The sequence below is a fragment of the Haliaeetus leucocephalus genome, unplaced genomic scaffold (assembly GCF_000737465.1).
Source record: "Haliaeetus leucocephalus isolate CR32 unplaced genomic scaffold, Haliaeetus_leucocephalus-4.0 Scaffold849, whole genome shotgun sequence".
NCBI lineage: Eukaryota > Metazoa > Chordata > Aves > Accipitriformes > Accipitridae > Haliaeetus > Haliaeetus leucocephalus.
The window spans coordinates 2,070,176-2,142,264 of record NW_010973285.1 but is presented as its reverse complement, the minus strand read 5'-3'; the positions used below and the strand labels follow the sequence as shown (position 1 = coordinate 2,142,264).

General features: G+C 39.8%; 1 protein-coding gene across 1 annotated transcript; it reads left to right on the top strand.

Annotated features, from left to right (window-relative positions):
* Positions 1-19,798: 19,798 nt before the first annotated feature.
* ZNF366 (zinc finger protein 366) lies at positions 19,799-53,098 on the top strand. The gene is made up of 5 exons (XM_010582793.1): positions 19,799-19,850; positions 40,474-41,801; positions 43,952-44,143; positions 49,808-49,982; positions 52,476-53,098. Exons 1-5 carry the CDS (start codon positions 19,799-19,801, stop codon positions 53,009-53,011), a joined length of 2,283 nt encoding a protein of 760 aa, XP_010581095.1. The 3' UTR covers positions 53,012-53,098.
* Positions 53,099-72,089: the final 18,991 nt, after the last annotated feature.

The following is a 72,089-nucleotide window of genomic DNA, read 5'->3' as shown; positions in this document are numbered from 1 at the left end:
TACTGTAACATTTTTCACCCTGCCTTAAAATCATGTAGAGTCACAACTATTGTCGTTATAAGGCATTGGCAAGGGTAAGCACAATGCAGATGCTGTGACTGTATTGCCCGTGACATGATGAGACAAGAACCTCAGAACAGCTCAGCACCTGGGCAAAGGCACAGACAAGTAAGAGAGCAGCAGCCCATGAGAAGAGAGCAGCGCAGTGTGTTCCAAAGTTTCCCAAACTCTACACTTTACAGCAAATTGGAAAAGATAAAAACCCCAGCAATTTTACAGGAAAAAAATCTGATCTAGGACCTTTTGGAAAGACAGAGCAATAGTTGCAGATACACTTACAGTCTGTTTAACACTCATCGGCAATAAAAGTTCTGGACTAAGAGAAGGTGAAAGCTGAAGCTCTGCCATTTTTATCTTCTGGCATTAAAATAACTTTCCTTTCACCTTGCAGAGCAGTAGCACAAACAGGGCTGCCCACATCCAAGCAGTCAGAACTGCATTGCCAACACTCAAACATTGTTTGGTAAACAAGCAGCTTTGGGAAAGAAAGGATGGGAAGATTTTCCACAATGTTTGGGAATGTTTGGCATGCAGAAAACCTCTGCTGGCTGCCTGCCGGCCTGCCAGGGAGCCAGTGCACAGAACTGCAGATTCTGCTGATATTGTCCAAATGTGTTAATTTTGCTGCTGCTTTGAGTGTTTTTCATCACCCCTGTCCAAAGCAAAAGATAGACAGGAGGGGCTTTTTCCTGCTCCCTTTGAAGCCCGCGGCAGGTTTCCCTTCAATGGCAAAGTGCCAGGATCTGTACCTGACTAAACAATTTTGTGTTTCTGCAGCTGACTGCATTTCCCTAAAAGTGTTTGATGTGAGCCATGGTTCCCAGCCAGAATCCCATGGCTCCATAAGGACAGGTTTTGGCCCTGAGCTAGTACCAGTGCAGATGATGCTCCTTCACTTAGTGTTGCTCTCTATAGAGAACCCTGGGTGTCCTATTAGTGGCAACTCCCTCCCCTTGGTCTGTGGGGCTGTGCCTTCCCCTAAAGCCATACCTTGGCCCTTCTTGTTTTTCACTTTCTCCCTTCAGCTCACACTAGGGCACCAGCACTGGCCCTATTAGCACCTTGTCAGGTCAGACTTTACCAGGATGGATTATCTTCCTTGCAGTCCCCTCAGTTCTGGTCCTGCAGCAGAGTGTTGCCTTGCAGGGGAAGCCACCACAAATGGTGTCCTAGGTGACAGGTCCCTGCTCTGGTTCTGGTGCCACAGGCAATGGTTCCAGCAGGCACAGTTTGAGAGATGTGACCCTTGAGCTGCATGCCCTAAGGAGGCAAAGGGTGCCCACACACATCACGTACACCCAGAGTGAGTTTTATCTTCAGACAGAAAGGACACTGGTTATATTAACTGGAAAAATAAACTCCAGCCTTGAAGACTGTGCTTACTCTGGCTGTAAGCACAAACTGGTTCACACTCATACACAAGGTGTGTGCACACTCCTGTGGTTCCTTCCTGCTTGTGGCAGGAGGGATCCAGGAAAAAGCTGTAAAGGTGAGTAAAGAAGAGAGCCTTTACAACATGCACCATCTACTTTTCAAAGTAACAGTCTGGACCTGGTCCCTGTCTAACTGCCATGGGCAAGTAAGATGGGAGCAATGGAAAGTGGTAGCACTTCATGTCTAAGCTCAAAAGCATTAAGAGGAGTATAGCGCTGAAATTAAAAAGAATATCTGATTTCTTCCTCCAGGAGATGCCTGCTTTCCTACCAGGGAGATCAAATTTGAACTGGCACAAAGAAACATTTACATAACAGGACTGTAAGAAGCAGCATACTGTAAAAGCATTCTGTAGGCCAGAACTGAAGTGGTAGTGATTTTTCTGGTGATAGCAATACTCAAGTGAATAAACCATGGGGCTTTGAGAGCACATCAGAGATACACATTAATGCTTAAGGCAACCAGATGAGAGCAGAAATGAGTCTCTTGGAGCTATTCCATATCTAAACAAGATGCAAAGTAGTAGAGATTGCAAGATGCTTGTGTGCACAGAGCTAACAAACACAATGAGGAAGCAGGAGGCCCTGTATTATGTGTTTTCACAATACAAGTCATACATATTGCTTTACATCATGATGTGATAAATCATTTGTTTGTATCCACAGCCTGACATACTTTAAAACAATCAGCAAAGGACTGCATTGCAAGCCAGCTTGTCACTGCTAATTGTCTAAGCTCTCAGTGACCACTGTTTTCTCTGTATAGTTACTGTTTGTCCTTTTAAAAAACATGTGGCAGTATAGCAAGTATCAAAGCAGGAAGAAAGAAACATGGCTAAAGCAGTAGTTTAACTGTGTCCATCCTTTTTCAAAGCAGAGCTGGTGTTAGACATCTGCATCCTGGATGCTAAAGCACTGCACCTTTCCCCTTCCCTTAACAACATGCAGCTTGGCAGTGTTAACCTAATGGCCTTGCACACTTCTGCAGCCTATGGTCCCTCATCATGCCTCTGATTGTTTAAACCAAATAAAATATATGTAGATATTCTCTCTATCTTGTCCCATAGTTAAAAAATAGTAGGTGGCAAGTCAATTTTATTTTGCTTTTTATCCAAAATTTCATGCAGCTTTACAGACAATTGTTAAACCTCACAAACCTCAAACAAAAAAATGTGTCTGTGCATTTTGTCAAGGTGGAAACAAAAGAACAGAGATGTTAAATGACCTATTGAAAAGCATACCAGAAAATTAGCGGCAGCATCAAGTATGAAACAAAAAGAAAAAAGTCCTGTCTCACCATTTCTTGTACTAGCCATTGTACCATACAGTCTTCATCACTGTCCTTGTATTGCAATGCACAGCAGTGTGTGACTGTTTCCACTGATGCTCTACCATTAGCAGCTTCATTCCTCAACATTTTCTTTTTCAGCAGAAATTTTTCAATATAGATTATTCCCTGCCTGTAACAATTATTAATAAAATCCTCATGTGATTCTTTGGTGGTTTATGCTTTGAAAACAGTATGTCTTCAAGAATTTTCACTGCACAAGCAGGGATAATTTAGTATGAATTTTTTGGGGGTAGGATATTGGGATAACCAGAAAAGATGGCCCTCTTCTTGAGGGAAGTCTAGTAAGGGCTTTAATTTTCTTAAATTATTGCCGTCCAAGTTGAACACTAGGGGTCATATTTAGATAACCACTGACATACTGCAGAGCACATCGAGGAGAAAAAGTAGCCACATGCTCAAAAATGACCCATGAATGTTTAACAATTTGTAGAGGAACAGCAGTGATTTTCATAGTAGACAGCGCAAATGCTGGTTTCCTGTGAAGTGCTGGGCTGACTCCTGTATTTCTGTGCTTTCAGCAGGAGTTTGGAAACAAAGTGGGAAGGCTCACAACATGCTCATAACATCAGATGAGCTCTATCTTTTCCCCTAAAGGGGAATGCATCTGCACAGATGTCTGAGGGTCTGTGCTCTCTCCCTTTTGTATTTTCAGTGCCACAACAATTCCAGTTCAGGAAAAGTGAGGCACAATGTTTTTGTTGCTGAGCCAAAGTGCTCTTGGGAAACCCAGAAAATTCATTTAGGACCCAGATTCAGAGGCAACACCACCAGTTGTTCGTCAGTTTTACTAAGTTTTGCATACTTATGCACTTCTTGATGTTAACTTTCACCACCTGTAATCCCTACACAGAAGACAACTGGCTCTAAGCAAAGTACCTTGACATTACATAGATTCCTGGAAGTCAAGATAATGCCTTGTGAGGAACAGTCATAGCATAACATTATTTTTCCACCATTCTTACAGTAGTAGAAAGAGACTGCAAGGAGATACATGACTTTGTGGAAAGGCAGCTCTGCTGGTGCTGAGAGACAGACATGTTCCCTCACGCCGAATCAGAAATGCTAGAAGTGGCCTGGAAGATGTCTTTGCATTCCCACTATCCCCAACTGTGCCATGGGTCCCTGGTGGCTGTGGAGGGCTCGCGTGCTTATGCTGTTACGGATTGTCGTAATTCTGGGTTGATGTCAACTTGCAGCATTGTGCTGCTGCAGTTCCATATGATTAAATGCAGACATAGAAAATAAGCATTAGCTCGTGCCTAATGCCTTTCTGTCCACATGGTTTGCCTGTTTCCTACGTTATAGTTTCCACTGTGTTGTCCAGTCACCTTTAAAAGTCCTAAGTACTGGAGTTTCCACTATTTCCTTTAGGAGACTATTTCACAATTTGAAATGTCTTGCTGTCAGGGAGGTTTTCCTGACATTCATCCTAAAATTTCCTTCTCTTAATTTCATCTCATTATTCCTAATTAAACACCCATGTAAAGAATTCCTTCCCACAACTAGAGCCAGATCGTGGCTGTTCTTTCGTGCACATGCAAGCTGAAGAAGGAAAAAGGAACCTGAATTTACCCCTGCCCTGTGAGGTAAGTGCAGAACCAGCACCAAGCGACTCTCTAAAAAATATTCTTTCAAATTTGAAGTGATTAATATTTTAATATATACAGTTAGTTTGAACTCAGAAGCTGTAGAAAATGTGAATCAGAACTGAAAATAAATAAGCAGTTCAAGACAAATAAAAGATGTAGTGGATTTTCACTGACCTAAAGCTTTTTTAAGAACATTTACTGCTATTTCATACTAAAGATATGGTGTCACATATATTTCTTTCAATCTTTCTTTGAAAATGTACTGTCACACTTAAATATCCCTGGTGTTTTGTGGAGCTTTGTGTGGAACTCCCTGACCACTACAACAACTCTTTCTTAAGTGGTTAACAAGTTACTCCAAAGCCTTACTGCTTGTAACTTAGTAGTAGCAGGTTATCCCTCAATGCAGGGTTTCATGATCATGCATGGTGGTAAGAAACTCTGGATTCACAGGTTTGACTAAAACTCATCAGCACTTTGGGCAATAATAAGAGAATAAGTCCATGCTGTCCCGGCAAAATTCTGATTCACCTCTCCTGTGCTGACATTTAGTTCTCCTGTAGTTTCAAACTGAGTGTGCTGGTTTTAATTTCCCTTCTCAAAAATGGTTGCACAACATTGCTAGTACACAGCAGCTCCTTTGGTTACATCTGTCTCAGGCACTGAGCCTCACACAGAGTGGAATAACTGGTGAGATACTTCAACCCCTAAATTTTCTGCAGGAAAACAAAAAGTTCTATCCATATAGAAATTTAGCAGTATAGACATTTTTTGTTAAAATGCATAGCTGTTCACAAAGTTTGCTCTTCAGAAACCCATGTTTTTCCTTGCATATATCAAGTTTATCTCTGGTTTGATATCAGAAAATTCAGAACAGTATCAGCGGAGACCCAAAAGGATTAAACCAACTTTTAGTAGTCAAAACCCTACAGAAATAAAAAGGAATTTAAACAAAATGCTCCAATTCAAATAAAACAACCTACATTTAAAGTATTCTTGTTTTATTTAAGATCCCTGGGAAGAGATCAGCTTGTCTTAAGAAATGGCTTAGCTTTAAAAAAGCACACCAAAGCACACCAAATACCAACTATTGAGATTTAGGTCTGTTGACCAGGATACCAAAAAATTATGTTACTTTCATGCTTTTTCTTGCTTGGGACAAGGAAGCACCGCACAACTGAGAGCCCAAGCAAACATGGCTTTTCCTACTCTGTGCATGGCTGGATTTTTGGGTTTGTTTTTAGCACTTGGGCATGCCATGGAGTGTTGGGAATCTAACTCTCCCAGCTTGTCTCAACAGGGTGGATTTGATCTGGGGACGGACAGTAACGTGACGCTGACCCTGATTTCAGGGTGGGCGAGTAGAGCACAGGTCCAGCTCATGGTTCCTGGGGATGGGTTGGGGCACTTCTGTGGATTGTGGGTGGAAGGCCGGCTCCTGCTCTGCCCATGTTTTGGAAAGGGCCTAGTCTGGAGGAAAGCAAAGCAGGCAGGGTAACAGAAATAAAAAAAATAATCTGGTTTCTTTGAGGTCCCATAGACAGTTTGGGTACAAAACAGGTATATTAATAGCAACATTTTTTTCTTCCTTGGGTGCAGCGCAACAAGGGAAGTGTGTAAAGGCAGAGGGTAGTAGCTGGCACAAACTGGCTTCTGATGTGAGTCTTCACAAAGCTTTACTGGTAGTGTTTTCGTGCTGGTAGGTTTTAAAGAAGTTGTTACAGTCTATCATTATGACCCATTTCAAATCATAAGGGGTGCCCTGTTAATTCCGTAAAATGTCATCCTGAAATAGGGAAAGTTTTACAGACTGTCAGAAGTTCTATGTTTTCTTACTTTCCAGCCTCAGAACCAGAATTTTTACAGGAGGATTTTTTACCCCCTCTCTCATGCTATATAGAAGATGATTTTGAGTGTGTAATTATGTTTATTTTAGCGTGATCTGTTCATAAAATCAGACGGACTATAAGAGAAGGGTAAATATTAAGTTACAGAGTTTCTATCCAATAGCCATAGAGGACTATCCTTATCAAATATGTCACTTTCAGAAAAAAGAAGCACCTGATGTATTAAAGTAAAGCAGATGAGGCAACTCATTAGAGGCAGGTCAGAGGCTGGAAGAATTAGCACAGGAGTCTTATACAGATCACTTCTGCTTAATAGGTTTTTGTATTCCAATAGGTAATCACATAAATTTTTGTGTTGCAATAGGTAATCATATAAACATCATCTGTGTGCTTAAATGTTGAATTTTGCATTTCAGATTGCAAACTGGACACCTTTTAAAAGCTGGTGAGAAGGAATTAGCTTGGGAACCACAGGTTATGCAAAACACTCAAGCATGGGCATTTGCTGTGGAGATGAAGACAGTGGCTCGTCTTTGGGGTACTAACTTCAGGAGTTGACTCTTCAAGTAGCAGTTTCCCTTCTTTGGAGTAGCAGATGCCCCTACCAAGCATTGGGCTGAACATCCTCACTTTTTCTTTCCAATGAGGACTGGGGAATTCAGCACCTTGTAAGAACCTGGTAATGTTTAGGGAAATACAGTATCATGTTTTGCTGTAATTTCCTGTAAAGTTGAGAAAACATTCCTTTGGTAAATTGTAGTTGGGCAATTATTTAAGCATCCTACAAGCCAATTTTTTGATGTTTTAAGTACTAGGTCTACTTTCTGCAACCTACTTATCTAGGTTTTTTTCCAAAACATATTAACAAAATTTACTGATTCATTAGGGAATGCACCACAATGCACAATGCCTCGCAAGTACATCTTGACAAAATGTAATTGTTTTGCTTTAGCAAACAAGGATATAAAAGGCAAAGACTGTAATATGTGAATATGACCATATTCACTTAAGACCATGCTTTTCAAAATGTAGGCATCATAACTACTTGTTTAATGTTGACAGCGTGCTTGCTGCTCTGCAATAGCAGATGAAATCACATTTTAATACCTTTGAGCCAACATAACAAAGAACTTACATGACAGAAAGGAATGAAGATACTAAAATAACTAATTTGAGTTATTGCTGTTAATTTCCAATTTTATGACTATTGTAAAAGAAATGAGTTGTCAAAATGGGTTGAGTGGAGAACTCTAACTTTGGTGAGATGAAATCAGGAGGATTCAAAGCACAGTTGCCAGACTATGCTGTTCCTGTCATATGGTTCAGGCAATGGTCGTGCCATGTAGTAGGCACTGTATTTTAGAATACTTTACCTGAAATCTACCCTCCCAGAATGCCATATAACTTCTTGAAATAATACTTAGCTTTCCAAAAACTGTGAGAGAGATGTTGCAAAGGCTGAACCCCACCATCCTCAGGTTGATTTCTTTTATCATTTCTAGATAGATATAATTTCTAGTTTTTTGTCTAGACAAAACTACAGGCGAAAGGTGAATATCCATTTATTCCCCCCCCCCCTTTTCTTAAATACACATCATACAAAATATGGTGTGGAATAAGGAATACATTTTATATATATATATATATATATATAAATATATATATAAAAAATAGATAAGGAAACCTTTCTTTATTTTCAGCATCTGAAAATGAAGACCCTGAAAAAATGAGGTTTGAAAATATGAGCAGGAAGGGAGGGGAAGTCCCTACATTTCTATGGGCTGTGCCAAGACACATAGCAGCAAACTAGGAAGAAATCTCAGGACAGGGGTAAACAAAGACCAGTTCACTCTAGCCTTGCCTAAGGGAGGAAGAGGGTGGGGGTCTCTAGCTGTCCTGGGAGCTCTCTTCACTGAAGATGCAGAGGAGCTGTCGATGCAAGAGCTCTGCAGGACAGCAAGGTGGCCTTTGGATGAGGGGCTAAAATGTCACCTTTCCCCTTGCTTCTCCACTCACCCTTCAGAAGGTGATTGCTGCACGAGTCTGTGCATGCATGACGTTCTGGTGACAGAACCTGTTCAAGGTGCTGCTGTCCCTGTTCCCCCACCCTGCATGCATCCTGCATGACAATGCTGCGGTTTCTAAATGACCTGGCAAACAGAGACTATTCCTTTACTTTGGGATGGATGGATCATTGTGCCAGACAGGACTGCTTACTCACAGGGTCTCTACACCTCAGCACTGCCTATGGGACCCTCCCTGCCCTAAGCGCTGCAGGTCTATCCTGGTTTTTCATTCCCTCTGCCACCAGTAGCTCGTTCCTGCCCCTCTGCAGCCCAGCTGGAAGAACGACTGCCAGCACTGGGGAGCCTGCTAGGAAGGTCATATGTGTGTGTACAGCAGGTTCTCTCATGCTCTTCCTCATATTCCAAGGGGTCCCAGGGCATGGAGGCATTTTAGGGCCAGATGAAGAAAGAAGTGAGACAGCCATGAGAAAAGTGGGGGGCTTTGTGTGCCCAGCTTCTCCTTTGAACTGTGATCAACCCCTGGGATGCTTCATAAGACAATTAGAGGTTATCTGAGGCAACATTAACCCCCAAGAGAGGTATTCACACTGTCTAATTTCAGATGTCTAATGTATGTGCTCTGACTAGTCTTCTGAACAGCTCTGTCTCTCTCTCCCTTAATTCTTTTAGGAGCTCAGGCATCCAGTCTCCTCTCTTCTGCATTGTCTCCCACTCTACAAGCCCAAAGTGGCCCAAAATATTGAGACCACACAGCTGCACAAGCCAAAGCTCCTCTTTCCTGAGCTCAAGCACCAGGAGCTGTTAGCTGGTGCATGAAGAAGAACGCCCCCAGCATTTCTTCTCGTGATGGACCAGTCCCTGCTGTGCACAGGGAGGGACTGGGGGTGAGGAGGTCTCCCCATCAGCGAGCACTGCACCCACATGTCCTCCATGGTGCTCACCTGGACAGACTCCTTCCCCATGAAAAGCCATGCTTGAGCTTCCTCTGTCTTGCAGGGGAATGGCACAGGGACTAATGAGGCTAGGACTGTTATAACGAAGGCACACAGAACACAAAAAAAAGCCTAGGAAACCAGCGTTTTTAGTCTTTTGAAAGAATGGGTGATATTTTTATGAAGTGCTTAGCTCCCACTTTGTTCTCTAACAGGATGTGATCTGTCTTACAACTGCAAAGTTCTTCAAATCTTATCCTTTACTGACATTATGTTTTATGAAGCCTGTGAAAATGATGAGACACACCAGAGACTAAGGATTGTTTGCTTAGTGGATTACAGGAGCAAATTATTAGTGCTAACACACAGAGGATCTTTGCGTGGATGATCTCTCCATGTATCTGGTTTAGTGACAGCTGTTGGCAAAGAAGATGAAAAGGGAATCTATGTTATAGGCAGCCATGGGGGAATGAAAAGAAAAGAAAAGAAAAATGTCTTCATAGTCTGTGAGTTGGCTTTTTATTAGTGCATTAAAGAAGTTTTAGGAGTGTGGTATTTGCTAGTCACAATTAAAGGGTAAAAGTAACCAACAGGTAGTTCAAGTCCAAATTTTACTGCTCCCAAAACTGATAAAATAAAGGTTTACAACACCTAAAGATTCAACTTTCAGATGATTGTGTTACCATGTTTTTTGGATTTTGTAAAACACTAATAAATGATACCAAACCTGATTTATAAGAATGGTATATCTGATTAATCTTATTTTTCTGAACTGAATGAAGGCAAACACTGAGCAAACACGAAAAATCATGAAAAAATATACGGACTTGAAAAAATGTTACTGAAATTCATGAATCAAATTCTAGATTTGCCAATGCAAAAATGGTTAACTGAACTTGCTATGAAAATGTCTGACTGCCCCTTGCTAGGGAGCAGGGATGCTCATTTGCACAGACACACGGTGGCATTCCTGTGACACCTGAGCACGTGCTACTTTCCAGCCCTGGCCACGCAAGCTAAGGGAGTGGTGCAGCCATTGTGCAATGTGGATGCAAGGAACTAGTGTGGTGTGGGCAGCTGTCTGTCAGACACTATGACCCTTCATCCCCCACCTACCCTGTTCAGCATGGCACAGAGCTCATCAGTGATTCTAGCCACTGGAAAAAATAATCACCTTCTTTGAGTGCTTTTTTCTTAATCCTGTGCTGAATCACATTCAGTGTACATTCCTGAAAATGCCATCCTGTGGAAAGAGATTCAGATCATGTGTTCTTACAAGGACCGTCTCTCTTTCCCCTGAAAAACTTGCCTCATCTTTGGTCACCCCACCCTTGCAAAATGTCTTGATTTGTATCTGATTTAAAGATCCAACTCTGATATTTTTCTTTAGCTACATGGATCCTGCAGATATTCAGATGGTATTGTGGAAACTGAAATTTGATCTTGTTCTCCTTCACTCAAATTTAGGGTATATTCCGTGCTGTGCTAAGTTGCTATGTGACAATTTTCACTCATGTAGAATCTGTTTCCTAGGTTCTGAACCAGAATCAGACCCACTCTAAACAATTTTACCTTTTATTTCTGTTCCTAGCAGAAATGTCCCATTCCTGTCCTGGGACCTTCCCTCTCCCACATGTGGGCCATTTAAGGCTCCAGGTTTTTTCCAGCATGACTCCAGCATTGTACTATTTACTTAGAGAGAAGAAAATCAAGACAACCAAAATCAGGCATTCAGTTTCTGATTTGGTTTCATCCTGAAAGCAGACTTTGCATGAAAATCAGCCATTTCAGTAAAGCCAGCTAGCTTTTTCAACGTACTCTCTGCCTAGGCTAGCAGTTGGAAAAGCCAGGTGTATTGCTCTGAGTAGTTCCTAATGCACATACGAACTGGAAGATACTCAGAGTAACACAGAGCTTTTCAGTGAGCTCGATCACCATGAAAAGCAGACATCTAGACTGGTCAAGCAGAGATGTGTCATAAGCCTGCATATACATTCCTCCTGCACACAAAATCAAAATTCAGGCTGTTGGTTGGAAATATACATGATATAGGAGATGAAGCCTATATAACAACTCTGAAATTTTAGAACTATATGTTTTAGCAATTTAAGTTTAAACTTTTGTTCATCTTAGACTTAAAGACAAAAATAATGAACAGGAACAATTTCTTAAGTGATTTAACAATTTTCCGTTAGAAAGCAATTAATTCAGAAGCCAAAGAAAACCTGCATTTATTGTTATGTTTTTTCTGCAGTATAGAATAGGTTTCTAATATCCATAATTTTATGTTCTTAAAATGTGGAGAAAAACAATGATTACAAGAAAAACAATTAGTGGTGGTTTTTGCAATGCTCTAGCAGCACAGTAAATCCAAAAATACTCAGTAAATCCAAATACTTTGGTGGACTTCGCAGGATTCATGCTGATGTAAGAGATTAAGATCATCTTCACAGTTATGTAGGGCAGACTGGAACCAATCTTGCCATGTATTATAAAAATCTTAATCCACTTTGTAAGCTTACATGTGGAAAATTAGCAAACAGTATTGCAGCTGAGCAATTGTGTCACTACCAGTTGCACCTCATTGACAGCTATTTACAGGATTGTCTTGAGAGTGCTGATTCACTCCCACAGGCTGAACTGTGGCGTTAAAGTTATGGAGAAAAAGAACAGAGAAGAAACTAACTCCTTATGTTATTGCTATTTGTTAACCATCTGATTTGGAGCCACTTGGGCACATACTGTTCAGACATAAGCCCTGTGGATGGGACTGCTGCCAAGCAGAGAACATAAAATCTCTCCTTCTCCTCTTTTCATGCTCCCTGCCTGGTGAATGTAGGTTGCCGCATTATGTGAGCTAAAAACCTTTGCAACGTAGGTGGTTTCAGACAAATAGAAGAAAGGCAAACAGCATGTCTGAGAAAGGAACAACAGGCTTGTCTGATGGCATCCTCACACTGAGGGATGATTCAGGAGCTGATTTGGGTTTCTTTTCTCTTTCCCCAGCTTATTAACCTACACACTGTCAGACACCTTATGATAAAATGAAAAGGACAGCACTGTATGTAGACTGATTGTTCAGCTTCTAGGTAGCTTTCCCCAAGCTGGCACCTACTGGAGCTCGCTGCAGTTTCTGTCCAGGGCATGCATCTGGGTTCACTTTACTGCTGTGTTGGGTCTCACTCCTAAGCAGAAAAGCAATACAGGCAGAGTGTGCCAGGGCCTGAGGAACAGCCTGTGCAGCTGAGGGTGGAGGCGAGAGAACATCTGCAGCCAAAGAATTTGATTTTCTCTTGTTCTGAGACTTCAGTATTACTGCAAAAAACCCACCAACCACGAGAAAGGGAATTATGATCAGACGTTGATGTCTAGGTCTGATAGTGTTTTAGACTGAGAAAGTCTCTCAAAGGGACAGTCTAGTGAGGAGGAAACCATACAGCAGCGCTAATGATGCTTTAGTGGTCTAATCCAACCTTGGGAAAAGGGACCAGTTGTGATATACATTAGTGAGAAAGGAAAAACCAGTCCAATGAAGTTAGGAGACTTGGAACAGCACAAAGTAATTGGATCTAACAGCAACTTTTATGACGGATTTCTTCTTGGAAGAAGGCAGCAAACAGTATGCAGATGGTCACTGTGAACCATTGTCATGAATGGGTGATTTAGATTGCGTAAAGAATCACTGCCAAAAGTATTAGCAAAAGTGGTTTTAATATGATGTTGTGAAAGTGCAACTTAACAAAGTTTGATGGCAAGGTTCACTCTGTTACTATACAGCACAATCATTTGAACAATGATTCAAAACTACCAAGACACAAATCAAAGTTACCAAGGCACAAATCAAAGTTACCATACTACAAGGTTATGCACGATATTGGTTGCTTACCAAAGATCTGTTGTTGGTAAAAGGTCTCTCTGCCTTGAGGAGCAATCTTGAGAGGTGTCCTAGCTCAAGAGGGGATCACCACCATGCAGTCATGCTGCCTAGTGGGGAGAGCTCAAAGAAGGCTCACTTAGGCTGTCATATTTATGGAATAAAGTGGTTGGCTCATAGTCAAATAATATGCGATGGGAAAGGTATGCATGAGACTCCTTGTACCCACAACTTTCTTTGTTCCTTGATAAATGAGTCTTGGAAAAGCCACCTGCTATTCATGTGTTAATCGCATGATTGGTGTTCCAAGCTCATATGCATCAATGCTCACTGTGTCACTCTGCTCCTCTGTAGGTTTTCGGAGAAGAGATTGAAACCAGAGGAGTTCTTGGCCTGTTAACAGCTTAGGGCTTTACCTCCTTTGGAGTCTGTACCAAACTACCACTAGTTTGGTTAGAGGGTCAAGTGCACCCATCACAACAGTCCTTCTAGCTGCTGTCCATTTCCAATGCTTTATCTCAAGAGCAAGAGAAAATGTCCAGAATTTCAAGTCTGTGGTTGGCAGAAGACAAAAAAACTGCAGAAAATTCAAGACACAATCATGCAAGCCTAACAGCCCAGAGATAATACATGTTCTGTAACTGCAGTCTTCAGTTCTGCTCCATGTTGTTCTTCCATCCTCCTTTTTAATGACCGCTGCCTAGGACCAAGTGTTGCCAGTCAAAAACCTCAAAGGACTTGACTTAAAAAAATAATTAAAACTGCCTTACAAAATAGCACTGTTGTCAGTCACTACACACACAGAGCTTCTCCAGAAATATTCAGGAACCATGCAACACTGTTTACTGAGTAATAACTTCTTAGAAGGGATATTCTGTCATTATGCATATACAGAATGACCACCAGCAGTGTTGTGTCAGGCTATGCTTTTGGTGTATGAACCAAAGTGAGCAGCCTTGATGAGCAAAAGGGAAATGTACAGCTGAAGAAATCCCAATGGCAAGACTTCTAGTGTAGTCTGAGGTTTTTCCTGTAAACGGGGTATTTTCCTGTGCTTTAAGTTATAACCAAATGCTTTTCTACAAAACAATAGAGTCTCAGCAAAAATGTTTTGTTAAAATAAAAAAAAAAAAAAAGGACAAAAACCAAAACCCATCTAAACTTTTTGAAGAACAGAGGAAATCTAACAGACCTAAGACCTCTGCTTTTCTTTTTCCGTAATCACTCTTGGCTAGATGTCTTAACACCTACTTTTTGTTTATTGATAACTGCTTTGAACTCCTGTGAGCTCATGTGTCAATCCATATGCTCTGTCACATGCAGTCATTCAATTTACGTTGTGTGATTACTGGCTGTAGCCTTTAATGTGAGTTGGACCTCACACAGTATCTCCAGTTATGGGGAAGTCTTACAGCAGTCAGTAAGGGCATCAAATGAATGAGGACTGCAGGAGTACAGCGTTTGCTCTGCCTTGTGTTTCCCAAGCATCAAGGTACAAAACAAACCCCAAAATACAAGCAAATCCAAACCCAAGCCCACAATAAAGAAAAAAATACCCCCAAATCCTAACCTAACACGAATAGAAGAATCCTTTCTTTCTTTCTTCCTTCCTTCCTTCCTTCTTTCCTTCTTTCCCTAAAGCACAGAGAATTAAAAAAAGCCTTGGAGACACACTTTATCATTCACACAGGTGTGGAGTACTGATTTCCCAAGAGTTTTCTTGGCTCAACAGCCTAGCAGCTATAAATCAGAGGTGCACTACTTGGCAGCAGCCGTGGTGGGTTTTCACTATCTTTACTTTGGTCCCAGAAAGGGACTTTTTTTCAGTGCCCACAGCACTTCAGCTGTAGCACTATCACTGAATACTTTGGAAAAATATCACAAACTAGAGGACGAAGACATATCTCAAAAATTGTTACTGCTATTTACTTCATATAAGACAGAGACTACATCAACTAAGTGACTAAAATAATTAAAATGAAAATGACTGCAATTGCAGCCTGATTACAAAAATTAGATTAATTCATATTTATTTCAAATTCATGTTGAAATATACTGTCAGGCTTCCAGAAGAAACACTTTCATATTATCAGAGCTAGCAAGGTAAGAAACATCACTGCACAGGGAAGAATATGCAAATATGCCTTTTCCTGATATTTTCTGAAGAGTGATACATTTTACAACATTAGATGCCTAGCTTAAGCCTGTAAACATGTTAAGTAATTTCAGCTGTTACAGTACCTATCAGACATCAGACATCAGACATCAGACATCATGGACACTCTTGATACTTGATAAAGTAAGATCACCAAGAAAGACCAGAACAAATGCTGGATTAATTTCCCAGTCTAAGTAGAGGTAAAACTGCAGGCTTTACTGCTGTCAAATGGTCAGCTTTGAGACACCACCAAAAAACTTGGTGGATACTTTGGCAACCTTCCACATGTTACAGATCTTCAAACGTGACACCAAATTCAAACATACTGACCAAAGCCAAGTTCTTGTCCACCTCTGACATGAATAGGGCTCACAATCCTGTTCACGTAACTTTATGTATGTTAAAAGACGAAAACACATCCTCTTAATCACACCATCTTATTTTAAAATAGCTTTTGATGGTATTGTTTTAATAAAGGTAGTTGTGATGATTACATACAGGGTACAGGAAAAGCCTGTCTTTAAATCACTGCAGCCAATGTCATTTACCAGAAATGAGTTTATCCCAGGATGAGTTATAAAGGCCACTTTAAATTATAATAAGGTGTTTACTGCCAGGAAACTCCTCTCTTTAATACAAATTCCCACTTTTCTCTCCCCAAAACAACTGACAAATGTAGTTGGTCCAAAGGTTATAGTGTGCAAATGCTAATAGTTCTTTAATGTGGTGATTCGATATTACTTGACTCAAAAGTAAAAAACATGTCGATGACATAGTAAATGTAGCTGTACAAGCATATACTGAGACTACTCTGAACATACTACGATCATGAAAGGCAGGTAGTAGTGTAAAACCTTTGGATTATTTTCTAATATTCTCTAATCTGAGAAACTAAATGAAATACATATAGTATGACTGCAATAATTAAAAAAAAATGGAGACATATTACTTTGTAACAATGTACGCAGGCTTGATCTGTAGAAATACAACAAATTGCAGTACTTAACAGAATATTGGTAACCCAAGCCGTGTTCTCCATATGCTGCAGCACAGAAGGGGAGTCCTTCAGACTCAGTTCCACTTGTCTCCAGTCCCATTAGCATTCTGCAAGCTTGTTCATGAGTAGTCTACAGTAAACATGCAATGCAGAAAAGAAATCAGGAAAGCACAGCAGAGTGACTGAGGGAAAACAATTAGGTGTCCTTCTTTTTTTTTGTCTCTAAGTGAGAAGTGTATTATTTTTACTCAGTTAAAATGCCACAGGTATAGTATAGACTGGAAGGAAGATATTAATCTTATTTTTCACAGTCAGTTCAGATATATATGGTTATTGTCCTAAAGCAATCAAACAAGCCAGTAAATGTCTCTGTTTTTTGCCTCTGGTCTCATTTTCTGAGGATGAAGTGGAATACTATTGCTGCTGCAGTTATCTCTGTGTTGTCTCCTATTTATGCTGGATAAAGGCTCAAATTATTTTTAGCATGCTGAACTTGTTTATTTCATTCTTGTTTTGAACATATAGGAAAGCATCCTTGCTGTCATTGGAAAGAGCATGTGAAACACAATTTATTCCCTACTGTAGTTATTAAAAAAAAAAAAAAGAAGAAGAAGAAAAAAATAGAAATCTAGGCCTTAACATCATAGATGTCAGTCTAGTTGAAGATCTAGTCTGATCATACAGATGGGTACTAGAGGAATCTTCCCGGTCACAGTACTCACCCTGACCATGACCACAAGAATGTTTTTTTCCTGGCCACTCCTTACACTGGACCCAGGAAACACTTAGACCTGGAGTTGTTCACTTATCTGCCTTGAGGCTGGCACTGTACCTTTCTGAATTTGTATCAGTAGCTTCATTTTGACAACAACACAGTGAGAAAAGGTAAAAAAAAAGGCGGCTAACAGTTCTTCCAGAAATATGTTCTGAAAAACAGATGAAATTGTCCCTTAAAACTTGGGTAAATATCATAAATGGTGTCAGCTACTGTGACATGGTTTTCATGGCTGTAGTAGATACCAATGATTATGGCCATGTTTTTATTTCTCCACAGTCAGTAAATGCACAGGCAATGACCTCACGAGGTATTTTTCTGGCATGAAAATCAGAGTTTCAGTGCTTCTTCCTCCTCAGGTTGTGATTTTCTGGCAGTAGTTGGGAGAAATTGGCAGAAGTAAGAGCAAGTCAAGTACTACAGTGGCTGCATGCTGGGTAGTAAGATTACTCTACCTGGCATTGGATGGGGCAGCTAAGTAAGTCCTGACCACTTGGGTGGCAGAAAGGCTGCTGACAATGGGATGTGAGGTAGGATGAACAAAATCCTTAAAACTCTTGCTCTCCTTGCTGAAGGTGGTGGGGGGTGGTGGGGTGGTGCGGGTGGGCCAGTGTCTCACGGTCTCCTTCAATAAGAATAGCAAAATCTTACAACCTGTTGAAGATGTCACATGGATGTTTGTGACCAGCTTCTTAGCTCTGCAATCCTCAAGAAAGCGAAACCTGCTATTTGAAGAAGTATAGGACATCTGTGATAGTCAAGTCAAGTCCTTCACAGAGGAGGAGTACAGACTATCACATTTCATCAGCAACTTAGGTAAGAATGATCCTAACTTGGTCACTACAGGTTTTCAACTAAATTTCTGCAATGTGTTCCCAATTGAGAGAAACAAAATGATAGGTAATGGCAGTCTTCAGGGTCTCATTAACCTGGCAAGTGTGGCAAATAAATAACTAAAACAAACTTAAAAAGCCTGGAAGCTGCTACCACCTTTAAGATCTTGAAAAACAATTTCAAAACAAAATCAATTGTTTTTCGCTATGAGACTGAATCCACAGGACAATGGCTTCCCATGCCTCTTTACTTTCCTTGTGCTTGGTATACATTAGAGATCTGTTTGATTAGGGCCTCCATTACCAAGGGATTATCAAGGACTTCATCTGCAGTATATACCCTAAGTGCATTGCATTCTTTTGCTTTTAAAATTCACCCTCCTGTTAAGCTTTCGCCCCTTCCAGGAAACACTGGTGCTGTTGTAAGGCCAGAGATCACTTGTAGCACCTGCACTGCTCTGTCAACTTCTTATGTCCATTATCAAAGCTTTCAGTTTCTGAATATTAAAATAAAAGCCTCTCCAGCCAAATCATTGCTAGAGGTCTTCTGGAAATAGCACCAGGAACTGTATGAAGGAACACAGGTGCCAAAGAGCTACTTCCTATGTTGGTTTGCAGCTTATCAATTCTCATTCTTGTACAATAAAAGAAATAATAATCTTTATGGGATAGCGTACCAAAACTCATCCTCACATTAAACCACATTCTGGATTTACCAGCATAACTCAATTTACTTCAAGAGCATTCATGTAGCTAGTGTCCCCAGAGCAAAGTTTGGATGCACAGTTTACAGGAGAGGGCCATTTGAAATGGCTTTGTGTTTTATGTCTTTCACAGAACTCAACCCTGAATTGCTTGTCAATGAGCAGCCCCATCTTCGGGACCACATTACAAAGCTAACTGAAAACACAATCCCAGCGACAGTGTGAATGTGTTTACTGGCAGGAATATTAAAATGCAAAAAATTTGTGGGAAAAAAAAGGGAGCATATAATCACTATAAGTGGACTTCAGATAACGGATAAAGTTAGAGGAAAATATACAAGCAAACAAAAACACAGTGGAGCACAATGGACTAAACTTATCCCAAGTATAACTCCAGCCAACTGGCCAGTATCTGGTTGTCAAAATATGTTTTATGGGGAAAGAAAGAAACTAAATAAAGTATAAAATCTGTTCTAGAACATAGCACATGGGTTTTCTTTGAATAAATCAGGATGCCTTCTATAATGCAATACTTTGAGATAAATTACTTGTTACTGCAACTCGAATATCAAGCTATGATCCTTACCATTTTTGTGAGCCCTTTTGTCCCCCTTTTTACTTCACAGCATTCTATAAATATCCAATGTGCTATTTTCTTGTGATCACAGCAAAGAGGGGGTTTAGGAATTTTTGTACCTATATCACTGTGGCAACTAGATATGTGAAAACATTTATGACTGCTCCTTCTCTAGAGTAAAAGCCTGCATTATCTGTGCAAGTCATAGCTAATTGTTCTGCATAAAATATGGGTTTCTTATTACTACCCACTACTTTGGAAATTCATTTCATGTAGTTGCACATAGCAAACTGTAAAGTAGGTTTTATGAAGCCAATAATGCAGATATAATACTTGAAGAATTCCTTTTGGTTTGGATATATTTATTTTTCCAAAGATTTTGTTTGAGAGAAAATGAGATTGCTATCTGCTGTTTCCTTATTTTTTTGCAGGAAAGCAAAGGGTTGTTGACTTCCTCTCCCCTCCCTTCCTTCCTTCTTTCTGAAGGTACTGTACTCATCTGAAAAAAAGAGAACGAAGTGATTGTTCCTGTTCTCTTTCTTAAGTCATTTGAAACACTGTCCCTGCTAGTTTTCTAAGTTTACTGCAATCTCTGCACAGGGGGAGGGAGAGAGAGGGAGAGAGAGTCAGAGATTACCAACATGAGAGCAGGTAGAGAGTTTAGGGCAAGACTCCTTCCAGCTTCAGCAACTGGTAAGTTAAGTAAAAATGCTTTTATGGTTAACTCTTTAGAAGTGCAATTTATATGATTTTGTATTATGAAAAGGCATTAATCAGATACACATTTAACTGTTAAAAAAGATAGTAACCATATGCATTGACAAGCAGTATATTTACGCTATAGATAACTATAGTCTGGTTTTTAGATACTGGTGATAATAGCATACAGGTTAACCAATGCAGACAAGAAAGTGTTTTCCAGTGAGGCTGATAATATTCATAACATAATCTACTGTGAATTTTGCATATATGGCTTCTGCTACATGAATCTTGTTACAGGCTTCACTAACTTCATCCTGAATATTTCAGCAAGATTCAGTGGGCCATTGCTGAAATAAAGAGAGAAGCTCTGTCATATGCAAATTGATGTATTTCATGTATCATCTGCCACTACTGAAGTCTGCTCCAACCCACCAACCTGTGCTATAGTGGGAGAAGAATTACTAGGGCTTTTTTTTTTTTTATTTCAAACTGTATTGTGTTTATGATTACACATGTTTATCTCTACTCATCTATGTATATGATTAGTCTAGGAACAGTGACATTTAAGACATGGTAAGACAGTTCCAGGTTGCCACTTGAAAAAAAGCAAGAGTTCATGTTGTGTAATATATAACAACACCAGGGCTGATCACCAGCATCAGTAATAGGATGGACTCAAATGTTTATTTGTTGTTTGCATTGTTGGAGATACCAGTAATATTTTTCATGTTGGGCACAAATGTATCAGAACAAACAGAAGTGGCATGTAAAATGAGTAATTGAATGCTAGAGTATGTTTCAAATATTGGAAGAGAAAAATCGCCCTGCATGCCTTTATAAAAGCAGAATACAGAGGTGGAGGGAAGAGTTAGGACAAGTGTCAATTTCTCTGCAGCAGGAGAGCTCGGTCATCTTCTGATCCAGTATTTCTTCAAGCTGCAGCTCTCTGAAGCACAGGGTCCTCTGCAGGATGCCCGGAGCCTGGAGAGAGTGGCTCCAAATGGCGGGCAAGCATCACAGAAGGCCAGCAGGCAGCTTGAGCTGCCCTGCTCCCGCTCCCAATCCCACTCCCACTCCCGCTCCCGCCGGGGCACCTGGGCTGTGCTTCCACCCTGGGACAGCCCTCTGCTCCCACTCCTCGCTGAACCAACTAGAGGAAAGGATTTCTTCCCCTCTATCTGGTGTCTTTCTGCAAGTTTTTCCTTAGGAAGGAGTGATCAGCTCCAAATTCAGCACGATTTCTGGGTAAGTTGTAGATACCCTTTGCTTTAGGAGCAGCACGTGGGTTCTGCCGAAGTAGGTGGAAATAACTTGTTTCTTGAAATCCGTAGCTTAATGTTGCAGCTCGGTCTAGTCTGGTACCAATTATTAGGTTTATTTGGTTATACTTAACCCACAAAGAATTCTCTGGTAATTGCAAGTAAATGCCAGATGTTGCCATGAAAACCGCTTGCCGCATCTTTCGCTCAGGATACCTGGATTTATGTTTTGTGTGACTAAATACTGATTTAAATTAAATAGATGATTTGGACAGCTATTTTGACAGGTACATATCAAACATCTGGAAAACCACTTTTTACTTCAAGTGAGAAGCAGAGGAGTCTCTGAAACATTAAAAAAATACACAAGCTCTGTATTTCTAGTGGTATTTGCTCAAAATGCAGAGTGTTAGTCTGGATTGCAATCACATGCAAGTTTTGATCCAGTTAGTTCAGAAGTTCAGTTTACCATGTAGGTAAGAGCCAGTTGCAGCCTTTAGGTATAGATTTTGTTTCTGATGATACTAAACATAAATGTATTCTTGATTTGGACCATGTATATGATAAATTCTTTCTCTGAGAGATTGTCTGAAATACATAAATAAGAATATGTGCGTTCATATTCATAGCAGGTGGCCAAAAGCAGTACATGCTATTTTTAAACCCACTCCCCAATAATAAGCACACAGAAATAAGCATTTTTAAATGAATGCTTAATAATTTGACAGTAAAAAATAGACTTTGAATTTTGAACTTCATTCTTAGATTTCACCTATCGGGTTTACTTTTCCTTCAAATAATACATCTTTGCAATCACTTGGAGTTTATTTTTTTGATATTGTATAATTTATTGCTGGGATAACTGTAGCATGATTTAGCATAATGGTAATTGTAACACAACTAATATCTTTCTCGAGGTGTCAGGAAGTGGAGATTTTTGGCTGATGTGTTATCCTTGTCCCACATCTCTGAGATGTTTATAAGCAGAGAAGGTTATGATCTGAGGCTGGATTGGGTACAGATCTAGTACTAGCTTATGGCACAAATTAAATGTTTGTGAAATGAATTTTCAGTTACCTCAAAGTTATATAAAAAAAAAAAAAGATAATATTGAAGCAATAAACCAAGAATAAAAAGAGGCTGTTAGAGCCATATTTATGTATATAGCATATATAAGTAAACGGTCAGTCAGTGTATGTATTTTCCCAGAGAATTATTTAAAGCTATTATTTCCATTTGTTCTGAAAAATAAAAACAAAACTACACCAATGATGGCAAAGATGTTACAGAAACCAGTTGTCACCCATGGAAATCCCAAGTTCACAAGTCTGATTCAAAAAGCATAGAAACTGATAGAAGTCTTTTTGTAAATGTCATTGCCTTTTTATATTTAGGACCAGCTTCTTCAATGTTGAAAACTGTTCAGAATGTGAGTTTTGGAAGCAGAATAGTAGCACTGAGTTACATTCCTAGTAACATTTTGGCATTTCTAATACAGATTTTAGACCAGGAGATAATCTGAATCTTTGAATTTTAAGTTTTTTATTGTTTTTGCATTCTTTCAAACAAGAACATTGACAAGAGCCTTGCCCTAGGACTGTCTGGATGTAGAACAGATACTGGTGGACCAAGAGGCACGGTGTGCATCTCACATGAACTTATTGGCTTGTCTTTTAGGTGTCGTGTCTAGTAGGACCAGATAGATATGCAGGATTTAGAATGGGAGAAGCACAGGGTGATGAATCATGGTAGCAACCCAAGACAAGCCTCATATACAGAGGCAGAAGAGTATGGATTACCCCAGATAGCACTTATATTGTTTCCAATCTTTGATACTGCAAAGCCTCAATGATGCAGAAAGACGTCTATCTGAATGAACCATTCCACTCAGCCATACATGTCAATGGAATACCACCAAGAGAAACAAAAAAAGTAAAGGCTGCATAAGGTAATAGGGTTTTTCTGTGGCCATGGTTTAGAGACACCAGTCAGGCAAAGGTATATAAGGAAAAGTAGCTTCTTATTAGTTGATAAGAAATGATCCATAGTTTTTGAGCACTAATGCATGTTCCCCAGTAGTAATTGATTCAGTGAAACAAACTGCTCCTTCAAACAGACCTTATGAGTGCTGTGTAGACTGCTACAGATAGTTGTAAAATTATTCATTTGTTTGATGGATTAATTATATAACCCAACCGATTTTTAAAAATAGACCACCTGTTAAAATCAAATGAACATTTTCTTCTTAAATGCAGTAGTTTTCCCCATTCTAGTTTACTGTCCCAGAAGACCACTGAAAAGGAAGGAATGTCAGCTTGGAGAAAAAAGAATTACAGAGAGACAAATCATGTGAAGCCTTTAAAAAGAAAGAAACGAATCTGGAAAAAGATGATTTGGGATTATCCTTTTTCTGCTGAAAAGCTGATATTCTGAAACTGAGACCGCAGCTCTCCATTGCTGTTAAAATGCAGTGGAATTTTATGGATGATATTCAGATTTTCATCCAATGAAGAGGCCTAATTTAATACTTACTGGTTATTTAGAACACATATTGAACTTCATGGTGGCTGTCTGATTTTTCTTTATATCTATCTGGCAGAGACTGGTCCTTCTTGCCTGGCTTCTAAAATACTAATGATCCAATGAAAAATATTGTTTAATCTTTGTTTTAGTTCCTTCCAAATTTAATACCTTTGTGACTTGCTTTTTTAAAACAACTGGTTTTATACTGGTGTCACCCTGATCTTGAAAAGCAAAACACAGCATTTTCCTTCTAAACCAACGATGTTCAATGCTTTGTAAAGACTCCTAATGTCATTGGAAGTAATTAAGCTAAGTAATCATATATTAAAAGAAATTATTTTCATGCTCTGAAGGTTACAGGAAGAAATTATGTGAATATTTGCTTTTTTTTTTTTAACTTTCACTCCTTATTTCCTGCTTTGTATGTTAGAAAGACACTTTATTAATTATTTAAATGAAGGATGAAAAAAAATATTATTCTTACTTTCTCTCCCCTCCCTCTTTTACTATGAGTGCTAAAACACTGACACATTTACATTCTACTTTGTGGGTGTGCATGAATTCATGCGATTTAAAAGAAAAAACTCAGGATAAGAAGTGTGTTTCTTGAAAACCTATTTTCCGCTTGCCAATATTCATAAAAAGTAAACCTGAAACATTCAACTTTCCAGCTACTTATTAGCAGCACTAGAATTCAGACAACACTGAAAAATACAAAAGTTCATTGAATCTAAAGGTTCATTTAATTGCAAAATGCTATAGGGTAAACTGAGTCTCTTACATTGCTAACATCACTTTTCACTAATGAATTAGGGAAAGGTACAACTGATTTGAAATTGAAAGCAAGGCTATGAGAAGGGTCATACATTTTTATTTGTTGTTCTTAGACAACTGTAGACAGTTGTACTACAAGGAATACTAATGCACAGCAAGCAGGAATCATCCACACAGTCCTCTGTCTGGAGCCCCGACGAAGAATAGAAACCACCTCATTTCTCTGTATGCAAAGAACTTTGCAGGGTGGTGTTCCCAGGGCAGAGGAGCAGGTGTGGTGGCTCTGGGATGGGAGCACATGGCTTTGCCCCTCCTCAGGGAGCAGCTTATTCTGACACCAGGCCCTCTGATAAGCCACAAGTGTGTTGGCTGGAAGGGACAAGATGACTTCCAGTCTCCCTCTTCACTGGTTTGTTGCTGTTCCTGACTGTGCAAAAGCCACTTATGCTTTAGTCTTCTCTGTTTAGGGCTGCAATGTAATTGTTAGGCTCTTTTTGCAGTGATGAAAGACCTTTTGTTTTGTGGAGGGCTCTGTGCTGGACCTGCTACTGAAGACTTAGTAAATTGGAAAGGGTATGTGCTGTTACCAACACCCAATACACTAGATTTAAACCAAACTTAAATATGCCTACTCTAAAGATATCCGGGAAGAACATGTTAGAATATAGTTAACTATTTCAGGTTTAGTCCTCTCCCTGAGGTACTTTCTAAAGCCAGTAGTGTTTCAGCTAGGTGTTTCAGCTCCAGATAAGAATTATTTGAAAACTTTATTTGAAAAGGGAGTGTCTTTCATACGGTACTGCCAGGTAGCATGGTATTTTTCTACCTGTTTACTTTTTCTTAAAAGTATTTAGAGTACATGTATAATGAAAACAATATCAACAGGTGAAAAGGAAAGGGATGACCTGTTTTTTAGAGCATCTGTCAGCTTCTAAGGAACAGCAGAACTTGTTTGAACCATCTGGTAGGCACCAGCCCACGCTGGGTTGGTTCCTTAGTGCAGGTTTCTGAAGCTATGAAGTGTCCTGTATTTGTCCAAAACTATTGTCTGTGATAGAAATTCCAGAAAACAGTAAAGGACCTCCTAGAAGAACAAGCTGACAACAATGTGCTCATAGGTTTACCAGAAACAAAATCCATCCATTTATGAAGGTGCAGGAAAAGAATATTTTTTCTGCAGCACTGTAGCAAGGAATCACACCAGCAGGAACGTTACATCAAACAGTTTTTCTGCATAATGCTGTACCCACAATATGAAGTCACCGAGGTTTCCAGAATAATTTTTTATATCTGTAGGTAGCATTTTGTCAGGTTGCTACAGAAGCAGACACATGCAGCAGAGAAATGGTGCTGACCAACTCCTCCTCCGTATCTCCTCTGCCCTCTGCAGAAAAATCAAAATACTAACTAAAGCCTTTTGATCCCAAATATATTAATTTATTTTTTCATGTCACACAAAAAGGGAACCCCCCTGAAGCTTAAGCCACAAGTAAAGAAATGCAATTGAACAGATGTCACTGGATTCTGTAGGCAAATGATCAGGACTCAGGATCCCCTCTAATGACTGCAGTGAGGATTTTCACTAGCTTGTTCACTACTAGACAGAAAAAAATGCATGAAGAGGTATCCAGTGGAAGGCACTGAATGTAGTAAGTCAGAACAGAATTCATAGAACTATTTATCCTCTGGGTAATGTCCGCCTGCCCATACCACAGCCTTGCCTGCTATTCTTCCCAAAACACAGCAATAATTTTTACCAAATCTTCCAGGTTTTTGTATGAGGCACTTGGCATTTTTCCAGGGAAAAAGCCCTGAATAGAATGATTGGGGAAGGGCAAGGGAGGGACTGAGAGAAAGAGTTGCGTTAATATATAAGGTGGTTTCTTACAAAACTTCATTTTATATTGCTAGTTGTCCAGTCTTAGTCATGGAGTAGAGTCACAGTGGTTTGATGGTTTTTTTGGTTTCCTTTTTCTTGTGATGAAAATCCAAACTGAGTTAGTATGCAGAATGAGCCTTTGGCATCACTAACGGTGAAGGATTAGTACTGAAGTGGTTTGGGAAATGTTCAAGATTTTTTTTTTCTTTGGCAAAAAGTAATTTATTTGTTTGTAGCTCTAGTCTCTGTTCCAGTATCTGCGGATGACATTTGGCTGAGTCTGAGCTGCCATTCCCACTCCGTATGCTAGTTTCCTGAATTCAGTAAAACTGTCATTTTAAATCTGTTTGTGCTGGTTTTGGCTGGGATAGAGTTCACTTTCTTCATAGTAGCTAGTATGGGGCTATATTTTGGATTTGTATGCCAAAAAGGACTGTTGTGGTTTAACCCCAGCTGGCAACTAAGTACCACACAGCCACTCACTCACTCCCTGCCCTGGAGGGATGGGGGGAGACAATTGGAAGGGTAAAAGTGAGAGAACTCCTGGGCTGAGATAAAGACAGTTTAATAGGTAAAGCAAAAGCTGCACGTGCAAGTAAAGCAAAACAAGGAATTCATTCACCACTTCCCATTGACAGGCAGGTGTTCAGCCATCCCCAGGAAAGCAGGGCTCCATCACCTGCAACAGTTAATTGGGAAGACAAACGCCATTACTCCAAATGTCTCCCCTTCCTTCTTTTTCCTCAGCGGTATATGCTGAGCATGACGTCATATGGTATGGGATATCCCTTTGGTCAGTTGGGGTCAGCTGTCCCGGCTGTGTCCCCTCCCAACTTCTTGTGCCCCCCCAGCCTGCTCGCTGGTGGGGTGGGGTGAGAAGCAGAAAAGGGCTTGACGCTGGGTAAGCGCTGCTCAGCAATAGCTAAAGCATTCCTGAATTAGCAACGCTATTTTCAGCACAAATCCAAAACATAGACCCATACTAGCTATTATGAAGAAAATTAATGTTATCCCAGCCAAAACAGGCACACTGTTTCAGTTTAAAATAATTAACCTCAAGAATTTTTCCCTGTTAGTTGATTTACATAGAGATCTGTTTTCTAATTGATCAAAATCACAGGAGCAATATAAGATTTGTTTTAAATTACAGATGTTCTTTAGTTGGGGCAACAAACTAATGTTTATTTTCAAAACTTTCTAGAAGTTAACAAAATAGTTAGGAGCAGTATGCAGGATGCATTTTGGGGAACAGAGAAGGAAAGCATTTGCTTTTTGCTGTTCAGTCAAGGAGAAGATTCAAGTTTGGCATCACAGGTGAAGGGCAAAGCCAGAGAGGAAGTTATCTTAAATTACTTCCTTGCAAGCACTTCATATGATCAGGCAAAAATACCATTTTATGCTGGAAATAAAGAACTAAAAACATTTATCTTTAAACAAAATAAACTGATTATGAAAAAATGAACCCTCATTTGAATGCTATTGTGAGATGTATGTGAAGGTGATAATTTTTCTGAACAATAAATACATATTCAGCACAGTTTCAATGCTTTAACACAGATTTTATGCTCTGCTAGTTTGGAAAGCAGAGCTCCCTAATCACAGTGCAGATATATCAAAAGTAATTTCCTCCAATGCCCCAGTAATTTGCCTTAAGAGCCATTTTTAACTCTATCTCATTGCTTGTAATTCTTTTTTTTCTATTTGGGTATCAACAGAATAAACACAGTGGTGTCCTAGGAGTGTCACTGACATCTCTAACTCCTTTGCAGTGTTTCCTACTGAACTTATATTCAGAAGGGAAATGTCTAAGTCACTACTGAGCCAGATTAATTGCAAGTTAGTAATAGAGGTTAACAGGGATTAATCAGTCTCTTCAGTCAAGCAGCTTTTCCAGCAAGCAGTCTGCTCAAACTTCAGCTGAAATTAAATTTATTCATCTTTCCTAAATGATTAGGAAAGCATCATCTGGTAATTACTTTTAATGAACTGGACACCAAGAGAAGTGTTCAGTAGCAGGTACATTTTTCCTAATTCTGTCAGTTTCTGGATGAAATCCTCTTCTTTCAGTTCCTGCAGGATATAGCATGTCTTACTGGAACACATGATACCTACCACTTTAGCAACCTTCAGTTTCACTGTGAGTTTTGAATTGTGTGAAACAAAGAATTGAATGCAAAATAAATACAAAAAGCAATGGTCCTGCTGAAGTCTAATAACACTCCCCCATGTTTAAGTAAAACTAACCTTTCTTTAAAAAACTAACCTGCTTTGGAGACTTTATATGAAAACTCTCCCATACAATCCTCTTCTCCCTTTGGCCGTTCTGCAAGCTTAGGCACACATTTTACCTGGTGCTTTCTTTTTTGAGGTACCTGTTGCTTTACACATGCAACGGCCTGAAGGTGCAATTAACTGCTAATGCTGTTAACGGTGTAGGAGGGTGCCAGTGGGCTGACTTGAAAAACCAAGGCTGAGGGTGGCCCCTAGCTACCCTTTGAGATAACAAAGAGGTGGGAGGAGACCAGACCATCTCTCTGGCCTCCATAGAGGTGATAACGACACTGGGACTACAGTAGGAAGGAAAGCCCAATCTATTTCCTTTTTAAAGGTCATGAATGCCAGTGGAAGGTTTACTTTCAAAACAACAGCCCAAGCAGGACAGCATGAGGGTTATGGAAGGGCATGCTTTTTTGATCATTCTAATTTTGGGTGTTCTGCATAGCTCTGTTACTTGTTTTAAAATAATACTACTGTACAGCTCAAATCCCCTCTGTCTCCACTTCACTGTATAGAGTTTAATGATTGTGCTTTGCAGGTGGAAAGATTATGTCCAAAGTGTTCTTTCAAGGACTCCACACTATTCAGTATTACTATTTTACTACCAGATCCTTCCTTATATTTATATTATTTATTTGTTCTTCGTTGACTTTGTCTGTTATAATATCTGTATGGTGAGAAAAAAAATCCTAAAATTGCATTACTGTTATTGGATAATTTTCCAGAGGAAAAACTATTTAATACATAGGATTCCTGTGCTGCCAAAAATGTACTATTTTTATTTGCAGTGGCAGATATGGAAGTAGACAGGAAACAGGGATGGAGTGATAGGACTTCTATAAACAGTGATTAAAGTGACTCCACATACTTTCTAAAGGCAGGGGCAGATCCATGGTTCCAGCCTTTGACATGAGAGCTCCTTATCCACTTAAGAAAAGGAAGACATTTGTCTTATTGGCATCACCTCATAACAGCCAAATCCCAAATCTTGCTCTCAGCTACACCCCAGATTTTCCATAATGATTTCAGTACAACATGGATGATGCCAGGGAGGGAAATAGGACAGTTACTTAGGATGAATTACTGCCATTGTTTAATTGAGTAATTAACTGAGCTGGCCAACCCATCGTTAATTCCAATAACTAGTGAGGGCAGGATCAAATTGCATTTCCATCCCGTCTGCTGGCACCAGTTAAGCTTTGCACATTTGAAGCTCTGCTACTGTATGTGCTCTCTATGTCACCATCATGGCCAATCTGGTCTTGACAGCCCTGAACTCTGGGCAGGGTCTGGAAACTCAGTATACGTATGCCTACATGCTCTTGGGGACCCAGTACTGTAAGACTATTTATATGAAATTGAATCTACACCAACAACATCAAATTCAGTGCAAAATATAACAGCCACAAGGTGGGAGACTTTGATTTATTTCCCTCTTCCCCTCTGAGGAGCTTGGACCCACATCTCTAGCCTCTTAAGTGAGTTCCCTAACTAGAGCCTGTGAGGGTCTCCTTTGGCTGGAGGAGGACCATTACACAGACAAAGATGCAAGAGCCAAGGAGCAGGTAGCAGGGAGAAGTCAGAAGAAATTGAAACAGGACAGGGTCAGCTGTTCAGGGAGATGGTGGGGAGATGGAAAGTGGGGCATGAGTGAAATAACCTACAGTACTCGTGGGTTTCAGGGGACTAAGGAGAAGAAATAGAGGTGTTTCAGGGAGAGGTAGACTGAGAAGAGTGGAGGTGGGCATCTATCTTCCGGCACCATGCAGGTTTCACTGCCCTGGCTCCTTTCTAAATCTCCAGAGGTACAAGACCCTCCATCAAAGCACTCAGAGATACCTCACTTCCCCAGGACACAGTACCTATCTCTGTATGCCCCTCAGCCCACAAGAAACAGTTGTCTCTGGATTTTTATATTAAATAACTTTTATCCACATCCATCCTTCATGGAATAAGAAAAAAAAATCAGAATGCAACATCTTTGGGTCAGGAAAGATGTGAGCTACAAACAACTGGAGGCCTGAAGACAATGCTGGAAAATTGTCGTGATACTCTCTCCTGTTTCCTATATTCTTCAGAAGACCAGTATCTTGGGTTAGCTACACTACTAGCCTGAGCTGATATGGCTGGACCCAGAGGCAGACATCTGCCAGCAAATGATTGTTCCCTCTCCCCTTCCTTCCCACCCCAAACTAGCCTTGAATTCCCCGTTGGTACCAAAGAATCAGGCAGGTGGAGGTGCTCAGCTGAGGACATAATCTTTGTCCCCTTACACACTTTCAGACTGGATAATTTGCTGTGCCTTGCAGGGTCCCACCATGTGTAGCTGTGGTTTGGGGTGACTTTGTGTAAACAGCTAACACTTCAGAGCCAGCGGACTTAACATCTACTTCGTTATCCAGGTTATCTATGTGTTGCTGACCATTTTAGCAGACAGAATAGAGAAGCAGAGAGGGATTGAACCACAGATGGAATAGAGAAGTGAAGAGGGAAGGAAACGTAAGAGAAGAACTAAGAAAACTCACAAAGAGGAAGAAAAAAAGAGAAAAAAAGGAGAAAGGAGGATAAGAAAAAGAGAAATAAAGAGCCAAAATAGCAGCAAGCCAAAACTGTACTCAAAGGACACTTCATATGAACATTGAAATGCCTAGAGACAATCCATGAGTCTTAAGTACTGCTAGGGACATTACCAGTAAGGCCCTATTGCAGATGTTCAGTGGTTAACCCAGCCATACTGCTCTGTGACCTCCACCCACCATCTTGTTAGGCAACAGAACAGTAGTGAGAATAATAGCAAACATTTTGCTAAACTAAGGACAGAGCACACATAAAAGCAACAGAAGGATAGCAAACCATTTTGCTAATATGAGAACACAGCACTCATACTGGAGAGGAGAAAAATATCTACAGCCACCTCACTACAGCACCAGGCAATTTTTATCTAATCAATGCCACCATCGAAAGCAAGTTATTCCATAAACCACTCTATAAGCACACCTGATGCCACAATCAGTGCCCCAGTTTTGGCAGGATGGGTGGTGGGACTGATCCAGACTTTCAGCAGAGGAAATCTCAGAATATAGTTTAACACTTTCAATAATTATGGAAACAAAAATTATCTATAAGTTATGGAAAAGTGAATATGCATTCATTTTTATACTATTTTAAGCATTTTTTTCTATTACAAGAAATACTAAAGTAACTATACTTCTGTAAAAGTGCTAATAGTGTCTTGGTCCCTGAAAATTGAGTACAAAACCAAGTTACAGATATATCTAAGATGATTCTAAAAGCCTCTGTATAGGCAGTGCAGGCAAATGGATATGTTTCCTAAACTTCTGTATTTCCCAGCCAAAATAAAACAAAAATGATGTAAGTTAAAATGTTAAAATTTGGGAATAATAAAGACAATGCAGGGAGGGTATTTCTGTTGCACATTTTTCTGAGAGAAGACCCATTTCTTTGTAATGGTGTCATCTCCCAGACAATATTAATGCAGCTACACGGCATAAAAAGCCCTTAGAGCAGAAGGAATGTCTAAAATGATCAAACTTCACACATGAAGCAAGAAAGACATGCCAAAACAGAGTCAATGAAGGAAAAAAAATATTATTTAATATATAAGATATCTTTGAAAGTTCATTGCTTGTTGCATCTGTTTACTGTGTCATGTTAAGCTGTTTAAATGTGTCAGATTTTTTAATCAATTAAGTTTCTTAGGTGTGTGATTGTATGATTTCCATTAAGTCTGCCTGCAAAGATTACTATCTGTTAATATATTGTCTCAGGATATAAAAGGGGGTTTTTTCCATATGTATATAATAATAGATTTGTCAAAAGTATCAAATTTTGCTCATGGCATAGAAGGGTTCATATCTCATTGGACAACAGAACCCATAATAAATAACAAGGAAAATTGTGAAGGCTTAGTTTCAGAGTTCATTGGAAGTCTTTCCATAAGCCTTAGCGAGTTCTGATTATGCTCTAAGAAGAGCTACCAAGGTTATCAGTTTTCCTTTACCAAGCATTTGCTGAGAAAAAACCCCACATTTGTTGATGGAAAGAAGAAGTTTTATCCTGAAGGTTGATACCAGCAGAAGAAGGTAGTTTCCGAGGGAGAAGTGAAAAGACACTGAGCTCTCAGTACTATCATATTAATGTAGGAAGAAAAAACCTGATCTGGTCCACTTCTCATTTTCAGTCATTCCAGATCATTTTGATGAACAATTGTTTACTTGTTTCCAATTCCAATTATATTAATGATGGTAATCCAAAAGGGGAAGAGAAATATTTATGACAATATCTTTATCTTGATAGTGTTCTCCAGTTAAGCAGACATATCTGTCTCATTAAAGACATGGAACAAGAAGGCCTATCTCAGAAGACAATTAAGCTGATGGTTAAATCATGGACAGGTCTACATGCATATGAGAGAGAGAGAGAGAAAACAAGTGTTTGTAGAAGTAGTATTGGAAAAGGTTTGATTAAACTCCATAATGGCTATTATTCCCAGGTCAGGCCTGTTTTTTTAAGGCTTCCCAACATTTGTGTCTCCCTAATCAGTATCTGCATTGATTGATTTTGGATACTTTCCCTAAATCCATGTTTATTTTTGCAAGGTAGTCCAAATTTCTGTCTTCTCCCAGCTCCACACTGTGACAGAAAAAGTGCTCTTTTCATTTAAAATGAAAATCACCTTTTAGGTTAGCTTCAAATAATGTAGCATAAAGACTTTAAGGCTGATTTGGGTCTATTAATATATACTCAGTTTATATATAACATGTACTCAGTTTATATACTCAGATTGAGTATATTATCATAAACTGAGTGTATGTTAATGGAGTCCATTTTCCAAATTTGTGTGCTTGAAATGTGGATATTTATGCCTGGAGAACATGGATAGAAAACACAACTCACATGGACTTCTCCAGAGAATAAAAGGGTAGGGTTGACAGTGATTTTAGAGAAGTTCTGGTATGGGTTTTTACCTTCTGCCATCCTCTAATGACTATAGTCACTCAAGCCTAGAGTAAATAGAATACCTTAATTTGAAAAAAAATATACAAATAATCCATTATTGAATAACAATGGCAATTTGAGCCAATATCTAGTGAACCTTGTATTAAAATAACTCTAAATCTTTTGAGCATGTTTAGAATTTCTGCATCATTCACCAAGGCAACACCTACAGACAAAAATTTGACTGTATAAATGACAGGCAGGTGCATGGATTTTACAGATATGGAATGTTATTAACATTTAGTTCAACTTCTTACTCAAAACAGACAAGATACACTTGAAAATTACAGGTTAAAAACATCCACATTGTTGTTTTCCAACTCTATGCAATTATGATATTTGCAATGAAAAAGGAAATGAGGAATGGCAACATTACTGCATGACTTCACTCACACACTGGAGGCAGCAGAAAAGAAGTGGAAGAGAAAGAAAAAAGGGGCTTATGGAGGGTTCATGCTGCCCTTGAAGGAAACTAGCAGGGAAAATTGTAAGGAGGGATCAGATGTGTACTAACTGAAAATACTTGGTTGCCAGTAATGGATACCTTCATGTTTGTACAGGTATTCCTGGCATTTTCAAAGTCTGACAAATAACTCAAAGCAGTGTAGATTCAGTAGGGAACACTGCTTCACTGCTGAAATGAGATGATTCACCATATTAATGCCCCTTTCATCAGATCCTGAGACAGACGCAAGTTTTGCATGAATAGCAAATGAGTGAAAACTAAGTAAAGAATTTGATGCTTGATTCAACAGCTGTAAAATTGAGTACATTTAAAACCAAAACCTATTTGGAAGTGTTAACTGAAGGAAGGAGATCCCATTAAGCCTATTAAGATAACCATAACCAACTCTATAATAAATTTACAAAAGTCAGTGATTGAAAAAAACCCTGCTGGTTGTTCAATAAGGCTGAAGCTGTCCAGCTGCTCAACTTTAGTTCAAGAAATGTAATAGTGTGTCATTTGCCACTGATCCTCACCACACTGAACATAGAAATAGCTGTTTGGGTTCATTCTTTCCTTATAGATGACAGTATTTTTGGCCCCGAGACAAAAGCAGAAGTGCAGTCTTACAGGGCACAGTTTCTACAGTCATACATGTTCAATTAAGTGTGAAATTTCTCTTCCAGCTAAGAGAAGCTGTTCAGCCTATTCAGCTACCTTTAGACTTCTTACACTTCCCTCTGTTTCATCTTCTTCGAAATAGCAAGCACAAGTGCAAACATCCTAATAAAGTAGCCCGTTTCCCTTTGTCAGAGGGTACATATCACTTCAGGTCATCTTGGTCTCATTTCTTTTTTACCGTTGTGTTGCCCAAGAGCAAAATCAGAACAGTAGTAGTCAGTGTTTAAGTGTGAGAAACCTCATAACCTCACTTCTTTATGGTTGGGCTTATTATTAGTCTGTAGGCAGAAGGCACTTTCATATAGGAAGCAGAATCTTGGTTCTACTGAATTCTAAAGAAAATTTGCTGTTGACTTCAGTACAGAATATTAACTAGAGACTGTAATGATGTGTACACCTGTAGAGTGAATTGCATGATTTACATACTTTTTAAATCCTTTGTAGAAATATGATGAGTGGAAATGAGAAAGTAAATGGTGATTCATATTCTGTATTAAACTCTCTTCCTCCTTCGTGGAAGTTAACATTATTAGCTGCTGCATAGATATGTTATTTTGGAAATACCTCAACCACTACCTGAACTCACTGTAGCCTTTCTTTTCTTTTTTTTGAAAGGGCAGGGAGAGTTCTATTTTTCAAAACAGTGTATTTCCAAATATACTTATTTACATAAAGAAAGAAACTGTGAGGATGCTTGTCTGTTCTAAAGAAATTAACTTTTTAATAAGCTCTGGAGTGCTAGGTTTGGGGGGGGGGAGTATGTTTAAGTGCCAATACAGCATGGAAACCTCTGTCTCAGTGAGCTTTCCAGACCAATTTTTCAAAAGTGAGGAGCTAAAATGCTAGTGATAAAAGCTAGAATTTTTAATGTTTCTCCAGGTTTAAACGAACCTCAATGTTTAGCATCACACACCACTGTGCTACATATCATTATATTTTAAACATTAAGTGCTGAAGAAAGAAAGAAAGAAGTTTTAAAGTGCTTATATAGGAAACACAAAAAGTCCCTAGGAGATATTTAAAACAGAAATTTTTCAATTCATACCCCTTTATTTATTGTTGAGTATTAAAATTACATCAGCTACTCCAGGATCAGATAGAACAAAATTATGGGGCAACTGTGTTATTAAAAGCTTTAAAGTTCTCTACTGAAGTTATTTAAAGAAGAAGGGACTGCTCCTTAACTATTTCTTGCATGGTGGTCACATCTGTAGTCTCTTCTACAGTTTCCTCAGGACTCACATTTTTATGGAATTAAGTTCTGGTCTAGGTGAAGATCATGCCTCCATTCAAATTAACAAGGATTTGCTACCAACATGAAAGGAGATGAGAAGAGGGGCTACATTTAATCTTTCCTCAATTAATTCTTACATCATGGGGGGAAAAAAAAGGGGGAAAAAAAAGCAGCAAAGTGATCCATATTTAGACTGTAAATCTGCTTTCCCTCCCCTTTTAGGTGCTCTTTTTTGGATTATGTAGCACCTCTCTGACTGTGCTGGTCACTGACTGTTTAAACACTTTCCCTCGTAGGCTTGGTCCCATGATGTGTGTAGCTGTGGAGAGTGGAATAAACCCGTACACTCAGAGAAAGCAGCCAAAGGTTAGTAGTGCAAAGAAATTCTTTCTAGTAATTTCAAGCAGTTATACAGCCTCTGCCATAACTCTGGGTTCCAGAAAGTTTGGAATTTGGCATAAAATGGGCTGTGGAAGAAGGGAGTAACTGGCAGCCAACAGACAAGAGAGCAATTAGGCACAACTCACTGTCACTTCTGTGTATTTTTGGCAGCATTTCAATAATCTAACAAAAGCAGTAAATAACATAGATGAGTTCTCAGTTGCAATGGGTTTTCTGAAGCATTTTATACCCATATTGCTGGGAAAGAATCAGATACACAAGATGAAAGATATTTGAGGGACAGGCCCATACTTTGAAGGGAAGATTTTGGTCTACAGGCATATTTTATGTTCAAATTGTGTGAGTTAACTTTGTTTAAACTGAATTTTGAAAAAAAACCCCAAACTTTTTCCCTTTTGGAAAGAAGTAGAGTCTTTTCTGGTATTCAGAGGATTCCCTTCCCCTTTTCCCTTTCAATAAGTCAAGCCTTTGTACCCAAAGAGTCTTCAAGGTCTAACTTCCTTATTTTGCCAGGGAGTTAGGGTGACAAGGAAACATAGCAGAATGCATACTCCCTAATAGTACTCTGTGATGGAACATACACACTTACACATACTACATATATATACATACACACGCACACACAAATATAGCATATATGTATAGTGTATATATATAGACACCATTTCCAGTGAGTGAGCTAGGGACTGAAAGTCACATCCTGGTATAATTATTAGATACTTGTCCCAGTTGTAAGCAATTTTTTTTAGCCTTTTCCACTATCACAGGTGGGTTTTGAATCATCAGTTTAGAGATCCTACAATTTTTGCTTCAATTACTCCTCATCCTTTGCGCATTGATTGATCCCTTTGTCTAGATTTTCCATTTTAAATTTTTGTCACTGATCCTTTCGCTTCACAGAGTATCTCAAAGATAATTCCACAGTCTACTCTGTTAGAAGGAGGTAATCTGTTTGCAATCAGGTTTTTAAGATGTCTTCTCTTGTCCAAGCCTAACTAGGTCACAGAGATGTACTTTTATCTATCTTTAGAAGCAGGTTTATCCAGCACAGAGGTTCCTGAAAAAGAAACAGGACTGTCTTTAGTACTTCAACCACTTTCATGCTCTCCACCCAGCATTTCCAAGAACGGTGTTATAAATAGCATCAACATGTCACAGGTGACAGAGGGAAAATATATTTCGTGTTCCAACCTATCCTCTGCCTGGCTGGATAGATGCATGTACACAAACACATGCACACATTCACATAAGTGCATCCCTCAAGAGGACTACAAGGATGTTGTGAGGTTATGCAGGGAGAAAATCAGAAGGGCCAAAGCCCAGGTAGAACTTAATCTGGCTACTGCCATAAAAGACAATTAAAAATGTTTCTATAAATACATTAGCAATAAAAAGAGAGCTAAGGAGAATCTCTATCCCTTACTGGATGTGGGGGGAAACATAGTGACAAAAGATGACGAAAAGGCTGAGGTACTTAATGCCTTCTTTGCCTCTGTCTTTAATCGTAAGACCAGTTGTTCTCTGGGTAATCAGACCCCTGAAAGACAGGGACAGGGAGTGGAATGAAGTCCCCATGATCCAAGAGGAAATAGTTAGTGACCTGCTACACCACTTAGACCTACACAAGTCTATGGGGCCGGGTGGAATCCACCCAAGGGTACTGAGGGAGCTGGTGGAAGTGCTCAGCAAGCCACTCTCCATCATTCATGAGCAGTCCTCACTAACGGGGGCGTCCCAGTTGACTGGAGGTCAGCAAATGTGACACCCATGTAGAATAAGGGCTGGAATGAGGGTTTGGGGAACTAGAGGCCTGTCAGTGTGACTTTGGTGCTGGGGAAGGTTATGGAGCAAATCATCATACAGCACGTACAAGACAACAGGTGATCAGGCCCAGTCAGCATGGGTTTCTAAACAGAAACTCCTGCTTGACTAACCTGATCTCCTTCTATGACAAGGTGACCAGCTTAGAAGATGAGGGAAAGGCTGTGGATGTTGTCTACCTAGACTACAGTAAAGCCTTTGACACAGTTACCCACAGCATTCTCCTGGAGAAAATGGCTGCTCATGGCTTGGATGGGTGTACTCTTTGCTGAGTAAAAAACTGGATGGATCCAGCTAGCAGCCGGTTACAAGTGGTGTTCCCCAGGGCCAGTTCTGTTTAATATCTTTATCAGAGATCTGGACAAGACGACTGAGTGCACCCTCAGTAAATTTGCAGACAACAAGAAGTTGGGCAGGAGCAGTTGATCTGCTTGGGGGTAGAAAGACTCTACAGAGGGATCTGGACAGGCTGGATCGATGGGCCAAGGCCAGTTGTATGAGGTTCAACAAGGCCAAGTGCCGGGTCCTGCACTTGGGTCACAACAACCCTGTGCAAAGCTTGGGGAAGAGTGGCTGGAAAGCTGCCCGGTGGAAAAGGACCTGGGGATGTTGGTCAACAGCCAGCTGAATATGAGCCAGCAGTGTGTCCAGGTGGCCAAGAAGGCCAACAGCATCCTGGCCTGTATCAGAAATAGGGTGGCCAGCACACAGGACTAGGGAATTGATTGTCCCCCTGTAATCAGCGCTGGTGAGGCCACACCTCGAGTCCTGTGTCCAGTTTTGGGCCCCTCACTACAAGAAATACACTGAGGTGCTGGAGCGTGTCCAGAGAAGGGCAACAAAGCTGGTGAAGGGTTTAGAGAACAAGTCTTATGAGGAGTGACTGAGGGAACTGGGGTTGTTTAGCCTGGAAAAAAGGAGGCTGAGGGGAGACCTTATTGCTCTCTACAACTACCTGAAAGGAGGTTGTAGTGAGGTGGGTGTTGGTCTCTTCTGTCAGGTGGCTGGAGATAGGACGAGAGGAAATGGCCTGAAGTTGCACCAGGGGAGGTTTAGTTTGGGTATTAGGAAAAATTTCTCCATGGAATGGGTTGTCAAGCATTGGAACAGGCTGCTCAGGGAAGTGGTTGTGTCACCATCCCTGGAGGGATTTAAAAGACATGTCGATGTGGTGCTTAGGGACACGGTTTAGTGGTGAACTTGGCAGTGCTAGGTTAGCGGTTGGACTTGAGGATCTTAAAGGTCTTTTCCAACCTAAATGGTTCTATGATTCTAATATTCTATAATTTTACAGAGCCAAGGCAAAAGGTAGCAGCCTTATTTAAGATGAACCAAAATTCATAATCAATATTTTACTTGAACCCCAAATTCAGAGGAACCTCCCTGTATGATAGTGGAACATAAAATTTTGCCAGAAGAAAATTATTAATCTATCTGCCTTGTCACACTGTACCACTAGAAACGCTCAGAGCATTCTTAGGTGTCAATTACTCTGGAGACCTGGGGGTTTGCTGACATTAATTCTATATTTAGTTTTATAGTGGAGATTTTGCCCTCCTATTTAGAAACAACCCTCCCCAGATTAAGTCTATAAAACTGAATGTAGTTTGGAGAATCGTCAAAGGTCTTTCTTCCCCCAAATCTGCCAGGTAAATATCTCTGTGATTAAAACAAAGAAAATAAATTAATCTCCTCCTTCTTATTACAATACAAAGTGAGAGAAGCCAGGAAACACGGCACAAAACCTGATGGTACACAGTGTCCTTAGATCACTTGGCCATTGTTTTCTCTCACAGCAGCACATGTTAATGATACAAAGAAGTTTAACATTTTTTGGCTTTGGCTTTTCATGTCACAACCATAATAAATGTGCACATTATTGTTTGTATTGCCATATCCTTTAGATGCACCGCCAACTTCTAGAGCCTGTGCATGCACAGCCAAGGACAGGATTTTGCCCACAAATAGCCTGGCTGAATTACATTAAGCAGAAACATTGCTATACTGATTCAGCTGCAAAGCAGTGTGTCATGGTACAGCATGTTTATGTTGCAAAGATGTATGGGTCAAACTTGATTTAAACCATCAATTCTACCACAGGAAGACCAAAGCTTCTTTGTTCTTCACTAACCAATTTAATTCTGCTTTAAAAAGCTTTTGTCTTATGTGGGCCTAAGACATCCTTATTTGCATTTAGTTAAAAAACCCAACAACCTCCAAAGCAATAAAATAGACAATAAACTGTTAAACCCAGGAGAACAGGAAGAAATAAAGAGATTTGAATTTTTGTTTGTTTTAAGGAATTTGGGCAACACAGAAAAAATCAAATATGATGAAGAACGAAGAAACGAGTTTTAATGTGGACAGTACCCAAGCCTCTCCCTTCTCCCGCTGCCTGCAGCCACTGAGCCCTGTTACAAAGCCACACAGAACAACTCCATTTGGTGAAGAATTCAGACCTCACCTCTCACATTTCCGCTATGGCCCTCCTTCCCTGGGAGACATGGAAACATTCCAGGGGTCCTTGGAAGGAGGGTCTCGGAAACGCAAGAGCATGCCAACAAAAATGCCTCTTTCTATCACCCTCGAGGGCTCCTCATCACCACCAGACAGACCTGAAGATCACAATGACATAGGCTCTTCCAGTCTCCCCTTGGTGTTCCAACAGCCAGCACAGACCAAGTACAGTTCCCAGATGATTGACCTCTGCAACTTTGGTTTTCAGTTCTACAGAACTCTGGAGCACTTTGGAGCCAAGCCCATTAAGCAAGAACCAGCAAAGCCTAACATGGCATGGCCCAGTAGCCCAGCATTCATGCAGGCTCCTTACCCTTATTATCCTAAAGTCCACTCTGGCTTAATGTTTCCTTTTATTGTGCCACCCAACTTTCATTTCAGGAACGCCTTTCAAATGAAAAGACTTCCAGAGCCACCCTTCAGGAGGGCTGAAGTAAGAGAAAGTGGTGAAAATAAACAGAAAGTGGAAAGAGTAGATGTCAACCTTCAGATAGATGACAGTTACTATGTTGACGTGGGGGGTGAACAGAAACGCTGGCAATGTCCCATGTGTGAGAAGTCCTATACATCCAAGTACAATTTGGTCACCCATATCTTGGGGCACAGCGGCATTAAGCCACATGCTTGCACCCGATGTGGCAAGCTTTTCAAGCAGCTGAGCCACTTGCACACACATATGTTGACACACCAGGGCACTCGGCCACATAAGTGCCAGGTGTGCCACAAGGCTTTCACTCAAACTAGTCACCTTAAGAGACACATGATGCAACACAGTGACATCAAGCCTTACAACTGCAGGATCTGTGGCAGAGGTTTTGCCTACCCCAGCGAGCTGAAAGCACACGAGTCAAAGCATGAGAGTGGCCGAGAGAACATTTGTGTGGAGTGTGGTCTGGACTTCCCAACCTTGGCCCAGCTGAAGAGACACTTAACAACCCACCGTGGCCCTATACAGTACAATTGCACTGAATGTGATAAGACCTTCCAGTACCCGAGTCAGCTGCAAAACCACATGATGAAGCACAAAGACATCCGCCCGTACATCTGCACTGAATGTGGCATGGAGTTTGTGCAGCCCCACCATCTCAAACAACACTCCCTAACTCACAAGGTAAGCCAGCACAGGTTGCACTTTCACCTTGCATTGGAAGGTAGCACAGGAATTACAGGCTACTAAAGGTACACGTATGCACCTCCTCAGAGAGAAGGTAATCGGTCTGTAGTGTGTCACGCTGGTCCTTTGCCAGCTGGAGAGTTTTATGCAGAGCAAAAGCCCCAGCAGCACTGGCAATAGTAGAAGCTAGACGTGTCTGTTAGTCTTAGGAAAGCACACACAAAACCCGCTTCACTATAAACAGGAGTTCAATTAAGCCACCGGTATGACTTCCCAAAACTGTATTCACATCTCTCCATTTCTGTGTTTTATCTTCAGAATGACCTTCTGTAACATAACAAATTTGTAGAGCTGTATAATCTCCCTGCAATTTTAATAGAAATTTGCTACTGAAAACCAGTTTTATTGCTTTGCTCCCTTAATTAGGAAGTAGGTGGATTTGCAGTAGACTATGTATGCAGCGAAAGAAAGTGTATTATTACTCATCAGATTTTGAAGAATCATTAGACATTTAGGGAAAAAAACAACGTAAGAAAAATTCCCCTTGGCATTTAAGTTATCCAGAATGCCAGCTAATAAAAGTGGACAAGCAGGACCATAATCCGAGCCAATTCTTACAAAGTGGCAGTCTTGCCACTGCTGACAGCAATGACAGCAGGGTCAGTTTAGGCTAGGTGCGGGCTTTGGAACACATCCAGAAAGATCGCTTTCAAAAATAGGAAAAATGTAACTGTTCCTTTCAAGAATGTCTGAAATTGGCTTATCCACCTTTACAAAAATGTTGTTAAGACATGTCAAAACCCCACACATTTTATAAAAATTTGCTTCCAGCTTTGCATATTTTTGCTCTAACACTTGGATTTTGGCTTTTCTATGAAAAACATTAAAAATACAGACAGCTGCAGCCTTTCAGTCTTACAGACACATTGTCTTTTAAAAACCAACAACCTCTACTTCCACATTTGCTTTTTCTTCCCTACTACATGATTGTAATTTCTGCTCTTTTTGGAGATTCCCTGGTCTTTGGATTTACCATGCAAAATTCTACTAACTTAAGGCTTGGAAGTTTTTTGTCACCGGAAACGCAATGCCCCTGAGCCTTTAAAGAGCTTCTGCTTCTTTGTCCACAGCTGCAGGTGGATTCAGCTGTGAACATAATTAACAGTAGTTAGCTGTCCAAATGCAGTCTCACATCAGATAGGCAGACACTTAAAGCCGCTGTTGGTGTTCACAGTTCTAGCTTTGCAATTAACTGTGAAAACCACTGGCTGGCATGAAAGTAGAGATTGTTTCAAGTCTTCTTTGTAATGGGGGCCTGCAGGAGGAGTAATTGCTCTCGGCACTTCACTAGTAAATCCTCATTACCTTCAGCAAGTTAAACTCTTAAAGTGTTTAGCAGTAGATTCATCGATGTTCACAGCATCTAAATGACTTTTTGAGGAGCTAGCAGATAGACCACATGGGTGTGAGCAAGAATATTGAATTATGCATTAGTAAATTCACTGGATGGCATAAAAGGTGCTAGAAATGCTCTGTAAACACCAGATAAAATGAGATCAATCCATTAGGGTTAGTGCAAGTCCCACTAAGAGTGAACAGTTTTTTCTCTACATTGAGTGTAACATGTATATCCTTATTTGGTGAGATTGCTTGACTAGATCTCAGTTACTTCAGATTATTTTATATAGCTTTCTCCAAAACAGGGCTATGCCTTTTTTAGAAACCAATTAAATTCATTTATCAAAAGCAAGCACTACTTTACTGTCTTACCTGGTTAGCTTTTATTCTTGGTTTGAAAAGTGTACACATTTGACCAATACTTTACTTAAACAGCAGCGTAGGACAGAGAAGCTCTGCTGCTGACTATGTCTTATTCATTTGTAAACTTACTGCTGGAAACAAAACTCATTATTTCATTAAGCTTTTATTTCGTTTTCCTTCCCTGCTTCTCAGATTCTTGTAAGAATTTGTCAGGAAAAAAATACATATGTATCTATTACTTGAGCAAATGATGCTAAAAGTGAAATAATGTATTACCTGCTTTGCTAATGAAGAATTAATAATTCATATATTGCTGTACTGAAGATCAAATGATCTAGAAAATTTTCCATCTACAGAATTTTCTGATTTTTTTTCTTTTCTTACAGGGTGTGAAAGAGCACAAATGTGGAATTTGTGGCCGGGAATTTACTCTGCTGGCCAACATGAAGCGACATGTCCTGATCCACACCAACATCAGAGCCTATCAATGCCATTTGTGTTTCAAGAGCTTTGTGCAAAAGCAGACTCTCAAAGCCCACATGATTGTTCACTCTGATGTCAAACCCTTTAAATGCAAGGTAAGTGCATTTGGTGACAGAGGCATTAACCTGCTGGATATTTCTGTGATATCATCATCTTGTGATATGGTAGAATTAGGAAAAGAAGATTTGTTAACACGTACTGCAGTTGCATTTAAATTAGCATAAACCAGCCTGGTTTTCTTTCTTTGTCCAGGTTCTGCTTACATAGCACAAAATAATGGAGGTAAATATCTGTGGTTTACTCCCTTCCCCTTCAATATCAGTAACTTTCATCCTCAGATATTTTTTTCTTCTTCATGAGCATTTAAGTGCCATGGCAGCTTGAGGACAATAAACATACCTGACAATTGCTTAGTACAGCCATCCAAACAGAAGTCTAAGTGTTTAATAGCTTAAAACACTGACTAAAACCATAGATCAAGTCATGCACCCCGCAGAGGACCATGGAAAAGCAGCAGCCATGACTTCACACAGTGATGCTATGTGACAGTTCAGGGAAAGACTCAAAGAAAGTCACAGCAAAATACAACTGCAGAAGGGATTTGAATAGGCCAAGTACAATTACCAGATTGAAATTCAGGGCAGGACATCAGTATCCTAACAAAACAGCCTCTGACACCATCTGGCCTTTTTAGGATCCTGTGCGAATTCCAGTTTGCTGCCTCCATCCAGCACATTGGAGGATGACATTCCTTTTCCACCCTCTCTTCTCCTTCCTCCCTGTAAACCGTTGAGGCTTTGGCTTTCTTGACCATGCTCATCTCATATCTTCCTTATGAATTATTCATGTTTATGTTCTTACTCAGTATTGGACACTACTTCTGTTTCTTTTGCTGCCTATCTGGTTCATTACTGTAGTCATACCTTGTGAAGTCAAAGGCTGTAGGTTTTATTCCCACTTTGATCTGCTCTAAGAGGGCTATAAATACAGAGTGGAGCATATTACCCAGTTTATGCCTAAGTAACTGCAGATTGATCTGGAAGCAATTTCTAGAACTCTTTCATCCAACATCTTTATGGAATTAAATATTTTCTTAAAAGGAACATTTCATTGAGAAGCAGAACTAGATGAAAAATTTTAAATGGAATTATTTTCTCTTGAAAAATGTAGAACTTCAAAATGTCATAGGAAAATACGTCATTCAGTGATAATTTTAATTTGAAAATGTCAAAATTAATCTTTTTTACATCCTCATTTTGCTTTGATAACTTTGAAGCATTTCACTTTGAAAAAAATAACAGCAAAGTCTTTCAACTGTAGCATTTTGTTTCATTTTAATTTATGTCCTATTAAAATGTTATTTTGTATACTAGGATTTATGTTATTCTATATTGATAAAATAACTTTTGTGACTGAAATGCTTGGGTAGCTCCATGTCAAGTCTGCTGGAGACTTTAATTCTTTGAGAACATCTGCAAACAGGTCTTTTTGTTCCCATTTGGCTAAAGTCCTCCCCTGACTGCTCAAATTTCAGAAAAGAAACTCAATTGTTTAATCAGCTGTTCTGGATGCAGTATCTGGACCCACAATATTTTTTAGGTATGTGCAGATTAGCTGGAAGTTTGTGTTCAGGTTAGGGTTTGATGATGACAGACTATTAAAACTTGGAGGTGGCAATAGTTCGAACTGGGAACTGGAGTAGCACCAGTACGTTTTCCAGCCAGTAACAAAAGCTCTACAGGAACACCTGTTTTTCTTATTTTTTTTACTTCTCTGTCCCCACCCAATGTTCCTAGGAGGAGAGAAACAAGTAAGCATAGTGAACCAGTTTCTCCTATGTCTGAAGGGGCATGAATCAACATCAGTGCCCCTAAAAGGAGCAGAGATTGTAACAATATGCAAAGGGAGAATCGGGAATTGCTCTTTGGTGTTAGGAACATCCCTTGCCTCTCTGGCAGAGCCCTTGAAAGACTTGAGCAAGTATTTCTGGCTGGTATTCAGAGGGTTAAGGCAATGACCAGATAGCAGCCTTTTGGCACCAAGCTCCTCCTCAGCAGAAGGAAGGATATAGCTGTATGAACAGCCTGCTTAACAATGGCTCACATGTCCCCGGGGAACCGCCTGCAAATAGATTTCATCTTGCTTTCTCTTGTACTTTTCAAAGCTTCCTGTTTTCTCACGGTCCTTTTGGACAGTTTACAGTCTTTCTCCCTCTCCCTCTCTCTTTGAGGAAAGGAACACCCTTCTTATGAAGAAAAAAAAAAAAGAAGAAGAAGAATGCAAGGGAAAGAGAGCACAGCAGTAGCCTTTCTACTTCACCACATGTGATGGTTTTCTTTACCTTTTTCTCACAGCAAAAGAAAACATGAGGCTTTCCTATATGTCTAATCACAGCTAAGCATAGACTATCTGAAGTGACTGAGTAGCAAATAGTTGTCCCTTCTGCTTCCTCATCCAGCTGCAGTCTGGATCTGTGTTTGATTTTTCTCTGAGGAGTGAACTTCTCTGTAGTGTTTAAAGGCCTGAGCACGTGCTGCCTTGTTTATTTCTGTTTAAAAAAAAAACACCACTGAAGAGTTCTGAAGTAGTTGCGCCAAATAGTGCAATAGTGCTAATTCTGATTTGTAGAGGAAGCTTCTATGAAACTTACAGTTGCTTTTATTGCTGAAGTCAGCAATGTTTCAGACCTCCAATAAAGAATGCAATGAAGTTTTCTCCAGCCCAGCCAAATACACTTTGCAGCAGACATTCTGAACTCCACTTTTTTCCCATCTAAAATCATGGGTTTAGATCAGGAGTCAAAACCAAAGAAAATGTGAGAGGTAAGTACTTTGGGAAGAAACAAAACAGACTTGACAATCTAGAAAGGTGATACTTCATGTGGTGGCTTAGGAAGACAAAATCTAGTGTTGAACTAATTCAACTTTTCTAGCAATCTGCAATGAAGTCCATTTCACCAGCCAGTGCAACAAAGTGTGTTCAGCAGACTGGCAGCTGAGGTTTTCTCTTCAGGGCTTGAACCCAACAGAAGGTCCACAAATAAACCATGTTGTTTCTGCTATCCCAAGATCTCTTGCATAAGCTTTACATCTCCCCATATGCTAAGGTCCTCTGTGGTGAGTTCTGATGGATCTCCATCCCAAGTAACTGGCTCCAGGTCATCTTTCACACTCTGTTCATCAGTGCTTACACACTTGCCCTGTCACAGAGAAAGAAAATCTTGTACACCTTCCTAGTTTGGTCTGTAGACTCAAGCTGTTCTTTAAGCAGTAGCTGAGAACTCCAGCTAGCTCTGAGTTGCTGTCTTCCAGCACTTGAGCCCCACACCTCCTCCCTTCACCCTCTGGATCATGGACATTAATCTGAAAGTTGACTTGTGCCTTTTGAAAAGGATAGGTTACCCAGAGACCATGCCAAACAATGCCATTGCTCCAAAAAACAATTTTCATATCTGAATTTCTTTCATTTTCCTGCCGCACCTCTCCACTCTAGTACCATTTCCTCACATCCCCAGAGGAGATTTCAGGAGAGGAACACATTACACATCTTTAAGACTGTGCATGACTTTGGGAAATGGAAAACCTACCCCCTTTATTCAGAGGCACAAAACTTTTATGCTGTAAGGAACTATTCTTTATGAAGTCCCCTGTCTTTTCATTATGAAGAAAGAGAAATAAATATTGCCTTGACAGAAACAAAATAAATGTTCCTACTAGACCCATTTTAATACTCAAGACCCTAGAAAGATATAGATTTGTATGAAGTACTCTAGCCATTCACCTGTTCAACCTGATTTTCCTTGATTACCAGGTTAGATAGGGAATTAAAGACCTAGTTATCAGAAAGCAAAAGCTGGTGAGAACACAGATCAGTCACAATACAAGCAGATAACTAGAAGCCTTCTGCTAAGAGGAATTAGAGAGGAATTATTATTGGCATTCTTGTAGCCAGAGAAATATTGACATGTCATAGGTTGTTCCAGCAGCTGTCAAGATAAAATCAGCTGCTGTTCTTCCTTGCGAATTTTCTGTGCTCATCAGTGCTTCTTCTCCTCCTTGCTTCTCAACACTTTCAGAGTGGTTTTCTGGTGCATTCATTTCCCTGAATATAAGTCATCCAGCATATTAGCTTTCTTTGAATGCAAAGAAAAGACAGTCCTCTTTCCTAAGTGGATGGATGACCCTTGGAATCAGATATCTTACTCTTACAAATTAATAGCTCATTTTCAGTTGCTCCCCCTCACACACACACTGTCTTGGTGAATGCTTTGCTGATAAATGTATTTGCTAGAATGTTCTTTTTAGCAAAACCACAGAGAGCAAATCAGAGAATAGAACTTATGCAGCTGAAGCAAGTAATTTTTTAAAAGTGAGTGAATATTTCCAGACTCTTTCTTTTTGCAGCATTGACTCAGCTCTAGTTTTTGTTTAAAAACAATATCCCTGCAAATTTTTATGTTAATGAACTGCTTCCATTTTCCCTCAAGAGATGGTTTAAAATGCAAATGATACAGTACTATTTCACCAAGGTTCATTCCATTATCTACATTTCATCCAGATATTCCAGGTCATGGCTTGGTGAATTTGAATCAAAAAGTACTGTAGCAGACTTTCTGTAAAAAAAAATAAATTAAATCAGAAGTCAGATTAGACCAAAAATTTGGTGAAATCTCAGTAATTGCTTTTTAGTAATTTTCTCCCAGATCAGTACACTGCCTGATGGAATTTTCAGTTACTCAGTAATGGTGATTCTAGCTCATATAGTAATAAAGATCATAAAATAAATATTTGTCTAAAACCATTAAAAAATAGCTGAGGTAGAAAGCAAACACAGAAGTTTGCAGAGGATGGAAACAGCCACTTGAATGTGAATAAAATTATAAATGTGATAATGAAAGATCAGAAGACAAGTAAGACGAGAAGCTTGTAATAGTGATGTCAAACTCTCATGTGTTGAGAATACATTTGATTTATAAGGACCAGACTACAGAAGGACCTATCTAGACAAACAACAACGAAAAAAAACCCTTATTGTTTCATCAAAGGGAAACTTGCATGATCAATGGCTTCAGCTGGCAGGAACAGGCTTCAGGGAAAGCTGAGTCATTCTTACAGTCCCATGACTGTTTAAATTCCAGCTTACTCACCAGAGACACTGAAACACAGAAGTTGGTAAACAGAAGATAAGAGGATCAGAGAAAAAATGGGGGAGGAAGAAACAAAGAAATAAAGGAATTGCTTTTTCTAGCTTTAAGCAAAATGTGCAGCCATTTCATTTCAACTTAAGGAGAAGTGATATTCTGCTTGACGGTTTCACAGAAACCCTTCAATGGTTTTATTTTGTATCTCCATCTCTGCCTGGTGTTGTTCTTGATTAAAGGCTAGATTTATAAACTACAGATGAAATGGTTCACTAGGGCAGAAAGTTATACTTTGAATTTCATTCAAGTTAAGAGCCTTCCAGGTTACGTGCTTAAGCCTCTCCTCTCCTTAAAACAACATTCCCTGCTTTTGGGGAATCCTTGACTGTGTCCTAGTCACCAAATTTAAAAAATGGCAGAAGTGCAGAAGGCTCTAGAGAGATCAGACTCAACCACGTATTCTTGTCTGTAGGATTTTTGCCTGTATATTTGAAAAACAAATTGCAGCCAGAAGCGACCAGGGCTCAAGTTGAGAAGAGTAGGCTCTATCTCCTTTTAAGATGTTCTCCTTGGAATTACCCCTTTGAACTAATAATTTTCATTTTTACTGTTTTTACAGCTGTGTGGAAAGGAATTTAACAGAATGCACAATTTAATGGGACACATGCACTTGCACTCGGACAGTAAGCCTTTCAAGTGCCTCTACTGTCCCAGCAAATTCACCTTGAAGGGGAACCTAACCAGGCACATGAAAGTCAAACATGGGGTCATGGAAAGAGGATTTCATTCTCAAGGTAATATTTTTCAGCAAGGTTATTCTCTGAGAGATTTGAAGATGCATATCAGTAAACCCAAATGTGCTTTATAACACAGATCCATGATCTTGTACCATAGATCCAATACTACTGGAAGAGATTGAATCCCATAAGCCTGGGAGGTTGGTTGTAACTATCTGTATTACTCCAGCACTACAGATTAGAGATCCCCAAGGTAGTCACCCTTGTCTCAGAGACCTGTCAGATTAGTATCTGATGACACAGAGGTACAGACTGAGATGGAGGAGTAGATAGAGACAAAATGAGACAGTATTTATGAGCATGAAGGAAATAATTTTAGCACACGAAGTTGCTGTCATCAAGTGTTAGGGAGAATATGGACAGTAGTGTGAGAGCAGAGGATTTATCAAGCCATACGAAACATTCTTGTACTTAAGCCCAGGGCTCCCCATCCATCACTGTAAGAAGATGCAATATCCACAGCACCACAGAGCTTCTCCCAGCAATTGGGTACCACAAGACACAGATGGGAGTGAGCTGGTGGAGGCTGAGCTGTAGTGAGGCTGTTGCATGTGTAGCTGGCCAGGGGAATGATTGCATGACATGATCTCCCCGACTGAAGGAGTAGTTCCATTATTTTTGAATAAATGTTACAGTTTCAAGGGGCTTGATTTGCAGAGGCTGACAGACCACAGCTTAGCAGCCATGGGCAAGCAGGCATTTTTCCCCAGACACATTTGGTTAGGAGTCCATAGTTTTTCTCTCATGTTTGAGGTACATCATGAATCATAAATTCATTCAAAGCTGACAGAAGCAAAAAATCTAGAGGATTTCATGGGTCTTGCTCACTGCTTATTGGATTCATATCTGGAATGGGAATGGAAACCTGAATGGCTCCATGTCCAGGAGCCTTGGTTATTCTGTACCACATTGACATGTTAGGTGAAGGCCATAGGCTCAGGATCCAGTTTACAAAGAAGCATGTGAAAAGGAGGAGACATTCCTCCTCCATCTCAAAGTATATGGATTTTTTACTACCCAGGGTATCCTGCAAAGCATTTCCTATCACCCACCTAGCACATACACTTCCTAAAGGCAGACTCATGTGTGCACACATCCCAATGCTGTCTAAAGAAGTGGGGAAATTAGGGAGGATTGTTTTGAGAGTTTGAGTATCCAAGATATTTTGTTTGTTAAGACTTTCTGGATAAATAATTATTTCATGGGTAAGATTTCTTAGTGTTCCTCAAATTCAAGCTTTAGGACAGCCTAGCACATATGTAAGACACATGCGCTAATGCTATTTAGTATAAAATTTACAAATATCCTAAAAGCTAATGAAATAAATGGCTCTTTTTTCCTGTAAATCTCCATGCTAATTACACAATTACCTGTAATTGAAGACAGCCTAAGAGCTTTTCAGTGTACAGAGATTCTTCAGCCCTTGAGGCTTATCAAACACACGACAATTCATAAGGGCTGCCACCTGGTCATGAACCATTTTAACAAATGTAACCTGTTGCAAAGTAGCAGCTCTATCTAGTGAGGCAGCCTAGATCCTGTAGAAACTGGATTCAGTTACTGAGGGGAAAAAACCAAAACAAAGCAAGCAAAATAGTGGCTTTTGTAGATATTTGCTATTGGGTGAAATCCTCACTGCAGTACTGTCACTATTCTTTTATTTAAGATGGACTATGCCTGCAGTGTCTGAATCTTCTTCTGTGCATCCAAATGCTTAGAGCGTATTTGAGTCCACAGATGCCTCCTGGGTAACATCTGGATTTCCAGCAACAGAGGAGACACTCTGACATATGTTAAGACAAACCAGATCCAGGACTAAACTCAGACTTATACTGCATCACTCAAAACCATAATTTGTTTATAATGATTTCATCAAGCTGAAGCACTATCTAGTGCATAGAACTTTTCAGTGGCATGAGTGACTTCTCAGTGGGTGAAAGTGGAAAAATTAAGGATAGTGGAGGTTGTAGACCGCTGAGACTTGATTGTCTTTTCATTTTTAAAGTAGTAACTTTGAACCAGAGTGTCCATAGAACAAACACATTAACACGTTTTTAATCTCTTCCACTCCTCTGGAAAAAAAAGTACAAAACCTGGGACTTTGATTATGGCCTGTGACAGTTTAGATCAAAGTTTTCATAAAAAAAAAAAAAAAAGGAAGGAGGAAGTGGGTAGATTCACTAGCAAAAATAGTTTACAAGACACCAGGCCACTTCACTTTTATTCCTAGCTCCCTCATCAAAACATCACAATGTTTTGTGTGTCCTGACCTGGCTGTGAAGTGTATACAATAGCACTTCTTTTAACAGCATCTCAAAGGAGATGCCATGTGATATAAACAGTAAAGTACTTGGAGATAGCTGGGTGGAAGACAAAGGTAAAGTATGAAATAGAAGGCCACCTCATATTTTGTTTTTAAACCATGTATCATGTAGTAAAATTTCCTATATATAAATTGTTCCTTTTCTCCTCCCCTCAAACCACTACAAGGTTTTGGAAGAGGAAGAATTGCTCTGTCCCAAACAAATGTCTTGAGAAGCCTGGAACAGGAAGAGCCCTTTGATCTTTCCCAGAAAAGCCAAGGGAAGGGAATCTCATTTCATTCGGATGGTGAGAGTGCCAAGGGAAGCTCATGCCAGGAAGAAGAGGAAGACAACTGCTATGAGGCAGAGCGGTACAGCCCTGCCATGTACCGCTATGATGACAACAAGCTGTACGTGGCTCAAGATCTGTCTGGCAAACCTGAGTGCATGATGAAGGACTTCAGAGAGTCCTACTGCAATGAGAAGGAAGAAGTGCTAAGTGAGGCAGGACTGGAGAAGAGAATAGGAAATTCAGACAAACAGGGGAGCCAAGGAGAGAGAGACCTTGCAAACAACAAAGAACACCTCGGCTTTAGATCTTTTGAAAAAGCCAGACTTGGCCACTCTCTCTCTGATTACCTGTATTTCAAGCACAGGAACAAGAGTTTGAAAGAATTGCTGGAAAGAAAAATGGAAAAACAAACAATGCTTATAGGCATTTAAAATGGACATTTTAAAACAGCTGAAAAATGGGAACCAGATAGCTTTTAACATGAACTGTAATTTACTAAAGGCTGGAATTTTGTAGTAGCCTTTAGAAATAAACAAGCCAAATTAATAAAAATAATTTAAGGTAAAACATGTACATTGAAAGAATAAAGCTGTTGACGGTCACCAAGAAACGCAATAGATGTTGAACAATAACAATTTTATACTTATTCATTTGATGTATAAGCAGGCAATGGGGTGGGTACAGGAGTTTATTTTCCTTTATCTGGGGTGGTAGAGTCTTATATGCAATTTTCTAGTTATCAAAAAGCAACATACTTTAGTGTTTGATTTATTATCTGAATAAATATATATGAACACTTCTAACTATACATCTCATAAAAGAATCTGAAAATACTAAGTATTTCAGAATATAAGCAAGAGTGCTATTAGACATGGTGTGCATGAAAGTGTTGTCACCCTCAGAACTAACACAGTCCAAATACTTTCATTTACTGAAGTGACTGTTAGTTCAACCACTTACAATGAGAAATTGGAAAGAAATTAAGAAGAAATACTAATGTCTTGTGAGATAGTGAAGGGCAGGTCTGTAAGGCTTTGGAAGTACTGGAATTTATTACAGTCACAGAAGCTTTTCCTCTGGCATAAGGGATGTTCATGCTTTGCTATGTTTCAGTCAGTATGGGAGTATTTGGCAATTCTTCAAGTGAAATAGCATGGACTATGTTGACATTTTGTTCTACTGTCTGCTCAGACCAATACATCTAATAAGCAGCATCATCATGTAGTATTTTCAAGTCTTGCTGTAATTACACATGAAGCAATATGAGTAATTTAATTGAGAAAATGATGCAATTTTGCTGTTTATCTCTTCAGTTTATCTAGCAAGGATGATTTTGAAATGCACAGCTCTCATCAGATTTTATTTGAGAAGGTATACCAAAAAAGAGCCCTTACAGAGTGAGCAGTAGCTCACAGGGGAAAACTGGTTTTGGATTTCCTCTTATCGGAATCAGAAATTTTCCCTTATCAACTTGGCTTGAACAGTAAGCTCCAGGCCTTTCAGAACAATTCCACTCACACTGTTTTTAGTGAGTCATTCCCAACGTTTCATCCTCTGATTCCCATACAATTGTATGTTCATAACAAAGATGCTAAAAGCACATTCCATTAAGCACATTCCATTAATTGCATGAATATTTTGACCAGTGCTTGATTCCTGCATCTTCAAGATAGATAGATGACAAACAGCCCCACACCATCCTATTGCTTATAAGGAAATAAAGATTTAATAAGTCATTTAATTAGTCCTATGTCATTCTGACATCCCAGCTCAAAAGGTTAAAATCCATATATATGGTACATCTTTTCCAAATATTACTACCTTCTTCACTTACCTGCCAAGTTCTTGATTTGAAATACCTTGCTATCATGCTCAATATATAGCAAGTTATAATTAAATATAGTCATATACTTGTGGCTTGCTAAGGCTAGAGTCATGCAGCTTCAGCTCTCTGCCATAATAAGAAACCACTCACCTTACAGAACTAATGATTCTCACACCTACCAGTTAATCAGCATTCACAGGGCAGCAGCCCTTATTCATCATATAAAATTTGTGTAGTCCAAGGTTGCAGAAGGTGGTTTCATTTTTCAGGGCTCAAACACAGCATAATAAAGATTCTTAATGAAGATCAGAAATAGCTGTTGATAAAAGAAGCTGTAACATACGGGTGACTCTTCTAAATGTAATTAACTCTATAGCTGATGTACATAATTTTTTTAAAATAAAAAGAGTATACCAAATTGAAGTGGAATGTAGGTCATTTTAGGCCTAGAATTAATGATGTCTTTCAAAATGAGGTATATTTCAGAGGTACATAGCCATGTTTTTTCAGTGGTGAACTGTTTTATCATATACTCAACTTCCTTGCTTCTACTGCAAGATAAATCCTGTTGAAAAAGGAGCCATCTTTCTTTCAAGGAAGACATTGTGGTCAAGAAGAAGAATCAGAAAATTTTTGGAGTAATGTGTGTAACTGCATTCTTTCTTAGATGAGAGGGGAAATGATCAGGTAGAAATTCAGCATGGGCTAGGATATAGTCTCTTAGAAATGGGAACAAGTCCTTCAGTTACCGTCTTGGCAATATCTTGTCTCTGCCAGGCAAAAGTTCCTATTTGAGAACATATACAGCCAAGAGCTGCGAGCTACTGACTCTTAGAAATGTCTCCCTCAAGGTGGTATATTTTCCAGCTGTGCATGATTCATGATCTGTCCACTCCACCTTCGCAGCCATATTAGTTCCTATGATAAGAGGAACGAGCAACAAATCAGGAACCTGGTTGCAATTCCTAAAATGGTGATCATGCAGATGAGTTGAACTTAGCAAGTCCCTTCACTTCGGTGGTGGGTAAAGCAGAAAGGCATGCAGCCCTTCCATTGCAAAGCCCTGTTGTCTGTGCATTGGAGAGTGTTATGGGACAGCTAGACAATACTTATCAAGAAAGAGACAAATGATTACATATCAACAGCACTCCAGGCAAATGGAGCAAAGGAGACATTTTCAGCAGAGCTCATCTCCCAGTAGATAACATCATAACCACAAAAAAGATGTCTGCTGGAAGAATGCAGTCCAGAGTTCCCTTACAGGCCTTATAAGGGAAAGTGACAGACATGTCCTTGGGAAAAGAAATCACTGCAAACAGTTCTGGATTGTCTGAATCGTTAACCCAAACACTTTCAACCACACTGTCACTGCAATTTATCCACTTCTACAGTCCCCCTTCTCATTGGAGCAAAGGCAACTGCCAACCACATACAGCCAGGTGGAAGGGAGTAGAAGTCCCCAGAATGGCAATGCTATTTGTGAATAATTCATAATGTGAATCCCTTTTCTTGCATTCTTCCTAGAAAGCAGAGAATATTCCATTACAATGAGGCCTTGAGACAGTGCCCAGTCACATAGTGACACCAAGTTAATTCACAAACACGCAAGGCTAATTCATGTTAGAATAGTAAAGAACTCATCTAAAACTGTAAGTCACCAGTCAGAGGAATTGCAAACAGAACTATGACTGAGATAAGGAGACAGTGCCAAGTGACCCAAGCAGAGAGATTAGGAGATGATAGTCCTCCCTACTGCAGAACATAATGCAGCTGGGTCTGAGATACTTGTTACAAAGAGGCCCCAAGGGACAAATAAAAAGTGAAATAACAACCTTCATTGTGAAGCACCTTGCTTTTCAAACATAAGTTATTTTCATGCTATTTACATTGGCACCGTTTTGGGAACAGACAGTAACTGCCTTTGCTTTTTAATAGCTTTGAAAATGCTTTATAGAAATTTGGTCTCATAATGAAGTTATTTCCCATTTCTAATTTTCGAGGGATTAGCTTCCTTGTTTTGCTTTGAATAGAGGTTCAGAAGTCCTGTAGAGACATTGCCTGTGTCCTGGACCTTGGTGGGCACATTTTCTTTTTTAACTCCTTCCTAATCTGAGTCTATCTACCTTCTTCTTGCTATGTGCGGGAAAAAAAGTATTTCTCTGACTCTTCTTTGCTATTTGGGTTTTCAGCTTGTAGTAACACATGAAATTAAAGCCCAGTCTCCACCACCTCTATATTAAATTACATCCATACCATTTCCCTGCATTATTATATGAAGCCAAACTTCATCCTCTTGGAGAGCGTCAGAGCAATGAGTGGCCACAAACTCATACAACTGACATGCTTTCCAAATTCATACAAACCGAGATGCTTCAAGAAGCCATGCTGAGGAAAGGTAAATTGGCCACAACATTATGAGCCTGGGCAAGTGAAGGCATGAGGTTTGTTAAATTAGAGGCTTTTCTGCTATTAAGGGCAGCAGGGAGAATTCTGCAAGACTGTACAGAACAGAGTGGGTGGATGAAAAGTCAAAAGTTGGGTTAGTAAAATTTGAGGGTAAAGAAATACAACATATTTACTGAGAAAGTGAAGTTGTATGTACCACTGGAACAAGCGGTTTTGACTCCGGGCACGAGGACTCAGCCATATCCTTGTGAACCTGAGTTCTCCTGGCTGCTGGGCAGCCTCCAGTCTATGAAGGCAAAGACAAGTGCTCTGTGTTCAGTAGATCAAAGGGTAAAACACTGTATGATAATATTATAATAGGAGTTTATCCTGTGCTGTGTCCTATAAAACAAGTCAGTGGAAAGACCAAGTAATGCTACTGCACCTACCTTTTTACAACTCTGTGTTGGTCTACTGGCTATTCTCTGATTTCTCTCTTCATATGCTGCTGCTGGACTCTGCTGTTATGAGTGTGCAGTTAAATAATATAAGTATTATACTTACTATTCCAAGGAGTTTTTAATAATTATTAACAGTTTTGAAAACAAGTTATGTCTGCTTAGCTGAACAAGATGTAACAGAGCTAACATTTTGTACTCCTAACAGATTTTGCAAATGATGTGGTGTATATTTATTTCACATAGAACACTGGGTTCCTATTTAAAGCCCCAACTCAAAAAATGGACCAACTATCTGTGAATGTTTACTTTCTGGCTTTCTATCTCAATAGTAAAAGCATGTATGATGTATTGTATTAATTTAAGCAAATAAATATGTACTGCAGAAGCTGCTGTACTTTGTTTGAAATGGATCTGGAGTTCTTGGCATGCTAGCTATTTTATATAGTAAATGCATGGGGCTGGTCTGACAAGGTCATACTTCACTCAGCTGCACTGAAGAGTGGTCCTTGTAAAGGGAAGGCTAAATCAGTGATGAAGGACTAGTTAGAAGACAAAGGCAGAAGAGTTTCCAGGTCCTCTGAGGTAGAGAGATCACTTTATTATTACAGACTGCAGGGACGACATAAAGAATGCCCTGGAACGATTATGGTATTTGTTAACTTGGCCTCAGACAAGCTAAAAAAGAAAGATGTAATCCTCACCTTAAAGATGTTTCAAAGATCTGCATCATGTAAAAAGAGAGGAAAACCCAACCAGACATGTTATAAGATTGAAATTAAGAAAGTAGGAATACCTTTATAACTTAAGGAATAAGCAGAAGACTCTGAACGCAGAGGCTCAGAGCTTCTTTTTCTAATGAAAAGCATCACTTTTAGGTCATGAGTAAACTCTTGGATTTGTTTGTTTTAATGAGATCCTGATGGAATTGGTATCATCAGACTTCACAGAGAACATTTTAAGCTGTTTTTTGAGCACAGAGAGAAAGCTACTGGAATGCTAGCTGTAAAATAATTCAGGTAATAAAGAAAATAGAGATTCAGTTTCTAATTCTCAGAGGTGTATACCTTAAAAAGTGCAAGAAGGCTTATACAAACACTAGAAATACATGTAAGAGGCTAAATGAAACAGAACTAAGCCTTTTTTGCTTTCCTGTTTTCTTATTGTCTTTCTTTTCCCTTCTGTTTTGATTGCAGGTAACAACCACTATCAAGATTATAAGCTACTTCTACAGGAGGAGGAGGAGGATATGTTGGGCAGTGACTTTTAGTTTATTCCCATGTGATTCAGTATCAGTGAATCTCAAAGTTTCCCCTTTGCCAGTCACAAAAATATAATTTAGAAAAACATGTTTAGTCCTTTCACAAATTTCCTTTTCATTTTTGTTGAAAACTGAGCTATGCTCACTAATGTCTTCAAACAAGCAGAAATGAAGTAGACGAGAAAGAGGGCCTCTCAGATGTTCTGGGGGGCCTTTTCTGTGCCTGTAGTGAAACGGTGAAAGGCCCAGTGTATCTAAAGTATTTTCATGGCAAGAGCCAAATTAGTATCGATGATATAACAAAAAGTGGTGAATCATTAAAAGGAAAACCAACCCTAGTTAGATACAAATGATATGGGATATCTCTGAGAAAAGCAAGTTAGCCTCAAGTTGCAGTGTGTTAGACTTTCAACAAATTAAAATCTTACTTTAAGTCACAGGGCGGAATACACAACCTCTTGCCAAATTTGTCCCATTAGTACACTCTATGGCTTGTGTAGTGTGATACAGCTAACTGTGTTTGCCCACTGGTTCATGATGCAAAAATCTCATCTAAAAACACATGCAGGGTGTCAGTCATTACAGCACTTGTAAATGATGAAACACTAAATAGGGATCACTACTAATGCTTTTCCCACATATGATATGATGGTGTGTTAGATCATACAGCATAAATTTCCCTAGTGATCAGCCTGCAGTGAAAGTACAGCTGAACAGAGAACAGCCACTTTGTGAATAAGCCTTCTGGTGTCCTATCATTCTGTTTACCCTGTTTGAAAAAATAATGTATATCCAGTCCAGTTGTATAAATGATTTAATTTGGATGGAGCCAGACACCATTCCCTTTCAGTGAATTACTTCCTGGATTGAAAAATCCCTTGCGGTGTGAGTATTTTTGTTCAACAGATCTCTGTCAATTTATGTCAGTGGAGAATCTTGGTTTATGTTTTTGGAGCTGGGATTATCTGTTTGTACTGTACATTTTTCAGTACTTAAGTACCCTTACAGTTCTGAATGGAAAATTGTTAAAGAATAAATTATGACTAAGACACTAATTAGCCGACTAAAAGATGGGGTGCAGTAAAATGAGAATGATGGAGCTGTGTGAAAACAAGAAATTTATTTCTACCCTATCAAGAGCTATTATAAAATTAACAGAGATGGGAACAGTATAAAGATGACAGACAAGATGTCACAGAAATGTCTCTAAAAGAATTACAGTTTAGCAAGATAAGTGGCAGATATAAACCCAGAAAAATATCTATCAATACAGAGTGATATCTTGCCAGGAAATTCTGCAAGCTCCTTAATTCTTTACAGACCTTGCCATTTTCTACTACAAGCTATAGGACTTTTCTAGAAACACTAACTCTTGATCTTTTTTATTTGTTTCATAGGCCAAGATGATTTTTTTTAAATCAGTATATGAAGCATTTGTACAAGAGAGAGAATCAACTCTCCAGCCAGCCACATAAATATAACGAAAACTGACAACAATGGTGAAGCCTTGCTGTGAAAAAAGTTACACTAAAATTGAAACAGGATTATGCTTAGTACAATCTATCTTGGAAGTCTATGAAAGCAGCACCAAGACCAAACAGGTCCAAGATGGTATAGGTCTGATAAATGCACATGCAAACACTGCCTGGGAGCTTAGAAAGAAATGTGATCTTACTTATGGGAAAAAAATTAAAAGTTGTCCCCTAATGAGAGTTTTTATTAAACTGGGATTAACTACATTGCAAGTTCTAAAAGGATTCTGTGAGGCAGATTTCACATGAGCTGTCAGTTGAGACTACACACCAGCAAAACTAATGCTACTCTGAAATATTTCCTACAAAAATGTTTAGGGTTGCTTAGGATAACAGTAGCTCATACATGCTTGTTACCATCACTCTGCAGGAGGCAACCACTCCACAGCCAACCAGCAAAATGGATCATGAGAGGACTGTGCAAGTGTCACCCACTCCAGTGAAGTTAGTCCATTTTTATTATATTATCTCCTGGTTAAGCAAACCTCCATAATTTCATTCTGAAGGGGATGAGGCATGCTCGTGCAGCCTGTTCCAGTCACTCTTCTGTAACACGCAGCTGTGGTACAAATAAATTTTAAATAGCTGCATCCATTTTACTGATGAACATCCACTAACATGTCTGATTTCAGCAGTGAGGTCAGTGGTGCTTCTACCTGAATTGTATTAGCAGATCCAACCCCTGTGCAGCATGAAACCACGCAGCTACACATACTCTGTTGGATAATGTAGTGCTTTTTCATGTCCATTGCCCCAGTGGTCTCATCGTGGGAGTCTAATAACCTTGCAGATAGTTTGACCCATTTCCTCAGTTTCTTACAATCACATACTTCCAGGTTCATTTTTCCAGGGCTTTAGTTCTTCATTTTTAGGCTTCCACATAAAACCAATTTTTGTGTAGATCTTATCATGCATACTGAGGAGAGTAAGTGCAAGTGATTACTTGCATGCATTTTTGACAGATGGTGGCAAAGTAGCAAATTATATTTTCTTATGCTTCTGCTTTTTTATTTTGTATTTTTTAAAAATGTTTCCTCTTTTTCCACTTTAATTTTTTTCTGATTAACTCTTCAGGACCCTAGTGCATAGACCACTGATCCGCTTCCTACAGGGGACCGTAAGTGTTCAGGGTGATCTACTCTGAGACCACTGCTGCAGAGCCATTTCCATCCTTTTCTTATGAAATGCTTGAAAGAAAAAAGAATATCACAGCGTGATAGACAAGCAGACAGAATCTCAGACTCAGGTGCACTTAGTGTAATTTCCAAGAGCCAGCACCATGAGTATGGCACATTAGTCCTTGCTTCTAAGCAAGATGCAGATTTAAACATTTTTAGATTAATTTTTAAAAACTATTTCACTATTTCGGGGTTTGCACTTTTCAGACTACGAATGGAATATGTGAGTAATAGAAGGCAATGGGAACATACAGATTCACTAATAGTGGACAAAGATTATTAATCACCCTTTTATCTTTATATCCCATGAATTAGCAGTCTAGTCAGCCAGAGTATATTTATAATGCAGCTATTTCCATATGTGAGTTCTTTCAAAGGCACCTGAAAAAAATCCGTTTGGATTGACAGCAACCATAAAATCCTGCCAATCAGGATATGAAGGGTGGTCTCATCCTGTTCATATCATTCCAGAACAGCAGTTTCACAAAGCAGCGGTCAGCAAACCTAGACTTGCTCTTGTGCAAATGCGGTTTTGTAAGTGCACAGTTAAAGATACCTTTGTCAAAAATAATCTGCTATCTTCTCTTTTCTGCAGCTCAAGCATGTCAATTACAGTGTTGTCAAAAGGAGAGGGGCATTTGTTTGTACATTAGAATATCTTCCCCATTTTATTTTTTTTGTTTTCAACTGTCTTCACCTTTTGACCTTAAAATCTCAGCCTGAATTGCCATGAGTCATGCAAAAAAAAGTTAGGGGAGCAGGGAAAGACAACATAATCATTCTGGAGATCTAGACTGATTAAAAAAATAGGTAATCTTACTAATATTAAACACCTTCCAACCTGTATATTAAATATGCCTAAAATTTCTTTCATTTTAGAGCTTCTTCATGATGTTAACATGGAGATGAGGCCTAGTTGCCCAGCAAGTAGAAAGCTATCCTACACTGTTAAACATGAAAACCCTCCAAAACCATTTAATTAAATATGTAGGTTTTCAAGCCCTACTCTGCAGGTTTTTTTGTTATATTGTACTTCCACATTACTGACCCTCCTGCTGCTTTCTGAATCAGTTACATAGAAGCATGCCCGGAGGCAAGGCCATCAGAGCAACCACACCTTCCTTGCCTTGCAGCCCTGTCCTCTCCAGCCAAGAGGCATCCTCAGCTGGTACCTCCTGACCATTGCATTTGACAAACTGGTTACTGAGGAAAAGCTTTCCAGCTTGGTCTTGTGGGGTGCAAGCCATTACAATCGGTTTTACAGGAGAGACGTGAGGCTTTTCCCCACCATGTTAGAGGGTGACAAGCTTCAAATGGACCCAACAGCTCCCAGGGCTGAAGCGGCTGCACCACAGCTGCAAGGTTGCCCAGTGGCCCATAGCAAGGTTGGGGCACTGGGGTCAGCCTCCTCTTAGTGGGAGAAAGGGATGCAAAAGTTGTACAAAAAGGGACTACACTACGTCTGTGCGTCACCGCTACCATGAGTAACTGCTTCTAATTTCTCCCATAAAACTCAGTCTGAGTGGATGCAAGACATAGGGTTTTGTTTTGACCTGCTCTGCATTGGCAGGAATTATTTTAAGAAACTTGCCTTTCCGGAGAGCATGAATACTCTCAGGAGCAGCCAGCTCTGTTGAAAACCAATCCCAGAGCTCATCAGGGGAGAAACATGCAGTCATAACTGAGATGCAGTTGTGTATTTTACTTCTTCTAGCTTCTCCCTGCACTTAGCCCTACCTCCATTTTCTGAGGTCCTTCACCAATGCAGGGTACAAGTCCTTCTCGTAACACCTCCAGTAACCATCTGACAAGGATAGCCAGTCCTTACGCATCTCTTCTCATTTTCATTACAGGTTTCCAACACCTTTAAAGCAAAGTTACTTACCAAAACCTCAGTTTTTTCTCTGAGCACTGGAGAAACAGTTCTTCCTTCCGGACCCCCTGACTGCCTCTCTCTACCTCACTGCTCCCACTAATGAATCTCCCTCACTGAGCGGGTGAGCTCACTTGGTTTCCACACTGATGGAGGTGCTTGAACCCATTCCTCTGCTGGTCAGAACCCTTCTTCTCACACCTTCTCTACTTTGTCTTCTGCTAACCTTTGGGTGTTTGACTTTATAACCTGAATAAAGCTCTGTTAGAGTATATATTTTGTCATTATGGAGCTCTTCTTTGCGAGAGGAGGAATATCATCACTGGCCTCAAGTGCCATCAGACTGTGCTCCATGTTTTTTCTAGCAACATTTTTTTCCCTTCTGCTCTTCCTTCCTTTTGCTTGTTTTTTATTTTTTCCTCTAGGCAGATGCAACTGGCACATCCTCTTTTCAGGTGGGAACCAGTAAGTGGTTATGTCACATGTCCCCGATGAAAATATAGAGCAAAACTGCATGCTGCCCTAACTGTGCAGCTGAAGCACATGTTAAGGTTCACTGTGCAAGAAAGTAATAGTAGCTTTTTATTTATGGCAGATGCAATTGCACTCTCTGCCTTTACCTGAAAGTTTTAATTCTCTTGTCTTTAGCCATCTCAGGGAATGTTTTTTTTAAAGGGTAAATTTTAAAACCATGATCCACAAGAAAGTTGAATTGACTTTCAGAACTTACTTTCACTTTACTGCAAACCAATTGTAACACGTACTAGAGTAAAGAGGACTTCATGGAGCCAGTTCAGCACTCATGAAGAGCATCCCAGGTCTGTTTCTTGTCTTTAACGGGCAGCAGATTGGGTGTGACAGCTAGAACAGAGGTTGCCTCATCCACTGGCGATGACAATATCCACCCAAGCTGTGTGCCCATAGGCAGGGCATACATGCAGAACTTACAGATCAATGTAGTCCACCACACAGCTGAAATGGAAAACAGTCAGTTGGGGCTGCTGCCTGATGCTTACACTTTCAGCCCATTAACTGAGGAAGGGATGTACCTAAAACAGGTGCCACTAGACCTTTCAACTTTGAATGCCTGACCAGCTGCCAGTTGGCTATTTACAAGAGAAGATAAAACAAGGTTTCTGACAGCCAAACTTCCTTTGCTCTCTCTTCCTCCTCCCATAGCTGAGCAGACTGATCTGAAAATGCTCCTGTGTCAGTGTCTGACTAGACAGCTTTACCCTGGTAAAGTGCAAACCTGACCCAGTTTGACTTGGCTGTTCAATTTTGAATGGCACACAGCCAGCTTGCTACCAGTTGGGTTATTCATGCTGCAATAGGAAGCAATCTTCCTGACATGCAAACTTCCTTCTTCTTCTGCCTAAGCAGCAGTGCAGGGAGTCAAAGATGCTGAGCTAGATAAAGAACAATTTGACCCTGTAAAGATATGGGTCTTGACCCAAGGCTGTACTTCAGCTTCATTGTGCTAGCCAGCAGCAAAAACATCATTACCCATGGCAAATCCTGGAAAGACAGAAAGGAGTTCTGGCAATAGAGAATTGCTGTTACAGTTTCTATAGCAGCACTTACCCCATATTCAGATGCAAATGTGTGATCTAGAAGTCCCTGGTAAATAAAATGGGACATGGGAGGTGGTAATCTAAATTGGAATTCAAGGTGCTACTGCAGAGTTTGATTACATTCATCTTGCTGTCAAAAATGCTAACCTATTAGAAAGGACATCATCTGTGGGTTAAACTGGTTATATGAGATCACTTTCTTCCTTTCCTTTTCCATCCTCACAGAAACTCTTAATCTTATTTAAAAAAAAAGGCTACATCAGCCTGCATTGGGTTTTGTTTGTCTGGTCACTTGAGCTGATGCACAATATTCTTCCTGGAGAACAACAATTTAGAAAAGCTACCTGTCCCATCTAAGAACACCAAGGCACCAATACAAGCCATGTTTTTGTATAAGGATCTCCTTAGCTCTTTATCCGAAGGGGAAGGAAAGGCTTGGAATAGGAGGAGGAAAGAAATGGGGAGCCTGTATTTTAGTTTCCAACTGAAACAAAGACGTTCTGTTACCACTCATACCGTCACACTCTCATAATTTTTACTCATTCTCACTGTTACACTATTGTATCATGGGTATAGTGTGGGACTGGTTTACACTCCGACCCTGAAAGCAAGGTGGTAGACACTGGAGATCTAGCATACTGTTCAGCTGAGTAACTGGAAATCAAAGTCAGTGATAAGAAAGCATTTAGGGAAATTAAAATCATTGGAAGTTCATTAATACCCAGTTGCAGGCTCTATGGTGTACAGTGTATTTGTCTAAGCCAGACAGATAAGAAATCTACAGCAGGAATAAAGAGTATTCATAGAATATCACGCTTCAGGCAGAAAACCTTCCCCTCCAAGCTGCTTCATTATTATGACCATGGTGTTTTTGAGTCATGGCCCCATGAGCAGCTTTCACCTCTTGTTGATCATTTCCACTAGTTTCCCAAAAGGCTGAGAGGTGAGTTCAGGCAAGAGGCATTCTCACAAAGCTGCTGTGTTGCAGAGGAGGATGTGGGTTCACGTTGGCTGAAAACAGCCAGGCCAGCACCCAGGGAGCTTCCCCCAGGAATGAGGACCTTGTGCTAACCATCCCCTCAGCAAGTTCGCAGAAGACACCAAGTTGGGAGGCAGGGTCGAGCTGCTTGAGGGTAGGGAGGCTCTTAAAAGATATCTGGACAGGCTGGGTTGATGGGCCAAAGCCAATTGTATGAGGTTCAACAAGGCTAATTGCCAGGTCCTGCACTTGGGTCACAGCAACCCCATGCAGCGCTACAGGCTTGGGGAAGGAAGAGTGGCTGGAAAACTGCCCGGTGGAAAAGGACCTGGGGATGTTGGTCGACAGCCAGCCAAATACGAGCCAGCAGTGTGCGCGGGTGGCCAAGAAAGCCAGCGGCATCCTGGCCTGTGTCAGAAATAGTGTGGCCAGCAGGAGCAGGGAGGTGATCGTCCCCCCGTACTGGGCACTGGTGAGGCCGCACCTCGAGTCCTGTGTTCAGTTTTGGGCCCCTCACTACAAGAAATACACTGAGGTGCTGGAGCGTGTCCAGAGAAGGGCCACAAAGCTGGTGAAGTGTCTAGAGAACAAGTCCTACAAGGAGCAGCTAAGGCAACCATGGTTGTTTATCTTGGAGAAAAGGAGGCCGAGGGGAGACCTTATCGCTCCCTACAGCTACCTGAAAGGAGGTTCTAACGAGGTGGGTGTTGGTCTCTTCTCCCAAGTAACAAGTGATAGGACAAGAGGAAATGGCCTGAAGTTGCACCAGGGGAGGTTTAGTTTGGGTATTAGGAAAAATTTCTCCACAGAAAGGGTTGTCAAGCATTGGAACAGGCTGCTCAGGGAAGTGGTTGTGTCACCATCCCTGGAGGTATTTAAAAGACATGCACATGTGGTGCTTAGGGTGTGGTGGACCTGGCAGTGCTAGGTTAGCGGTTGGACTTGAGGATCTTAAAGGTCTTTTCCAACCTTAATGATTCTATGCCTTTCTACAGGGGTGCTCCGCATCGCCAGGGAGCAGTGCAGGGAGAAAAAGATACGATTACTTGTTCTGTTACTTACATCAATGCAAAATATGCAAGGAGAAAAAACAAGTAGTGTTTAGATTCTTGAATAGACTATTTTTTCTGCCAAAGATCAATAGCCACTTGTAGCTGTGCAAAAGAAACTGAGGAATAGAGGTAACAAAGGCAGTGGATTTTAGAAAAACAGTAGCTATGAACCAAACATCAAGTACCCCAGGCACATAATTTTGCTTTCAGCCAGGACTCCTGATGCAAAACATGTAAAAGCTGGAGAGTTTGAGATTTGGGGGGTGTGTTACTCTCTATTTACAAAGAAAGTACACAGAATTCTGTCTCTTTGAATACAGTAGGGACAAACAACAGGAGGCAGTTTCTTTGTTCGGAAAATCAAATGTTTTAAGCCAGCATTCTGTCCAAAATTAGAACTTTCTCTCCCTCTTTGGATTTCTTCCAGGGCCATGCTGCTGGTACTTCCTTGGCTGGCCCTGGCTCTTTTTTGACTGCGTTTTTGTTAGGTACATTTCACACTCACACGTATGTACCTTTATGATCTACTCTGAACCCATCACCTGCATTTGCAAAATGTCCCAGAAAAAGCTTTTTGACTGGTAACAGTCTAGGCTTTCCTTAGCACCTTGCTGGTCTGTGACTTGGGTAGCAGTTTCTACTGTTTCACTTGTTGCCAGGCCAAAAGGGTATTTAATTATTTTTTCAGTGAGGTTATATGAGAGTCTACTAGACAGCTATACTGAGAATTGAGATCACCAATACATCAGAATTATGAACCGTGACAGCTACCAGCATCTTCCATCCTAGAAGTGTTGTAATTATTAAAAGAAAACAGATTAGAATATGAAGGAATTCATCTGGCAAGTTGACAACATGATCAGAATTGAGAAGATGAATCTGAATTATATAAAGGTGTGCATTTAAAGTGGAGGATTCTTCAGCTTTAGATTGTTAGGTGCTAAGGTGGTGTGAATTTGATTTGATTAAATTCCCTTTGAATTTGAATTAAGCTACATAAAAATTTAATTCTTAAAAACACTATACAAAAGGGAATTAAATGCAGTTTACCTAATCCACTTTAAAATTAATTTGGTTTCACATTCCTGAGGGTCACCTTGTATGCTAAACCATAATTATTACCTCCCTGACTCCTTTCATGACATCCATGAAAATGAAATATGGCTGGTCAGTGTAATATTAATATATACTAGCATGCTTGAAGCAGTATGTAATAGGCATTCAGCATTGTTCTGAAAAATAACTCAGCTGATGATATACAAAACAGAAGGGTATAACAATGTGATCCCTCTGCCAAATTTGCTCTTAGCAGCAGCGGTTGTTAGATGTGAATCACAAACACTGTGATTTAGTAAATGCGTCGCATATACCTAGCTAGTCCAGTTTAGGGATCAAATAGGAGAGTTGACTTAATTCATCAACAAAGCTGCTTGGTTGGTCCTAAAGCTCTCTGAAATCCACTTTAATGAGAGTGGCAGTTTGATGTTTGTTTTATTGTTCGTGTTACTGAAAAATAATTTGACACATTGCCTTAGAAAAATGCTTTCTGAGCTCAAGCTTTTGTAGGACCCCTTGTAGCAAATGGAGGGCAGTAATTGTCTCAGCCTCCAAATCTGCTCTCCCTGTTCTTGTGAATCACCATCACAGAAAACAAAGACACATCTCTTTCTCTGCCAGCTATGCAAGGAGACTGGCTTCCTAGTGAGCAGCCAATTTGCCTGGATAAAAGTAGCATATATACCAACTTCTTCCGAAAATATTTCAGTATAAATCAAATCTAAGTCACATGTTACACTAGGCAAATGAAGAGCTAGTGATGGCAAGAAATTTATAGCAGGTGCCTGGAAACATTTACACGCACAGCTTACGTTACTTACATAATATCATTTAATGACATCAAATAACAATATTTTCTTTCAGAATAGATTAAAAAATGCAATCTGAATCTTTTCTGAAGTCAACCCCTTTCTGACCACAGAATTTTTCACTGAAATCAGTACAGCTTTGCAGGAGAGAAATAGGTTGATTTGAAACAGCTTTTTCTGACAGAAGTTACTCAGAAAGTGTTTCTCAACTGTAGCCACTCCTGACCTTATAAAAACTTCGACTGTTCTCTAAAACTTGAAAGCTGTGATGGTTACATGTGCAGTACTGTGTTCCCTTGACTTTTCCCCTTCCTTCAAAATGTAAACCCATGACAGATCCATCTATTTGTTTATCTTTCACAGTACAGAGCCATGCACATTTCTTGTCCTATACAAATGATTAATAATGTCATGACTTTTTAGCCACTGTCTACGAAGAAACACTTTGCTTCTTACCCTCTGCTTCATAACTCGAAGTCTCCCACCCCCATCCATGACACACAGGTCTGTCACTCTCTTTCACTGTCATTTCCTTCTATTTTATCTAAGTGTTTCAGAGTTTTCCCCAGGAAATTCTTTTCTATTCATTTTTAGTGTTTTTAAGGGAGCAAACAAGATGAAAGCTTAAGGAAAAAAATGTTGTCTTTCTTGACATTGTAAATATAGCTGATGTTTCCCTTTTTGTAGCTATGTGGGATGCAATCTGAAAACTATTAAGGTAAATAGCAGTTAGTGAAGCCTTCATTTTACAGCACAGCAGACACTGCTGAAATTGAGTATCTTTCTAAATCAGTTAAAAAGCAACACAAAGTCAGAACAATGGAATAAGAGATTTCAGTAGATATCTAAAGCCCAATTGCTCCTCTCCACAGCAAGACATGTTAAATGTTTAACTATTTGTTGGTTCTTATTAGTGGTTTTAAGCCCAGGAATATAACTTGATTGTCTTCTTATGGTGAACTTGATTGCCTTCTTATGGTGTAAACCAGGAATAACTCTTTTGAAGTCAGGTTGTTCTCATGTAGGAGGTTGCTAATCAGACTCTGGTAAAGCAGATGAGAGTAGTTTCCTTTTCTCTAGCTATCTTTGTGCAATAAGCAACAGGCAGAAGTTGAAATGTCTCTCCACATTTTTTACCGGCACCAAAAGCCACTATGCAGACAATTTGCTGAATGTTGCCTTCCAAAATCCCCATCTGATAGAGTAACTGAATAGTAGTACATCATAGTGAAAAAAAAGATAATCCTGTAGTAATCAGGAATTCCTCCACCCTCAGTTAGGTCTTCTTAAAATACAGTGATTAATCTAGCAAGTAGGAAAAATTGAGAAAGAGGAATTCCCCTTGTTACCATGGAAATTACAACTTGTCTGACTGACAAAGGAAAACAGATTTGTTGTATTAATAATTTCAGCAGCTGAAGAGGACACAGTATTTATAGAACTGGAGAATCACAGGATAACTGAAGTTGGAAGGGACCTCTGGAGGCCATCTAGTCCAACTTCTTGTTCAAAATGGGTCCAACTAGATCAGATGGGTCAAGACATCGACCAGTTGTGTTTTGAGTATCTGCCAAGGATGGAGACTCCACAGACTCTCAGGGAAACCTGTTCCAGTGCAATGAAAAACTTCCAATGAAAATTGTTTCTTATTCCCATGGTCTCATTTGTGCCTGTTGCTTCCAGACCTGTCACTGTGCACTTCCAGGAAGAGTCTGACTCTGTCTTCTCTGTATCTTCCCATGAGGCAGTTATAGATAGCACTTAAATATTCTCTGCAAAGTTAATTTCCAATCACTCATCCCATTCTCTGTAGTGTTGCAGGTTATTCTTTACCAGGACTTTGGACTTGTCCTTGTTAAACCTTCTGAGGCTCCTGCCACCCCATTTCTGCAGCCTGTTGAGAATTTCAGGTTCCTCTCAGCATCCCCTCCAGCATATCTACCATGCCCTGGCTTGGTATTATTGGCAGGCTTGCTGAGGGTCATCCAGGTCATTAACGGAGATGTTAAACAGTATGGGTCTCAGTATCTGTCCCTGAGGGACACAGTGATTAACCAGCCAACAGTTGGACTTCATACTCATGGTCGTACAACCCCCTGAGCCCAGCAATCCTGCCAATTTTCCACCTACTCGAACATCTGCGTATCCAATCCCTGGCTCACCTATTTAGGGACTAGGATGCTACGAGAGACCATGTCAAAAGCCTTGCGAAGTGTAGTGCAGTCATCTCATCATAAGAGTCAGTCAGTTTAGTGGCAGTGACCTTTGAGCTGCTTAAAATTCATATTGATTCAATGAGTTTTTCCTGTTTCTTTTCAGCCAGTAGTTTTGACACTGCTATTCATACTCAGTTAAAGCTTCTGTTTTCTGTTGTCCAGTTGACCTAGTACTGTTTGAAAACTCAAAGATCCTGTCAAATGAGTGAAAGGAGGAACAGGAGCCCCTGAAAGGAGACCTGCACTGTCTTATGGCTCCTGCTAGGTGGTACAACACAGTTGCATTTGAAACAGATTTTTCAGTCAGAATGCTATTTTTCTCTACTGGCCAGGTTTCCTAGCTGGCTGAAGCCTCTGGGAAGGCACTATGTGCTCTCCTCCTCTGAAAAGAAAGAGAATTATATATTGTGCTTGCAGAGCTAAGACATATGATAGAAGATGTAGTTTATTCATTGCTGATAGACAACATTTTGCAAAGACATCATTCAGAAAACAAATCTTTAATTTCAGCTGAAATATAATAAACTTCAGCCACCAAGAAAACCTTTACTGATTTCAAGGAATCCCATGACTTGGCCAAAGAAAAAGTTTATTCTTCTTCATGGAAGACAGAAAATCTTTGGATGAAAATTTCATCAAAAATTTAGTTTTCTGCTGAAGAGCAATTTAGCTAGAGAATATTTCCAATCTGTCAGCTAAGGCTAGATGTGGTGAGTCACTGGAACTGAGCTGAAAATTAAGTCCTGTCATTTAAAAGTAAAGATAGGACTAATGACACTTATGAACACTTTGTAAAATGCTCCAAGTCACTCTAATAATAAAATGCCTGCTTCCAAGCTGCTATTAAAACTTTTGTTGAAATTATTCAAATGAACATTTCAAGTGTATGTTTGAATAGCCAACATAAATTATTATTATTACAAAACACATAGAACAGTGTCGCTAGTCCATTTTTTTCCTTACAACATTCTTATAATAAAGGAGAGCCACACAGATTTACAAATGTTAACAATAGTTGTGTGATGTTAGGGGACCAAGTAAAATAATTGCCCCAAATTTCTGATTCCTCAGACCTCAGAGCTGTTGGCCCTGCCTCCAACACCGATTTGACCACAAAAATGCCTGAGGTGCTCTAACAAATCTCCTTTGCATTCTTTCTCAGGATATTTTAGTTACTTCCTTGTACCTTGCAGTAAAAATATTAGAATAGTAGCTTATGTATCATTATCCTTCATGACATCAGTTCTTGCAAATATCTTCTTAGCACATATCTAAGTGGTTCCCATTTGAATTTGTGTAAACATTTTGTGC

Excerpts from the sequence above, each read along its gene's own strand:
- ZNF366 (XM_010582793.1), top strand. The coding sequence starts at position 19,799 with ATGAGAGCAGGTAGAGAGTTTAGGGCAAGACTCCTTCCAGCTTCAGCA. Across the intron at positions 19,851-40,473 it reads CCTTCCAGCTTCAGCAACTG|GAATTTGGGCAACACAGAAA; the intron begins GTAAGTTAAGTA and ends GTTTGTTTTAAG. Across the intron at positions 44,144-49,807 it reads TCAAACCCTTTAAATGCAAG|CTGTGTGGAAAGGAATTTAA; the intron begins GTAAGTGCATTT and ends CTGTTTTTACAG.